General features: G+C 43.4%; 2 protein-coding genes across 3 annotated transcripts; both read left to right on the top strand.

Annotated features, from left to right (window-relative positions):
- The first annotated feature begins 6,681 nt into the window (after positions 1 to 6,681).
- Positions 6,682 to 15,230, top strand: RGS1 (regulator of G protein signaling 1). Its single transcript, XM_083445410.1, has 5 exons — positions 6,682 to 6,837; positions 7,514 to 7,600; positions 10,127 to 10,188; positions 12,319 to 12,482; positions 14,103 to 15,230. The coding sequence occupies exons 1-5, from the start codon at positions 6,737 to 6,739 to the stop codon at positions 14,286 to 14,288; spliced, it is 600 nt and encodes a 199-aa protein (XP_083301536.1). The 5' UTR covers positions 6,682 to 6,736; the 3' UTR covers positions 14,289 to 15,230.
- Positions 15,231 to 32,157: 16,927 nt separating this feature from the next.
- Positions 32,158 to 47,430, top strand: RGS13 (regulator of G protein signaling 13). Of its 2 annotated transcripts, none has more exons than XM_083445411.1 (5): positions 32,158 to 32,495; positions 38,497 to 38,565; positions 43,109 to 43,170; positions 43,826 to 43,992; positions 46,820 to 47,430. In XM_083445411.1, the coding sequence occupies exons 2-5, from the start codon at positions 38,501 to 38,503 to the stop codon at positions 47,027 to 47,029; spliced, it is 504 nt and encodes a 167-aa protein (XP_083301537.1). In that variant the 5' UTR covers positions 32,158 to 32,495; positions 38,497 to 38,500; the 3' UTR covers positions 47,030 to 47,430. The 2 variants fall into 2 exon arrangements, with proteins under 2 accessions (XP_083301537.1, XP_083301538.1); XM_083445412.1 differs by lacking the exon at positions 32,158 to 32,495 and adding an exon at positions 35,537 to 35,558.
- Positions 47,431 to 72,089: the final 24,659 nt, after the last annotated feature.

The following is a 72,089-nucleotide window of genomic DNA, read 5'->3' as shown; positions in this document are numbered from 1 at the left end:
AGAAAAGTCCTAGGTACAAATTACCGAATACTCTTTCATTCAGTTCACTGGGTAAGGGATTTCAGTGTCTGGTTGTGGTAACACATTTTCATTAACAAAAAAATCCAAGAATGGGGATACATAGTCCTCCATCAATAAGCATATATAATTCTTTCTCCTCCATACAAGCATTGGAATTGCTCTGTTGCATGAGACCACGATCTCTGCAGTCCAGCACCATTTCTTACAGGGTCTATGACACAAATGTGAGATTCATGTTCCATTTTAGACTATGAAGTCATTTCCCCTCTTCATCCAGTGAAATTACAATTGGGCACAAGGAACCGGTGCTATGAATACACCACCACATGATCTCAGACCTTCTAAGTGTCCCTATTTTCCAGGGACAGTCCCAGATTTGCAGAAGCTGTTCCAGTTTCTGATTTGATCCTTGAATGCCCCGCTTTTCCATAGGACATCCCTATTTTCATCAGAGAAACGTTGGAGGGTATGGAATAGGGCGCCCCCATTTTCATCAGAGAAATGTTGGAAGGTTTGTGATCTGTTCACACTTCATCATGTCCTGCTTTCCTGGATCCATCCAGACCACATTTCAGAGAATTCACAAGAACCCACATGGGATTCCTGCCTTTTGCTATGAACGGAAGCTCCACTTTAATTTGGAGTGTGCAGTTAATTTGCTCTATGATGAAAGAAGTGAGACGTCATAAGCTTGGATATTTCCGCAAAGAAAGATTGGGGAGGTGGGGGGAGGCTGGGCCTGAAAGCTTCAGCAGCACATTTAAAAAAAAAAAGGGTTATTTAAGATTAGTTGTTACCTGAATTGCTATTACGCTGGAGCAAAGTTAAATCACTTGGTTTAAATGCTAGAGAGCAACACATGGGGGGGGTGTGGATTCTTGTTGCATAAGTCTAGTGCCACAAACAGGATTGCATCTGTAAATATTATCCAAGTCTTCTTAGCTAAGGTTTTCTTTACACTGCCCTAATATCCTGCTGCTCTCCCTTAATCCCCAAAGTAAATAAGTGAGTGAACCCAACATGGTTAAGTAAGTGATTAGCATATCCCTGCATGGCTAAGTTACGTATTTCTTTCCATTCGGGGTGAAGTTTTTCCATTTCATTCTGGGCAGACTACCTGGCTATTTTAGCAAGTGACCGCAGACAACATAGTGGTTGTTATCTTCGAACCTGCCTCAACTGTTTTTCTTGTGTTAGGTTAAGCAAAAGAAATATTTACATAATTAAATTTCAATTTATTCCATTAGCTGATTTCAATCAAATGATACATCAGCCAAGTCTCACATTGTAAATGCCTTGACCTTCTCGTATCCATTGGCAGATGCAACTCCTTGCTGGTTTGCCTAAGCAGAAGCGAGAGGCCGCCGGGGAGCAAATCACATTTAGTATGTGAAGGTCTGATTCTGTGGGCAACATCTGTTGCGTGGCAAGTCCCCCTGCCCCCTTGTGAAATAAAGACACAGGACACTTTATTTAAGGTTAATGGGCGTAAAAGGCCACAACTTTATTGATTGCAGGAATTGAGAGGCATTGGCTGAGGCATTGGTTCCTATCGACTAACCGTCTTCAGCCCAACTGCATGAAGACCGGTAAGGGTTAACCACCAGTGGGGGGAGTCCTGCTGAAGTACGTCAACTAGGATCCCCCGGGTGTCACTGCTCAGGGGGGTGCCTTAGGCCCACACCTCCATAGGCTTCGGACAGGGCAACACCCCCCAGAATCCTTTACCGGACTACCCTTTGCTTTGGGGGAAGGTGATGGCACTTCCTTCCCCCCCTTCATTTGCATGACAATACCCCTGCCAATGCCTAACTGCCAATACTGCGAAAGTTGTGACGTTTGCTACGAGGTAAGTGGAAAACCAAATGGCTGGTGCCAATTTGCCAAGTGGAAAAAATTCCTACCAGGCCCCTTAACGGCGACCAACCGAGGTCCATAGCAAGGTCAGAGAGCTAAACCTAAGGGAGGGCAGGGTGGGAAACCGGAGCAGCTGAAACAGGAAAGAGAGGAGAGTCCTCGGGGGCGCCAGCCTTAAATGTCCCAGGCCATGCCTTCCCAACCAGCTGATTGGCTGGTCGGGGTGATGGTGCGCCCAAGGATTCCCTCACTCTCTCGTGTGCGTGGGGAAACGTGGGCCCGCAACCCCACCTCCTCACCAGCTTGGAAGTGGCTTTCCCTTCTGTTCCAATACTTTCTCTGTTGAAGGAAGGGAGCAAACTTGGGGGAGAATTGTGAGTACTGTGAACGCTCGGGTTGAGAACATGATCCATGCAGGATGCACATTCACAACCCGCAGCGTTCGCAACCCGCAGCGGCATGTCTGCACATGCATGGGTTGTGATTCGGCTCTCCTGCGCATGCTCAAATTTGGCGCTTCTGAGCATGGTCCAGTACTTCCGGGTTTCGCCGGGTCCGTAACCTGAAAAAACGCAACCTGAAGCGTCTGTAACCCGAGGTATGACTGTATTATCAATTCCAGCCATTATTTACAGAGGCTGGAAGGGGAATGTAACAGAACTCAAAACAAATTTCCTGTTGTCTTTCAGGAGAAAGGGTTGGAGAATCCTGGCAGACAGGAACTAGAAACTATCACAAAAACACGTGGCCTTTGTAAGTCCTTAAGATGTGGGCATCTCTTTGCAGTGAATCACCAACTGGACAGCACATCTGAGACCTCACTTTCTTGCCAAAATTATTCCCCACTGACCCACATGTAGTAATCTTTGAACTGTGCAGCCTTCTGCAGACATTTGTCAAAAAAGTGATTTGGAAATTATTGCCACATCATTCCACTGAAAACTGCGCTTTCCTAGGAACAACTTGGCTACTGAAAATAAGGCAGGATTTCCTCTCCATAACTATATTCTAATTTTAGGCTTTGTCATTAGGTCATGTCCTTTCAACTGGTAAAACTTGATTTTGCAAATCTCTGCAATTTTTTATGATTGGACAACATTTAGCTTGTTAAGTCCATGTTTGATGAAAAAGCACATAAACCAAGGAATAAACCTGTCATTGATTTAAAATTTGATGGTCCCACACTTCTTTGTGCTATTTTGTTGTTCATTATTAATATTATTAATATTGTTTTGTATGTTTTACTTTTATGTACCTTAAAATAGATGTAAAAACTTAATAATACAAAATAAAATTTATTTAAAAAGCAAAAGAAATACAAGCACACATAACACATGCATAACAATGCAACCTGATCAATAACGGAATAAAGAACTTCATTTATTTGATTTATTTAAAGGAAAACCAAATAGTTTTAATTTGGTGATGACTGTGCAATCCTGTACATGTCTACTCAGAAATAAGTGCCACTAATTTTGTGACGCTTACTCCCAGGTATACAGTCACACCTTGATTGCCAAACGCCTTGGAACTCACAAGTTTCGGATCTGGAACGATTGAAAACTGGAAGTGAGTGTTCTGGTTTTCGAATGATTTTTGGAAGCCGAACATCCGTCGCGGCTTCTGCGGCTTCCGAACAGTTCCGGAAGTCGAACGGACTCCCGGAATGCATTATGTTTGAGAACCAAGGTACGACTGTAATGCTCCAGCATAAGCATGCTAAACTGTTTTCTCTACATCAGGTGTGGGGAACTCTTGGTGCTGCAGATATTGCTGAACTACAACTCCCATCAGCCCCAGAAAGCATGGCCAATGGCCGCAGGTGATGGGAGTTGTAGTTCAACAACAACAACAACAACCTGGAGGGCCAAAGGTTCACTATACCTGCTGTGCAGAGATGAGTAATGGGTAGAGAGATCATGATGTAAACTAACAAGTACCATGCCTCTCTCTAGTGATGTGTAGCCAGGCTTGACCCAAAAAACCATCAGGGTGTTGAAAATGCTTTCTTGAGGCTTGCCCACATTTCAAAATGATGACAACCAAACATAAGTACAGTGGTACCTCGGGTTAAGTACTTAATTCATTCCGGAGGTCAGTTCTTAACCTGAAGCACCACTTTAGCTAATGGGGCCTCCTGCTGCCGCCGTGCCGAAAGAGCACGATTTCTGTTCTCATCCTGAAGCAAAGTTCTTAACCCGAGGTACTATTTCTGGGTTAACAGAGTCTGTAACCTGAAGCGTCTGTAACCTGAAGTGTATGTAACCCGAGGTACCACTGTACTGCAAATGTTGCAGCAACACAGTGACAAGAAATAGAGAGAGAGAGAACACAATTGCACAATTGTTTAAAAATAATACAGATATTTCAAAACTTCAGTTGAAAGTTTATTTGGAGGGTGTGTGTGTGTGTAATGGGTCATCCACAAGGCATCAGCAAAATTGCTCTCTCTCCACCTGTGGCCCTGCAGGAGGTTGTTGGAAGATGGATGGCGTCTAATGGATTGAGGTTGAAACCTGACAAGACAGAAGTACTGTTTTTGGGGGACAGGGGGTGGGCTGGTGTGGAGGACTCCCTGGTCCTGAATGGGGTAACTGTGCCCCTGAAGGACCAGACGTGCAGCCTGGGAGTCATTTTGGACTCACAGCTGTCCATGGAGGCACAGATCAATTCTGTATCCAGGGCAGCTGTCTACCAACTCCGCCTGGTACCCTACCTGCCCGCGGACTGTCTCGCCAGAGTGGTGCATGCTCTAGTTATCTCCCGCTTGGATTACTGCAATGCGCTCTACATGGGGCTACGTTTGAAGGTGACCCGGAAACTACAACTAATCCAGAATGCGGCAGCTAGACTGATGACTGGGGGCGGCCGCCGAGACCACGTAAAACCGGTCTTGAAAGACCTACATTGGCTCCCAGTACATTTCCGAACACAATTCAAGGTGTTGGTGTTGACCTTTAAAGCCCTAAACAGCCTCAGCCCAGTATACCTGAAGGGGCATCTCCACCCCCATCATTCTGCCCAGACGCTGAGGTCCAGTGCCGAGGGCCTTCTGGCGGTTCCCTCATTGCGAGAAGCAAAGCTACAGGGAACCAGGCAGAGGGCCTTCTCGGTAGTGGCGCTCGCCCTGTGGAATGCCCTCCCATCAGATGTCAAACAACTACCTGACATTTAGAAGACATCTTAAGGCAGCCCTCTTCAGGGAAGTTTTTAATGTGTGACATTTTAGTGTATTTTTGGTCTCTGTGGAAGCCGCCCAGAGTGGCTGGGGAAACCCAGCCAGATGGGCGTGGTACAAATAATAAATTATTATTATTATTATTATTATTATTATTAATCAAGATCTTGGCCTCTAGAATTTAGAATCGTTGCTCCTCCTTCTCTGCATGTGCTTCTCCCATCCAATCCTCTCCTCTGCCCACACCTGCTTTTCATCAATAGTGCATGCTAGATCCAAATGAGGAAAGCCAATTTATCAATTAATATAGATGGAGAATTCGTTGGTCCTCAGCTTCTTCCAGAGACGCCGTTGTGGCACTGGCTAGAAGGGAGGGAGTAGAGTTGCGAGATATTAGGAGACAGCGATTTCCATCCCATCCGCTATTCATCGTAATCACCTATGTTTCCGTTCCACTACTGTTTGGATTCCGCTAAAACCTCATCTCACTATCTGCTATAGGTAAGACAAATATAATTAATCTCAATGCATTTCAGTGGAAGGGAAAGGTCAAAAACAATGGTAATTATTTACATAACATTTGCAGACTAAATAAACCCCAACAATAGTGAACCTAGCTTATATTCAATAGTGTGGTTTCCATTCCTGACCTCGGAAGAACATGTGAATTGCGGCAATTTCTGCACCCATTTCCAATTCCAACAGAATTCTCTGAAATTCCTAATTGCAAATGATCAATTTTTAAGTAAGACCTTCCACCACCACCAGCACCCAAAAAATGCAGATCTGATATGAATAAAAGCTGTGTAACTGTGAATAAGTTCTTTGGGGTTGTATCTAGGTTTTCTGCTCTGCAGGCTCATAATTCAGCCAAAGTCAAGTACATTTAAATCCCATCTAACCACGGAGCCTAGGATTTGCCGATCAGAAGGTCAGTGGTTCGAATCCTCGCAACGGGGTGAGCTCCCATTGCTTGGTCCCTGCTCCTGCCAACCTAGCAGTTTGAAAGCAAGTCAAAGTGCAAGTAGATAAATAGGTACCACTCCAGCGGGAAGGTAAACGGCGTTTCTGTGTGCTGCTCTGGTTCGCCAGAAGCAGCCTAGTCATGCTGGCCACATGACCCGGAAGCTGTACGCCGGCTCCCTCGGCCAATAAAGCGAGATGAGCGCCACAACCCCAGAGTCATCCGTGACTGGACCTAATGGTCAGGGGTCCCTTTACCTTTACCTTTAAATCACTGGGAGAGAAGAAAACACATGTTTAGCTACACATTTAGTTCTCTGTCATTTGAATCAATGGATTTTACTTTGCTCCAACACAACACTCCATACAACAACTGATCTTAAATAATCTTTTTCTTTTTTCTTTTTTTACAAAATTCCTCATATGGTGATATGTTTCTTGCCACCTGCTCCATTCAGCTTAAAGAGACCTGCTACCATCCAGTTTAACCACAATCATAAACTTTTTGAAAGATCTTCTTAAACAAACCCAGACAAATAACTGTGCACGTCATCTCAGAGTGAAAAAAGGAAGTTCCTCAGCTTGTGGTAACAGCCTATGACATACAGATTATTATTTTTTTGCCCAAAGCGGCTTACGTGTCAATATATAAGTCTGTCTGCAGTTGGTGAGTTCAAATCTGCTAAGGACTACAACAGGAGACAGAAGCCAAGAAAGATGCCTTGGGTGTTCCTGTGGCAAACCAGTTCAAGCGAAATGAAAGAAAAAAGCCAGGGGGTTGGAGAAGGCAAGGATCACAAAAAAAAGAGCAAGGCTTTGTAAGTACAACCGCACCTCTGAAATGCATTTTTAAGACTGAACATTTAACTATGGAGAAGGTTCAATTGGAATTAGCATTAGTTACTTAAAAGTACTTCCAGTCAGATGTTTATTGAGGAATCAATGCTCCTTTGCAAGTTATAGGGTTTTTTTTACAGCATCCACATGATATAGTTGTCATCCAAAAACCAGCCTATATTGCTCCCCCCATTTAATCTAGATTTTATCCTTTATCTGATGAACTGAAAAACCTGCAGCCAATTGCTGGTTTGCAACATCTTAACATTCCATTTACAATATTCAGCACCTGTCTGGAGGCATGAACATGCATGGGATTGGGTTGCAAATTCAGTGGAAAGCTTCAGCATGTGCATATTTTAAGTCCTTTGCGCTGAAATCAAGGGAACCACTTGGAATCGTGCCTAAATTCAGGCAAACTGATATGTGAGAATTTTAGTAGGCTTTCATGTGCAGCTGTTTGTGTGCATGGATGCATGTAAAAGGAGCACCCTCTCTCAACATCTCATCATACTGAGAGGCATGATTGCTCAAGAAATAATCCAGGAGAGACAGAGAACATGCATTTCAATCTACTGACCTCCTGCAATTGATATGCATCATGTTTTTCCCCCCTATGCACAATAAATTACCGGATATTTTTATCATCACTTTCAGGGGTGTGGAACTGAAGAACTACTTTTTGTCTATTGTGCCACACATAGAATCACCTGACATCAAATATTCCACCTCCAAAGATGTAATGTAAGTATTAAGTAATATTTGCTATGCAGTCACTATATGATAATGTAGCACTTTTTCACAGATGATTGCTTCTCACCTTGATCCAGGTCTGCATGCAGAGCACATGAATCTGGATTCAAATGCACATGTGCTTTGGCTGTTCTTATGATTATTAACCCACCCTTCACCCTAAGGCCCCAGCACGGGTTTACAAAATCAAAACGCAATATTACAAGCAGTTTAAACCAGCTTGCACTCACAGAAATATTGCAACACACAACTAGGCAGTGGTGCAGTTAGAAAAAAATAGACTCTGCACCCAGAGTGGCTGGGGTACAATTATTATTATTATTATTATTATTATTATTATTATTATTATTTCTAATGTAGCATCATGTCAGGCTTTGGGGAATCAGTTCTCCCTCCCAAGGGGGCAACCCAGAGTCAGATAAACGATAAGAGTTCTTACCAAGCAATTTATTCAATAATTCATAGAGAACGACAAAGGAATGCAGCCTTCCCTAATAATGGCGTTGCTCCAAGTAAAGTCCCACCCTCTATGTCCCCCTTATTTGACATCACTCCTGCATCGGTTAATCTAAGCTTTCTGTCTCTGAGCTCTCTGTTTTAATATCGTCAATGCCCACCTGGTCTTGGGAGAGTGGCGGTCAGGAATGCTTTCCAAGGACACAGAGTCTGTCAGCTGTCTCTTCCCTGGTGCCTCTTCTTCCTGCTGTTCCTCTTCCAGTATTTCCCAGCTTCTACCCTCTGCAGCCTCTAAACTATTCCCTTCTGCAAACCACTGTTCTAAATCTATACTGTCCTCCTGTTCTCAGGAAGGCTCAAGAGAGAGGGGGGCAACTCCCATCATCCCTCCTCAGTCCAGCCCCTTGACACAGCAGCTCTTTAACTGCTAAGGTGCATCTATTTAGAAATGTGGTACAGCAGCCTTATTCTGTGTTGGGTGCCTTCCAGCTCATTTTGCTGAGCCCAGCCATTGACTCCTGCCCCACAGCCCTTCCCTGAGGGTACCTCTGTCACCTGGCCCCATTGAACTGGCCAGCTACATCTTTTGATGCAAAGGGAGGATGGGTAGGAACTGGAAATGCTCAGTGGGTGAGACCAGATGCTCAGAAAAGCTGCCCCCATAATGAGTCAGATACTCCATGGACAAAACTTTAGACTAATCTTCCAGTTAGTGCCATCACTTTTTCCCCTCTGAGCCAGGGAAGCATCTGCGTCTCTGCTTCAGAGCCCATCATGCAGCTATTAGAAGCACAGGAACCTCATCCCACACCCCTTCCAACTTATTTAATCTGGACCCATAGGGATGCTGTGGCCAGTCAGAACAGGGGATCTTCTTTCACTACCTAAAATCCCAGCAGAGCAACCAGTGGCCCAGGAGTAATCCTGAGAGTATCACGTGGTTCAAAATATATTCATTCTGAATCTTCTTCCAATTTCAGATTTGCAGTGGGTTCTTTCCTACAGTGTGAAATTTCTAAATGTGCTACTTAGCAGTTGAGGGTTATCCATTCATCTAAGGCAAGACAGAAAGTGGAAATCCACCTCTACAGATAAGACAGCAGAGCGTTTCAGAGCCCAGACCTAAAGGAAGTCAGACAAGACAGCTAACAGAATTATCATATTGACTCAATATCCTGTCAATGAATCAAAGGTTTCTCTTATCGGCTTTTTAGCATTATGAACTTCCAAACTCATAATTATGTAGCCTGATTCAGGATCTCATTGAGCCATCAGGGTGATGTAGAATATGGGACTAGAAAGGTATGAAGTGAAGGTCTTGAAGAAATAAAGTCTCAAATGTCAGTCCCTCCTCAATTATGAAACTCAAAGAATTAGGCAAATAAAGGAAGAAGCATAGCTCAGGTGGTAAAGCACAGATCACAGGCTCAATTCCAAGAAGAGGTGGCAATTTGAACAAAATCTTGAGGGGGCCCATCACCCTCCAACTGCCTCTGCACACACTCCCCCCACCACTTCTGTGGAGCTCACCTTTCTTCATCACACACAGCTGGGAACAGGCGTCCCCTTACTCCCCACCCACTTGCCTTTCAGCCCCCACTCACCCAAAAGAGGTTTTTGCCCACTTGCCTGCCCACATTTGCCACCTGCTCACCTCACCTGCCTGCCTGCCTGCCTACCTCTCCTCAGCTGCCCTGGCTCAGACACACTCAGAAATGGCACCGAAAGCGGGGGAAAGAGGGTGGCACTCAGCTGGGGTGCCTAAGGGAGGGAGGTACCAACTTTTAGGAAATGGGGAGGGAGCTGGCTCCCCCAAATATTTTTTTTTTGGGGGGGGCAAATGGACCAGGACCCCATAGAGCTGGCACATCTATAATCTTCAGGGAAACTTGGGGTTAAACTAGACAAGACATTGGGGAGTTGTGATCAATTCTTCCGTCTCTCCAAGCTGAAAAGTACAACACACACACGTCTCCAACAACAAACAACACTGGCCTACCTCAAGACCTCCGTCAGGTATGTGGTTTCTTGCACTTAAAACCATGTCTGTTTTCCTTTCAGGCTTCCTGCAGAAGAGGTTACAAAGTGGTCACAGTCCTTAGAGAAACTTCTGGCAACCCAGTGTAAGCCTTTTATCATTATAACAGTTTTATGTGTTGTGAGTATATAATATTGAAAGGAAGATCAGCAAAGCAGAATTGCCACTTTCAGAAAATATGACTCAGTTAAGTAATATCCTCTGGGGTGGCCATGTGCTGTTATTCGAGACTTTAAAGTCCTTACATCTCCTGGGCCCCACAGATAATAAAGAGTGCTTTCTTCCATATGTTCCATCCCAATCTATAAGATCTGCAGATCTAGACTTCACCTATGTCCCTTTGTATACTGTTTTTTCATACCCACCCATCCCGTCCATATTTAATGTGTGTACATACTCTGGAAATACACTCCAGTCTACTGGAGCTGAATATCAATTCTGACCTTTTTGAAAAGCCACGTTCCATACTGTTCCAGAAGATCAGATTTGGGGAGGGCAGGTGTTTTGTGAGAAGAGAGTGTGGGACCTGGTGAGTCCTTTGCCTGAGCCAGTCTGCAGTGGCGTGGTGACCATCCTTCATCTCTCCTCTCCTCTCCTCTCCCCAGCCCCCCTCTCTCTCTTTGCCATTTCCTCCCCGCCCCCTCCACTTCTCTACAATTTTCTTCCTGCCCAATGGGCTGCTGATCTGATCATTTGCAGTGGGATTTTGAAATGAGTCCAAGGCCACATAAAATTAAATAATTCCACTACCACCCAGTATGCAATGTGCAATAACAATTTGATCCCTGCAAGGGGGGGCATACGTGAACCCATGCATGAATGGGTCTTTCCATATGGGGTATCTCAAGCCTGTTAATAAGAGGAGTAAGTGGCTAAAGGTAAAGGTAAAGGTACCCCTGCCCGTACGGGCCAGTCTTGACAGACTCTAGGGTTGTGCGCCCATCTCACTCAAAGAGGCCGAGGGCCAGCGCTGTCCGAAGACACTTCCGGGTCACGTGGCCAGCGTGACATCGCTGCTCTGGCGAGCCAGAGCCGCACACGGAAACGCCGTTTACCTTCCCGCTAGTAAGCGGTCCCTATTTATCTACTTGCACCCGAGAGTGCTTTTGAACTGCTAGGTTGGCAGGCGCTGGGACCGAACAGCGGGAGCGCACCCCGCCGCGGGGATTCGAACCGCCGACCTTTCGATCGGCAAGCCCTAGGCGCTGAGGCTTTTACCCACAGCGCCACCCGCGTCCCATAGTAAGTGGCTACCCAGATATAATTTCATGCTTAAACATGTTTGAACCATTTGGGTTGCTGTAGCATTACAGTTGGAGTTTGTTCAACGTTCATTCAGACCTGTCCCATCATCTAGGATAGCAAACCAAACAGCATCTGCACATCATGTTTTGCAAGATATACACACACAAACAAACACAAAACCCCTTTTAACAGCCTTCCCTTGCCCCAAGATGCAACCCCTTCATCACCTTTACTCTTTACAAAGAGGTCACCCCTATATCACCTTTTCCAGGAAAGCACATACCTCACCTCCACTGCTGGCAAATAAAAACAAACTTCTTGGCTCTCCTTGGGAGATCAGCATATCCTATAGGAGAACAAAGGAACAGCAGAGCACAAGACTATATTATAATTCAGAGCTAAGAATTCCATTTCCCCTCCATTCCATTTTCCCCCATTCTTTGCCTTTCATGTTAAGTTCCCGCATGAGTAGATTTAAAGCAGAATGAGCCCAAGTGGCAATGGAGATACAAGCTTCAGGCCCAAAAGTGATGGGGAAGGAAATACAGTGGCACCTTGGGTTAAGAACTTAATTCGTTCTGGAGGTCCATTCTTAACCTGAAACTGTTCTTAACCTGAGGTACCACTTTAGCTAATGGGGCCTCCTGCTGCTGCTGCCACGTGATTTCTGCTCTCATCCTGAAGCAAAGTTCTTAACCCGAGGTACTATTTCTGGGTTAGCACAGTCTGTAACCTGAAGCGTCTGTAACCTGAAGCATCTGTAACCCGAGGTACCACTGTACTTATTGCTCCTGGCTTCTTTGTAACAACATGGTTTAAAGCTATGCCCCAATAGAAACAGTTTCCCCACCACCACAGCCTGGCTAGAAGGTTAATCAACCTACTATAAAGCATAGTTTCTTGGTTATTTTGTCTTCCCCTTGTGTTAAAATTATGACTAAAGCCACTTCTGTATTTCTGTTCATTGCAGGTGGTCAAGATGCTTTCAGAGAATTTCTAAAATCCGAGTTCAGTGATGAAAACATTGAGTTTTGGCTAGCTTGTGAAGACTACAAGAAAACCCAAGCTGATTGTTTACATGGCAAAGCAGAGAAGATTTACAAGGAGTTTGTTCAGAATGATGCTACAAAGCAAGTAAGTTTAAAGCTTGGATAAAGTTTAAAGGGGAAATGACTAAATGTTTATGGCAGTTTTATTTGAAAGCATCCTGGTGCATTTTATATGTTGGCTATTTCATAGTTTCATGGCTAACCCTTTGAAACTTAAGATAGTAGGAACTCTGCATGAGGCAATGCATTTTGGACTGGCCCATATGCAGTGTGAATGTCCACTAGTTTTATTTCGGTTGCTATATATCCCATGTACCGATGGGAAAGTAATTAAGCTTATATTAAAATGTGAACTGAACCTTTCTGAAACTACTTTTGCACTTCCTAAAACAATGTGCGAACAAAAATCCTTCCTAATTCACACTTCTCCAAATGTTGTGGCAGATGTCCAGGGAGCATGGTTGTTAAATTCCTAACATTTATTTTTTAAAAATAAAAATATTGATCTTTTAATGTACGGCGCTGTTCAATGCACAACCAGGCAGCACTGCTCCCCAAGGGAAAATCAAAGCAGCTAACAGCAGAACAACTCTACTAACACCAAATATCAAAATGAAAGTCAAGATAACAAAACATTGCAGGTTTCAAAAATACAAGACAAGTCAAAACTAAACTCATGTCAAAACAGTCAATAAAATAAATCTATCAAACCCATGAGAATTAATTCAAAGGTCCTCTATCTGTCTCCATCTTTCGTGAGAATTAATTCAAAGGTCCTCTATCTGTCTCCATCTTTCGTCCCTTTTTGTACAGCGATGGGAGCTGCTTCTCAGTGAGGTGACCCCATGGCTGAATATTGTCTGAATATTCTTTAAACCCCAGAGTGAAGGAGAGATGCAAATCACATGGGCCTTTCTTGCCCAGTCAGGGGTCTGCTCCACACTCTCCCAACTGCTGCACCTTCTTCAGACAACAGAGAATATTTTAATATTACCACAACTCCTCCTAGGGCAGCAAGAAAGAAACCAATGAACTTGGGCTGTACCAAGTTCCCATTTACTGTTTCTATGTGGCACATGTGCTTGCTGTATGAAGTGTGAAAAGAGGCTCTGAAATTTTATAAGAATGAAAACACAAAGTGGGAAGCCGACCTGAGGGCATTTGTTTAGTAATTAACTGGAAGGGTTGTGGTTTTACATTTATAAACCATGTTTTTCTGATAATAATTTGTATTAGGTTTTGATTACAATCTGATAATAGCCTCATTATAACAATATCAATTCATAATACAATTACTTATACCAATCGTTCGAATACCAAATTATATAATTTAGATAAGGTCCCCTCCACTGGCATGCTAGAATTGATGGCTTTCTTTATTTCAGCGTTCCAAAATCTGATTAATTTTAAATGCATTCCAGTCATAATAATAATCCCTTATACAATAACTGCAATATTAATAACTTCTGTTCATATTGACACATTAAACGATTTATAAAACTACAAGTGAAGCACTCAAAGTATATCCTTGTTCTTCCTGTTTGTGGCAATTGTTCTGTCGGTGGTTTTCTTCCTGTCCTTGTAAAATATTATATCTATCTTTTCCCGGTTGTTGCTGTTATCCAGATTTATAAACCATGTTTTGTACTTCATTTATGAAACCTGCATTCAGATGTTACTGAAGTCTAATTTTGCTGTCCTTTAGGTCAACATTGACTTTTACACAAGAAAAGACATTGCCAAGAAGGCTCAAGATCCAACGCCTTCAAGCTTCGATGAGGCCCAGAGGCATGTGTACATACTGATGGAGCGAGACTCCTACCCTCGATTCCTCAAGTCCACATTCTATCGCAACCTGCTAGATAAGGTTGACTGCAACAGTCTCAAGTGAGGATCCACCTGGCAAGAGTCAAGGATGGGCTCTGAATCTTGTCTGATGTTGACATCAGTTTTAAGAGTGGTTGGATGCCAGCGCACAAGATGGAACTGGGGACCAAAGGAGATGTTGGAACTGTCACAAACATGGACTGGTTTGCATGTGCGATGAAGGTGCCTGGATGGTTCTCTCTGAGATGAAGTGGTTGAAAAGAAGAGAAGCCATTTTGCCTTGGCACCACTGGACTAAAGACCGCTTCCTCTGTTAGAATTTTCTCCTTCGGGAATGGCACTGCAAGTGAGCCTTGGTGCAGATGTCATTCTCGTTAGAATTCTTGCTCCATGGTTGCAGTTATGGGATTTTTGTCTATCACATGATGGTATAAGGGAAGGACGTGTGTTTCCATTCCTGCTCTTACATAAATAGGCCAAGCTCATTACTTAACAGTGATCACTTGCAGCTAGATGACTGACTCCCCTGAAAGGCATTGCCAGTGCAGCATTGCGAGTTGATATGAAAAGCTTCTCTCTTTCTCCCTCATAGTCCATGCACACCCATGCAAATAACTCTTTGATGCTTTATTTGTGTGTGCACAAAGGAACCAACAGCCCCAGGCATAGACTTCAGCATGTGGCAGAATTGGGTTCTATCCTGGCCATCTGTGCTGAAAACAAGAATCTGAGAGCAGCCTAAGATTAGCCTGTCTAGTGTATCTGCACAAGTTTGTGATTTTGAACAATATCCCCTCCTCTTCCCCAGCGCTGTTCTGGGATTCCCCTGACACCCCCAGAGCCATTTTTTGGGGAGGTGAAGGAGGAGAAAGGGGAAAGCTCCACTGCTCAGGTAGAAGTCTTTTGGTGAATCCTATCAAAAATGTTTTGGGATTGCAAAACCTTAATTGCCAAAAAAAAACAAAAAAAACTTCACTGCCTCAAATGTAATCCATCAGATATATACCGTATTTTTTGCTCTATAAGACACACCAGACCACAAGACGCATCTAGTTTTTGGAGGAGGAAAACAAGAAAAAAAATGTTCTGAATCTCAGGAGCCAGAACAGCAAGAGGGATCGCTGCGCAGTGAAAGCAGCAATCCCTGTTGCTGTTCTGGCTTCTGGGATAGCTGCGCAGCCTGCATTCGCTCCATAAGACGCACACACATTTCCCCTTACTTTTTAGATGGGAAAAAGTGAGTCTTAAAGAGCAAAAAATATAGTATATAGCACGTTAAGATGTTTGTGGCTTTATGACATAGAGTTCACTGTATGTTGTTGCTTGAATCCCAATAGATTGGAATCCCATTTCCTGTTGATATAAGCTAGAGTGAGCATAAATTATATTTTAGTAGTTGCTAACATAAGATAGTCATATTTAATTTATTGTAAATGAATGGCAAGTGTCCACTAATTTAAAACTATATAACAAGCCTACCTCACAGGTTTGTTGTGAGGATAACATGGGAGAGAAGACGTGGAAAATAAATACTATTTGGTTTTATAAAAAAAAAAAAATGGGAAGAGAAACGTGTACTCTTTGGAGGAAAGGAGAGAAATAAATGTAGCAAATCAATAAATCAATATAAATTAGCTGTTAGAGACATTTTGAGCTTTTTAATTATCACTGTCAATGCCAGAAATTGGCAGCTGTTCTGCTGTCTTTTGTACTGTATTTTGGCTGTTTGCACAACATTTTCAACATCTACTCTGGGAAATGGAAAAACAATTAAAAATGTATTTTTAGTGTGCACATATGCGCAAGAGTCCCACTTTAAAACTTTTGCACAAATGTACACATGCTAAAAATACATTTCTAATTGTTTTCCTGTTTTTTTAACATGGCGCAAGCCTCAAAGGTTGATTTTAAAATAAACCAACACTGCTTTGCCATGTACTTGAGTACCTGGCAGAAAAGAACAGTGCACCGAAGTGGGGAGGGGAGGAGGTTGGTTGGTTGTTGAGCATAGTGCATCCCAAGTTATGAAGGGCCTCATCTGCTTGTGTTGAAACAGATCGCTGAAGTTGTTAAGACTGAACAGCATCACCAAAAAAGAAACCCTACATTTCACGGTGTTGACGTGTTAAGGACTCCAGACACAACGCAGGGCTTATTTATCAAAAGCAACAGTGACTAGTGAAGCTGAGCAGCAGGCCAGCTTCCCACAGCCTTGGTAAAATTCTCTGGGGATAAAGCAGAGTGTAATTTACCATGGCCCCATTTGCACAAAAAGGGTGTTTAGAGTGTGCTCTCAACCTTTTCAAGTTCAATGGCTGCCGGTGTCAAAAAAACAACAACAGCCAGAGTCATAAATGCACTTAGAGTCACTCACTAAGAAATCGTGAACACAATTTCCATAAGAGCTGTAACTCCAAAGTGTAGAAATTTATGATGGGCATAAAATAGCAGACAACTGTTGCTGATTGTTATCTTGCTGTGCCCCAGATAAGGTGTTTGTTTTCCTTCTCTGCTTTTTTCACGTCTAAGCTCAAGAGTTATTTCAGTTTTTCCATTTTCCAAATATGACTCATTTTGGCTTATGGCCGCCAGGTTCCAGTTTAAGCTCTGATGCATGGATCTGATTTCTTGTGTTAATCTTAAAGGCACTGCACACACAAACACACAGGGGTGGGGAGGCAGACACTATTTTGGGGGGTGAGATTCAACCACATGCTGGCAATTTCCATGCTGCAGTTATAGTTGAGTGCACAACAGTCTCACACTTCTCCAGATGATCAGACTTTTTGAGATAAAAAAAAAAGTGACTGGGGGAATGCAGTGGCAAGGGGTTGACCACAGGGGGCATTGTGTCCTGTTTTGCTACTTGGGGCAAAATGGGAAGTACTGCCCTGCTCTGCCACACCATGTGCCCTGCTGCATCCACCCCCAGGCATTGCTGCCATGCCGCCCACCTCTGCCAGCACTGCCACTGGGCTGTCTGTTTCTGCCGGCATCAGAGTGACTTCTCCACCAGGGGTAGAGGAGGGAGAGTGGGTGGGGCTCCCTTGGGGGCACCACTTTGGGGGTTTCCACTGCCTAAGGTGGCTGCTTCACCCCACCTAATAGGTGAGCTGGCCATGCTTTGATGCAACTGTCATATAGCCTCTCTGCAAACAGATTGGGACAAATAGCCTTTTTTCTCTCCCAAAGATGTGCTACAAGGCAGAGGGTATGGATTTTCCCTCAGGGTTTGAAATTCACTCGGAGTCAAGTGTGAATTTCATGCTCTTTATTCAGCTCGTAGTTGCAATGAATGAAACTTTTCCCAAAACATCTAGCTATATATACATTATTTACACAATGGGCCCCGCGTGATTGGCTAATTCTGGGCTGCGCCTGTAGGCCAATCAGGTTGCGGATTCACTTCCTCCAGAAATATGATTGGCTTCTCCTGCAGCCCAATCAGGCATAGCTGTCAACTTTCAGATTTGAAAATAACGGATCAGCAGTCTCACCTGTCCCGGGTAGCCTCGAAAATAAGGGATCAGCAGCCTCACCTGTCCCAGGGATGGTCTACGGGATATCTAACAATCCGGCATAGCAGCGGGAAGCAGCGGGAAACGGCGCTGGAATAAGGGAAGTACCCACAAAAAAAGGGAAGGTTGACAGACATGCAATCAGGTCACTGATTCACTTCCACCTGGAGCTGGATTGGGTGGCTCCTGCGGACCAATCAGACTGCTGCATTCTGGATCCTATTGTTCTAGGATTCAGCTCAGTACATAACAGGGTTTTAGCCCTGAATCCTTTTTCGTGAATGTGTATAGCCGCAAAGTAGCAGATGTTTAGGGTCAGAGTTTTCCTTCCCCTAGATGGGCTACTTTCCGAGGCTGACGAGCCCTATCTGCTTCTCACTTCCCTCTACTGCATGTGTAGAAACTGCCTTCTTGACCATTGAACCCACTTTTGCTCTTTTCTGCATAATTTGTCTGTCTTTCTTGGGGAAACTGGCTTCCACATATCTGCTAGTATATATCGACTCTTGAAGTGATGGGTAGTCATGACATAGTTGGAGTCAGGGAAAACCAAAGTTATTTTTTCATTTGGAGCAACAACAACAACAAAAAAAGGTCACACACACACCCCTACGCAAACAAATGGATCACAATCTACTTTTAGAGCTGCGAATGGAACTTGGCGTTCTTAGCTAATGTGTGTTCCCTAAAAATATTTAGCTGAGATAACAAGAAAGGTTAGGTGGAAAGTGTGCTTAAATCTTCCCAAAACCACTATTTCCCCTGCAAATGCCCCCCCCCAGCAGTCTGCCCCCTGCCCCAAATGGGCTTTCTTCCAGGTTCAGAACACAGCTGGTGAGGGGGGGTTATTCAGGGTGACTTACTCAGGGCTCCCTTCTCACTGAACCTCTCCCTTTTCCATTCCTTAGCTGCCTCATATGAAAGAGATAAAGGATGTGGAATCCTCAAATATTCCATAGTACCTCCAAACAACTCCTGGTGGCATGTGCTTCCTTCAACACAGAGCTCCAGATTTAACGTAAGAATTTACAGTTGAAACTCGAAAAATTAGAATATCGTGGAAAAGTTTGTTTATTTCAGTAATTCAACTTAAAAGGTGAAACTAATATATGAGTGTCAGGGGTTCAGGAGCAGAGGCACAAGAAAGGGAGGAAATAGAGAGCGAGGGGGAGGAGTCCGAAGGAAATGTTAGCGATGACAGCGGTCCGAGGTCTCTGAGTCTTTCCAGCGAATCGGAAGATTCACAGAAAGGGGCGCCCATGGTCAGAGCAAGGGGGGTGCCTAGGGGGGCACCCCAGGAAGAAGGGGCCAGAGGGGACTCAGAGAGCAGCAGTCGGAAATCAGGACCAGCGTCCACACCAGAGTGCAGTAGGGGGGAGGAGTCCCAGGCATCGGGATCAGGCGGCGCACTGCCAGCGGGAGGACATGAGTCAGGATTGGCCACGCCTCCATCGGGGAGCGAGGAAACGGTCGAGAGGAAGGTTGAAGGCTGGGCGCGCGCGCCAAGTTCAAATGTACAGGAGGGCGGCGCAGTTGGCAGCCCGGATAGGGAGCCAGGTCCCAAAGCCCGCCGAAAAGAGCAGGAGGAGTCAGGGGGGTCAACGTCAGCGTCAGAAGAATCCAGGAAGGAAGGGACCCCGGGGGGTAGCAGAACCCAGAGGAGAAAGGAGAGACGGAAGAGGTGGAGTAAGGCTAGAATCTTAAACTGGTGTACAGGGGGCGGAGATTCAGATGGAGCTTCGCCGATCTAAACCCTAGACGTAGAGCTGGGGCGCTCCGGCTTGAAAATGGAAACTGTACTTCAATAAAGACCTTTGTACATTACTACCGGCTAGCGTTGGTCCTCTGTGAGCTGGGACCTGGAGCCAGCTCTGACAATGAGATAGACTCATGACATGCAAAGCGAGATATGTCAAGCCTTTATTTGTTATAATTGTGATGATTATGGCGTACAGCTGATGAAATAATAAATAGCTCACCTTTTAAGTTGAATAACTGAAATAAACGAACTTTCCCACAATATTCTAATTTTTTGAGTTTCACCTGTAGAACACAAAGTTAATGACGCAAACGCTCATCTATGCACAGCATCCATCAGGTGAATTTAACCTTCTCTAACAGAACAAGCTAATGGACAGCCTTGCTCTTAAGTAATCTTAAAGATACAGTAGCATTGTAGTGTATGTGTGCAGAAGGGGTTGCACAACAGGGGGGAGGAGGAAGCATATGACTCTGTGCAAGAGGAAGTTGAGAAAAAGAAGGAGAGGGAGGTAGGGAAAAGACAGGGAATGTGATAACTGTGGGTGTGTGAGCGCACACAGACGCAAAGAAGGGATGCAGAACAAGAGGGGGAAAGCATGGAAATTGGGTGAAGACGGAAGTGGGGAATACAAAAGGGGCTGCATAATAGGAGGGCTGGCTTCATAATTGAGAGAGCTGAGCAGTTGCAATGTGTGGGAGGAAGAAGATGCTGGAGGTTACCAGGGTTGTGGAAGAGGGGTTGCCCCAAAAAGGGGGGAGGCAGAAGGATCGGCATGGACGTGGAAGTGAAAAGAGGAGTGCAAATCAGGACTGAAACACAGAAGGGAGAAACAGCATTGAAAATAGGTTGGGGGATGAAAAGGGGCTAAGCATACAAAGGGAAGAGAAGTTCTAGGACCATGGTTCCCAATGTGGGGCATACGCCCCTTAGGGGGGCAATTTGATTTTTAAGGGGGGCAATTCGAGAATGAGTTATTAACAGTGAGTGGCCTTTTAATCATCCTCCACATGGACAGGAGTTCACTTTTTGAATAATAAGAATTATATGTCATGGGGGGCATCAGGATTTTAGAGATGCTTAGTTGCAGCATGGTCAAAAAACAGCTGGGAACCGCTGCTCTACGGTGCTGATGTTAGGGGAGTGGTGGGGGGGGTTGGTGAGCAACTGGATAATCGCTACTAAAACTGTGTGAAATAAATGTCCACCAAAAAAATGCAAAAGGAAATGTAGAACAGGAGGACTCCCTGGTCCTGAATGGGGTAACTGTGCCCCTGAAGGAACAGGTGTGCAGCTTGGAAGTCATTCTGGACTCACAGCTGTCCATGGAGGCACAGGTCAATTCCGTGTCCAGGGCAGCTGTCTACCAGCTCCATCTGGTAGGCAGATTGAGACCCACCCTGCCCGCAGACTGTCTCGCCAGAGTGGTGCATGCTCTAGTTATCTCTCGCTTGGACTACTGCAATGCACTCTGTGTGGGGCTACCTTTGAAAGTGACCCGGAAACTACAACTAATCCAGAATGTGGCAGCTAGACTGGTGACTGGGAGCAGCCGCTGAGACCATATAACACCGGGCTTGAAAGACCCCAGTACGTTTCCGAGCACAATTCAAAGTGTTGGTACTGACCTTTAAAGCCCTAAATGGCCTCAGTCCAGTATACCTGAAGGAGCATCTCCACCCCCATCGTTCTGCCCAGACATTGAGGTCCAGTGCCGAGGGCCTTCTGGCGGTTTCCTCACTGCAAGAAGCAAAGTTACAGGGGACCAGGCAGAGGGTCTTCTCGGTAGTGGCACCCGCCCTGTGGAACGCCCTCCCACCAGATAGATGTCAAAGAGAAAAACAACTACCAGACTTTTAGAAGACATCTGAAGGCAGCCCTGTTTAGGGAAGCTTTTAATGTTTAATAGGTTACTGTATTTTAATATTTTGTTGGAAGCCGCCCAGAGTGGCTGGGTGGGGTATAAATAATAAATTGTTGTTGAAGCCATGAGGGCTCTACTACAAACTCAGTTATGAAAAGGATGGCTGTAAATGCCGCTCCTGTTTGGGGAGTTTGTAAAAAAAAGATTAAAAGATTTGTATAGTGTCAAAGTACGACACATACAAAAATGACTTAATTGGATCGGCTGTGCTGATAGCAAGGGGAAAACATACAGAAGCAGAGACAACGCGTTCAAAAATGTCTCCAAATTTATTTGTCACAGACATCCCTTCAACCTTCAACTGAGATGTTTTACAATGATAGCAAGGGCAGGGGAAGAGTCATCCCTGAAAGCCCAGCTCACTCCGTAGCTATTCCAGCCTCCTTAGCAACATTGTTGTGCTCTGCTCAAAAATAAACAGCAGAGGCAAAACTTAACAGCACTCTCCATCAGGCTGCCATGGGTCAGGGTCCTAGGTCTGTTGCAAGCCATATATAGCAAGCCTATACAACACTACAAAGCCCAGAAACACCATTATTTCGAGTTATATGCCCATAAACACATTTAATGACATTCAGTGACAGAAAGCATAGCCTGACAAGTGGAGGAGAGAGAAGGAGTGTGGAAGTAGTCTTGGTTTATTCAGCAAAAGTTTCAAGACATCATGTGATGTATTGCTAATCTGCCTCCCACATACCCAGACAGGCATGGCCAAAGTTGTTCCTCAGTACTGGGGAGGTGTGTGACTCGCACCCACACTCATGACATGGCCTCGTAATCTTAACCAAAAAAAAAAAAAAAAAAATTCAACCAACAGCACGGAAAACATGGGCCACAAGTGAAAGGAGAAGCTGTGAGCCAGCTGCCCAAAGCAGAAGTAGTGAGGCGATTTTCACTGCAATGGGATGGAGATACTCATCAATATGTTTGGATACAAACCCACCACACTGGAGCAACTCCAGAGTGGTTTTGAAGGCACTTTAGTTCAGTGCCTTAATTGCAGCCAACTCTAGTCAATTCAGAGGCATACGAGGGGGGGGGGCAGTTCAAATCTCCGTGAAGGTCGGCAGTTGAAATCTCCGTGACGAGGTGAGTGCCCATTGTTTGGTCCCTGCTCCTGCCAATCTAGCAGTTCGAAAGCACCTCAAAGTGCAAGTAGATAAATAGGTACTGCTCCAGCGGGAAGGTAAATGGCATTTCCGTGTGCTGCTCTGGTTCGCCAGAAGTGGCTTAGTCGTGCTGGCCACATGACCCGGAAGCTGTTCGCCGGCTCCCTCAGCCAGTAAAGCGGGATGAGCACAGCAACCCCAGAGTCATCTGCAACTGGACCTAACAGTCAGGGGTCCCTTTACCTTTACCTATTCCCAATGACAGCAGAGGAGCAAAGCTGGAGATTTCGCCTTATTATGTATTTCCTGCAATTTTGCACTATTTTCACTCGCGAACATGGCTCATGTTCACATGCCTTCATTTCAAGAGCAACAAAGGAACGCATAAAAGTGAGGATAGAGGCAATGACATTCCATAATAACCAGATTGCTTTGGGCTGCATTATCTGAAAAGTTGTACTAAATTGTTACAAGGCCCTCTATAATGCTTTCAGTAATAATGTCACGTGTTTGTTTTATCCACCAGGGTGCTGTTTTGATAGAGGTTCAGATTCTATGTTAGTTTCACGATGGTCCAAACATGCTGTATCAGGAAAGAATGGAAATTACGCAGTGCCATTTTGAGAGTCTAAGAATAGATAGCAAACCAGGCGTTTCATGTTTTCTACTTAAAAGAGAATTTGCCAGTATTTCAAAAGTGAAAGAAAACATCTGCATTGCACCTAGCATCTGTGAAACATCATGAACTAAGGACATTTCCAGTGCGACGGATTTAATTGTTGTGGCTAAATGAGGATTATCTCCTTCGGGGCATCTTCAGTACCTCTAAATTCTGCTCTTTCCAGACTTCCCCCCCCTTCCCCAAAAGACACCATTAGCTCTCACTAGTCCTATTCAGAAGTTATTCAAATTGGGAAATTAAATACAGGGGCAGGGTGGAAAAATGTTCCAGAAAGCCTGTAAACCCAGGACTAACTGTCATTTGCTGCAAGAGTGAGTTCACATATGTTTATCTGCTTTGAAGCTTTGAAGCCATAGTTTTGGTTCAGCAAGTTGGGAGAGGAGATGATTCTCATGCTGGCCGCCTGTCAGGTACTGAGAGATGGATCAGACTTGGAAAGAGCAGCTCTAAGCCAGGGGTGAGTCAACTGGTGCCAGTTTACATAGCTTGCTTTGTGTATAAGTAATATTACCACTTTACGGACAAATCATGATGACTTCCTGCTGTTTTGGCGTGCAACCCAAGTTCATAAAGGCAGCAGGGCTTACACCTAAATACTAGAACCGGCCATTTCGGTGTTTTTGACATCCTTCTTTGATATCCCTGCATCAAACCACTCACACAGACCCTTGTTGGGCCTGTGGTTCAGGACACACGGGCAGCAGGAGATGAGTGCTCTAGCTCCACCACCCAACCTACATCACCATGGGACATGTGTGGAAGGCAAAAGATAGATAAATAATTAGCATTATAGAATTGGTAGAGACCACAAGAGTCATCTGGTCCAATCACCTGCAATGCAGGAATCCTTTGTCCAATGTGGGGCTGGAATCCACAACCCTGAGATTCAGAGCCTTGTGCTCTACCAACTGAGCTAACAGGGCTGCTATGTTAAGAAATACTAATACAGTGGTACCTCGGGTTACATGTGCTTCAGGTTACAGACTCCGCTAACCCAGAAATAGTGCTTCAGGTTAAGAACTTTGCTTCAGGGTGAGAACAGAAATCATGCTCCAGCAGGGTGGCAGCAGCAAGAGGCCCCATTAGCTAAAGTGGTGCTTCAGGTTAAGAACAGTTTCAGGTTAAGTACGGACCTCTGGAACAAATTAAGTACTTAACCCGAGGTACCACTGTAACAACCTACTCAAATTCTGCAAGCCGTAGGGTGACTGTCTGAAGCAGGGAGCTTGCTTCTATTTAGGTTGGGTCCCCATGTGATGCAGAACCCCAATTTTCTATGGTTCTCTGTATCACGCAAGAAGCCTCCACAATTTCCACTCACCAATTTTCAGAGGGCAGATGAGGATGAAGGAGGGGGTGGTGGAGCTGACATGTTTGCTCTCCTCGCCCACATGTTTTATTTCACAATTTGTGTAACGCCTCATCAGATTTCTTATGGGTGCATCCGGACTGTCAGTCTCTCATGGGAGAGATTCAAGTGCCCATGTGGAAAGCAAAGCCCATCTGAAGTGGATTAAAAGGCCCTGTTGTCCCAGGGCACCCTCCCATCCACTTGCACTTAAGAAAGTGAAGAGGAAATGCATTGAAAAAATGTGAGGGGAAAGCAGGACGAAGGCTCATCACTGAACAAATCAGAATGGGTGCTCAGGAAAGTCCAGGTGCAAGGTTACATCCATTTTGCACAAGCAAATCAGGATGAATGCTGCATAAGAAGGTCGTCTGGAAGAGCCTCATGACAAATAAAAACCAGTTTCCTCAATTTAGGGCTCATCCCTCCTCCCCCTGTCTTGTTTCTAGAAAGTTTTCTGCTTGTCCCATGCTTAATAATAATAAAAAATATATGTATACCCTGCCCATCTGTCTGGGTTTCCCCAGCCACTCTAAGCAGATGTCCAAGTGGTTTTGCCTTTGTCTACAGAAAACTCAATTGCTGTTTATTCTAATTCAGTGCTAAACCGAAAGGGAAAGGAGATGGGGCAAACAGAAGTCTGGATGAGCCCCCATTTAATTTTTGTGCCCCATCAAAGGCAGATAATATCAACTGGTAAGTTTGGAAGTGCTTCAACTGAACAGAAGCTGGAGAGAGATTAAAGGTTTTATCATCATTGTGGACAGAAGAGATAGAAAGAACGAAGTAACACATGCTCTGCATTAGTTTCCAGCTTGATTAGAAATTTCCATTTTACAGTTTTAGAAACATAGAAGCAATTGAGAGGCCTATATGAAAGTGAATGGAGCATGATCATTTTTATTGGAGAAATGTTGGAGGGTGTGGAGTTACGAGTCCCACAAGCCAATGAGAATAAGTACGGTAGCTATACAACCTTTAGCAGACACTTGAAGTTTCCCTGTATAGGGAAGTTTTTTTAATGTTTACTGTTTTACAGTGGTGCCTCAGGTTACATACGCTTCAGGTTACATACGCTTCAGGTTACAGACTCCGCTAACCCAGAAATAGTGCTTCAGGTTAAGAACTTTGCTTCAGGTTGAGAACAGAAATCGTGCTCCGGCGGCGCAGCAGCAACAGGAGGCCCCATTAGCTAAAGTGGTGCTTCAGGTTAAGAACAGTTTCAGGTTAAGAACAGACCTCCGGAATGAATTAAGTTCTTAACCCGAGGTACCACTGTACTTATACTGTATTATGTTTTTATGTATGTTGGAAGCCGCTCAGAGTGGTTGTGGAAACCCATTCAGATGGGAGGGGAATAAATATTTTCATCAGATAAACGTTGGAGGGTATGGATTATATAATGTTATGTTACATGGAGTACACATAACCACAAGCAAATCCACACCAAGGCACTGACAGTTTAATATGTATTGTAACATGCTTAGGTCTTAACATGTGTCCGAAAGTTGGCCAACACAGGTCTAGAAACATGTGCACCATATAAGCCCTCTTCAACCATTCTACTAACTTGTGATAAAAGCAACATGTGGGCAAGACTAAGTGTGCCACATTTTATGCCTGCCCCATCTCCCATCCCCATCATGAGTCATAGGGCAAACTCATGAAACAGGAAGTCTCACATGGAGGTTCTCCACACAGTATTCTGGCACCGAACAAGGACAGGGGGCTCCCACCTTCATGGAAGGCAATGGGAGAGCTCAGCATCCTTTCCCCCACTCATGTATAGTTTTTACACTTGAGTAGAATGCCTGAAGAGGACTATAAACATCTTCCTTTTACTTACCCTTCTTGTAAGGGAAAAAACACACACAGAGCACTTAACTAAACCAAATAGAATAAACTTTACAAGGTTTGCAGACCCCTTTCCAGTTCGTAAATTTAATCACACCCTTGAAAAGGAAAGGAGCACATTTAGTGCTTTTTTGGATGAAGGTCTGGCTTAGTCCAAACGGTTATAAAAATAGTAATGTACCCCATCCAGCCTTACAGCTTTTCATCCTAGCATCCAAGGATCTGTCTGAAGAATACCGATGAAAGCATCTGCTTTCTGTCCAAAACCGTAAAAAAGCCATACTTCAAGACATTAGCCTCCATGTTACATAGCAACCAAGTCTTGGCATTTACCATTGTTCCAGAGACTGTAATGGCTTCCTCTGTCTAGGTATCATTCACTAAGCCAGTTTCCAGTTAACACAAATTTGCAACACACACATAGCTTGGATTAGCCTTCTTCAGCCTGGTGCCTTCCCAACACATTGTTGGACTACACCTCCCATCAGGTCAGGGATGAAGGGTGTTGTTGCCAACAACATCTGGGGAGCACCTTGAGCATGTTTGTGACAGTCAGTATTTACACTGTCTTGGTATACGTATCAGGAGTTTTGTGTTTACACACAACTGATGGGGGGAGAGCCCAAGTCTGAGGGAAGGGGGATGCAGGCTGATATGTTCTTTGGCTTCTAAGTGCAGTGTGAGGGCAGAAACCAGCAGATGGAGATTCCATTGCACAATTGGAAAACTACTTGGGCAGTGCTGGATACAGTTCCATATGATCTGTGACAGCAATGCACTCAAAAGCAACTTTGTAGTACAATATAGCAGCTTTTCAGGTCTTACACTCAGTTGGACCTCCATTTTAGGTGTGTGCTCAGCCTTTGCTCCCAGGATTGGAGCAGGATTAGTTTCTTTCCCAGCACAAATTACTTGGCACCTGGAGGTAAAATCTGTTTTCAATCTACAGGACCTGGCTATTTTTCACTCAGCGTGCAGCACTCTCATACTAAAGAACATAACACAAGGACAAAGATATCACTCCCCCCCCCCTTTTAAAGGTATACATTTGATCAGGATATATTTTGCTCATGCATGAAGTTGATTCAGTTAACTACTAAGCTGGAATAAAAATCTGTGCACATCTACAAAGGCCCATTTTACAGAAATAAAATGAAAAATAAAAGCATGCTCCCTGGACTGAGTGTCTCAAAAATATGCAAGTGTGCACTGCACAGTAAAGCAAGTTGCTTTCACAGCTCTGTCATGAAAGGGGGGACCCGCATGTGACACGATTATCCACCAGCATTTTCATTTGCAGTACTATTTAGTACATTAGGTGATGCCCTAATGCACAGGTTTATGCACTGTGGTGGCACACTCATGCACATTGACCTTAAATATTTCTCAGCTGGAATGCTTTTCAGGCTGCTCATCCTCAAATCATGACAACTGACCAAAGGTTGAAATTATGGTTGGGCCTAGGCCAGGGTTTCCCAAACTTAGGTCTCCACCTGTTTTTGGACTACAATTCCCATCACCCCTAGCTAGCAGGACCAGTGGTCAGTGGTGATGGGAATTGTAGTCCAAAAATAACTGGAGACCCACGCTTGGGAAACCCTGATCTAGACAATACTAGCAAAATAACAACCTGAAAACCATACCATCCTAATACTTGTGTATGACAGTTTGCGTTTGCCACAGTGCATAGAAAACAGTTGTAGACTGGAAGTGTTGTAGACAGTCAAGGATGTGGTTTAATCTGAATCTAGACATTGCAGCTTGTGGCCTCAGGGGTTAGTGGCTTGAGCTGGGCCAGATTAAAAGTGCAGCAAGTAGACAGTCCTACTTGGATGACTACTCAAAAGCAAATTTTAACATAATTGCTGTAACAATACAGAATATCTCACTCTAGTGGTGAAGATTATGACCAGCTAACCTGTTCAGTATGTTGTCCAGGTTCTAACTGCTGTTGATTGACAAATTTAGGCCCTTTTTGTTCTCCCTTCTTAAGATCCCTAATGCTAGAACTTTGGAGCATCCTTTGAAGCTGAGTATTGGAAAACTGAGGACAGACAAAAGAAAGTTTTTCACACAGTACATAATAGAAACTATGGGATTTTCTCCCACAAAAATAGTAATGGCCACCAGACCAGATGCCTTTAAAAGCATTCACTAGATGCTTTTCACAACTGAGTGAAGTCTCCTGCAGAGTTAATTTCCTAAAAGTATTGGAACTGCCTTTGATGCATTTTGGGATTTATTTTCTGCCTGAGCATTTAAGGGGAAATTTTAAGTGCTTTTGGCTGGGGTGGAAGAACAACGTGTTCTACTGTACTACACTATCAGATCACATCGCTAGATAATATTAACTTATTGTAGTTTTCTTGTTTTCTCTTGGGGTGGGAGATGTTTCCACTGTGCCTAGGCTATAGTGTCCCATCCCAGGCTACAGTTTGCTTAATTCATGGTTCTGAATGTGCATCCTATGTAAATATACACTATTTCGGATCAGGATTACGAAGAAGGAGGAGGAGGAGGAGGACAAACACATTGTTGTGATTTATTGACAACTAAGGAATTCAGGTTGCTTTTTTTCAAATATTTGCCCACAAGTTGTGTGTATGTGGACATTGGCTGATCTTTGGAAGAACATATATAGTAAGGGCAGGAACATTTCTGATCTGCAGCTATGAATGTAAGGAGGCATTCATATTTCGTTCACTACAAGCAGTGGTTTTTCCATTCTGGTGTAGCTTGGCTTTTGACAAAAACTGCATTATTGGACTAGCTGTCCACTGTGGTGGAATTTTAAGTAAGTAATTATATCATCATTATGTTATTTCACACTGTTCCTTTCAATGCAAAAGTTATTCCTTTTGATACAGAGGAAATATAATACAAATGTGGGGTGAGGAGCAATAAATTACCTATCATTTGCAGACTAAAAGCAACAACAGTGAATACTGATAACATGTGTTGTACTGATTTCTGTTCTGGACATTGGTCAAATATGAGAATATCAGCAAATTCCAGTCCGATTTTCATCTGAATTCTCCAACACCCCTAGCTGTGGCCATCTACACTGTCTGTCTTAAAATTGTCCAGAAAGGCGCACAGAGACCCTAAATGTACATGGGACAGTGCTCTACACGCACACAATACTTTTTTCTAGACATAGGTAATTTTAAACACAACAACCCTGTGAGATAGGTTAGGCTGAGAGACAGTGACTGGCCCAAGGTCATCCAATAAACTTTGTGAATGCATGGGGATTTGAACCCGGGTCTCCCAGGTCCCTAGTCCAGCACTCTAACCACTGCACCACACCAGAACAGACAGTTCTCTGGACACCCTCTTTCTGTCATCCAACTCGGTCTGAATCAAAGCGCATTTGTGCCTAGAGTTCCTTGCAAGGTTGTTACAGCAGAGCAAAGCTCTCTTGGCCAAATGACAAAAGCCCATTCAACATCCAGAAAAGCTCTGCTGGATAGCTACTTGGTAGGCATGGTAGGCATGGTGGTGCAACCTCATCTGTGTTTGGTCAGGTTTAGACCAAGACTTGCACCAGCATTTCTGTTTCATTACACCCAGGTTGATGGAGTGACAGCAAAGGCACTCAGAAGAGATTGTATCAATGGCTCTGCACATCTCACTATAGCACAGTGAGACAATAACCTCAACAGGAGTGTCAGACATGTCCCATAGCATCCCCCAGGAGCCCTGCGGGCCAGAGCACCCACAAAATTCCCCGTGAAGGGAATGCATGGCTCCCATGGTCCTGAGCATTCAGGAATCCATCAAATGCCACCAGTCTCTGGATGCAGCTCATCTCATTGTAGAGTGGAGTGGCTACATACATTCAGCCCAAATCTCACCAGGGAATGGTCCATCCATGACAACAGACAAAGCAAGCCCACCAATCAACAGAGCATAGCCAATGCGCTCTGTGGCAAAGACCAGGTTGAGGGTATGTTTGGCCACATGTGCTACATCCTTGATAGAGTCCTTGTCTTCTCTGCCTCAAGCAGAGAAATATATTGCGTCAGCTCTGCTGGATGAGAAGAATTAGGTAGGAGACTTTCTCTTTATTTTTTTGCAGGCCTTTTGTATCTATTGCAGAGAAACTCAATTCAGTTCCCATTTTTAAATGAATTGACCTAATTCATACTTCCCAAAATGAGAAGCAAACTGAAACATAGCCAGCCTTCAAAATTCACACTTCTGATTTCTCAGTGCTGTTCTCCAGCCAAGCAATGGGTCCACAAATGCACATACAAGTGTAAACTCTGCATATAAATGGATATATTGGTGAAAATGACATGCAAAATGGAATACCAGTTCCTGAGAATCACAGGTAGGGAGAGTGTGTTGTACACATGTCCTCCTTGTGGGCTTCTGACAGGCATCTGGTTGACCACTTTGAGATCAGTATGTTGGATGTTGGAAATGTAAAGAAAAAAAGGGAACATTTTGTCACATGTGGTGGGAATGTAAGAAGGTGAGATGCTTCTGGGAGATGATATATAATGAGATGAAAAAAAAATGTTGAAATATACATTTATAAAGAAACCAGAAGCATTTTTACTGGGCATTGTTGGGAGTGATATAAATAGAAAGGAATATAAGCTCTTTTTATATGCAATAACAGCAGCAAGAATATTACTGGCCCAAAAATGGAAGCAAGAAGAATTACCGAAAATTGAAGAATGGAGGATGAAGTTAATAGACTATGCAGAACTAGATAAACTAACAGGAAGGATTCTAAACCGGTGGGACCAGAAATTCAAGGAAGACTGGAGTAAATTTACGGACTATTTGAAAAGTATTTGTGAAGATCAGACGACGTTTGTAGGTTTGCAAGAAGTATTATTGGAAGTATTGCAAAAATGGAGAAGGGGAAGGATGAGATGTAAAGGCAATATAAAGTTAAGAAATGCATAAGAAGTGGTTAAAACGGTGGATCATAGGAGGTCCTGATGGAAGTATAAAAAGATTGTATAAGTGATAAGTTTTGTGGTACATTTTATAATTTATACGTTAAAATCAATAAAAAATATTTTTAAAAAAGAGAGATCAGGATGTTGGAGCAGATGAGTCATGAATTACCGTATATTCTCATGATAGCAATGTAGGCACTAGGCAAGACTTTCTAGGGATAGCATTCCATAGGAAGGGCAACATCCCAGTTACCCCCGCTAACTGCAGAGATGACTAATAGGCAGGATTCATGTTAGCGCATGCAATCTTTCAAGTGCCCAGGTACCCAGGCTACCTACCGCAGTTGTGTAAAAATGGAGAGTTGTCTTCAACTACCTTATACTCAGAGTTGACACACTGAAGTTAATAACCATGGCTAGCTTAGGCCAATTAATGTCAACAGCTCTACCCTGAGCAAAAGTTAGTCAAAGACAACCCAAAGAATCCTTTTCAGATTTGAAAACTCAGAACCTCATGGAAAGCACATGATCTATGACCTGTTCACCAGCTATAGTTGTCTCACGGCAAAAATGGGTTAAGGCTTATCTCTGACCACCATTCACTTTTCATACAAGAGTCTAGGAATGACAAAAGGAAGTGTCATTTGATTAAAAGGGGCTGGAAAATATTAGTCACAAAATCCTGGCCTTGTCTAACAATGGATGCAAACGTTCATGCAAAAGTTAAATCATCTTCAGTCACTTTGGTTGATCAGTAAAGATCTCCTGAGAGAGACAGGACAAGCATTCTCTTATCAAAGGTTCATTGAAGGCCAACGGAACATTCTTTTTTTAAAACACACACACAAACTGCACACTTAACCACAAGCAAAGTTTGCATGTAAGCTCACGAGAACTTCTGCCATATACAGCATTATCTGCTGTGACATTCCAGCTGTAGAAGAAAAGAACTGGGTGCTTTAAGAAAAAGCAAGAGGAACACTTTAACAGAAGGGTCTTCAGAAACATCCCTCCATTCTGAGTCCTGCTGTTGCCACCACCAGAAGAAACCTCATTAAAAACAGCAAGAAGTTTGCGCCCGTCAAATTTCAAACAGAAGCAAATCATTTCCTCCACAACCACAACCAATAAAACCCCCAAATCCTGGAGGATATTGTGGTGAGTACACAATCTCTCAGCACTGGCACCCCAGTTGTTGAGCACCTTCCATCTGGCAGTTTAGCTGGTGCCTATCTTGGCTATTTTCTGACACCAGCTGAGGACTGATCTCATTTGCTCTGAATAGGGTTTTGAGAATTTTGGAAGGAATTGGAGGATGTGTTAATGATATGCTTCAATTGTGTTTTATTGTTATGCTGTCTTTTATGTTGTTGTTATATGCCCTGGGTTCACTCATGGTGAGGGGTGGAAAATAAATCCTATAAATAAATAATGTTAAATAAAAACTTGCCTCTCTTTCTTAGGCAGAGGGAGGTTTTGTTTTATGGTTTTTAATTTTGGTTTTTTTTTCTTTAAAAAAGGAGCAAGTAGTCAAGATTTCTACTTCCTTCACAAACCAGTTAATTGATACCTTCAAACATCCTTTCCATAAAATTATCTATACAAATATCTATCTCCAGGTAGTAATCATCATTAAATGGGGGTCAGCCTAAAACTTTAAGTGCCAATTCTGTATAATGGGAATGAAACATTCGTACCCTTTAAAAAAGTTGTGGAGTTCTTTCTCCTTGTCCTCAGCTAACAAATATATTATAGGCTCATCTGCGTCTAATAAAGATATACTGTAGAAAAGGTTAGTTCTTTTTCTCTTCTTTCTTTTATAGTTGTGGGAAGGCACACAAAATAGATTTGTTCTCAGGTGTGTGGGTCAATGGAGAAGATAAGGTTTGAAATCTCAAAGATGTGAATATCACAAGTTTCATTCAGCTGAATTAGTGGAAATTACATACCCAAAAAATCCATTATATTAAGGGAAATTGTTTGAAAAAAATGGGCATGTGGAATATCATTGTGAAGAAAAAAATGTGTATATTAAGAAAAATGACATACGTAAAATGCTGGCAAACGGTGAAGATTATTAAAAAAAAGGGGTCTGATGTGGAAATATGGTCAAGTGAACTCAATAGTGGAAAAATGAGCAACTAAGAGAACCTGAAATTGACCAATAGATCCATCCCTAGTCTAAGGCCAACCTGCTATGCTTTATATACCATCCTACTTCTCACTAATGGAAATGGCCAAAGGACAGAAGACAAAATGTCAAGAAAAATCAGGTGAAGGTAGCAAAATTTCTTGGGATCATGGAATTTCACTCCTAAATTGCCACTAAATTCCACCATCAATATGGCTGCCTTGGTTTTGCTTCATGCTGGATTATGTGTCTGAAGCCCATGGTATGACAGCTTGTGAAACCTGAGGTAGTAATTATCAAAGTATGCTCTAGAGGACACTAGGGTGTGACGAGACTAACTCCTAGCACGGTGCAAGAAATTTATTTAATAGTTATAGAGCATACGACTATAGAACAGCCCCAAAACCTATCTAGTCCAGCATCCTGATTGGTACAAAGGTGAACTAGATGCTTTTGGGAAGTTCACAAGCAGGACATGAATAGCTCACTGCTGTGCAATACCTCTTGGTACGAAGACAAAACACTATTTCTGAATCCCATTCAAACTCAAAGTACTTTTTCATAGAGGAGGCTGCCTGCTACTGCTTCAGATAATGCATTGCCTTTTTCTGGGCAGAGATGCTACACCAGCTTCCTGACAGGTGGGTCGTTGTCACTTAGCAGAAGGGGTGAAGTGGTGGCAAGGTCAGTGCGGTGCAAACACACCAGCAGGAGACCAGATTATTGACACTTCAGTCCCTCTTCTTCCCCATCCACCCACACAACTGAGAACGAATCTGTCTTCAGTCTTGCAGACAGTTGCCTCCCCACAACTGCAAAACAAGGTAGAGAAAATGAATATCTTCTACAGGATTTTGGCAGCAAACCACCTGCTGGCAAGATAGCATAGCACCCAGCTAGCTTCCAATCAGACTCTACAGAAAGTATGTCATGTCTCTAGATCATGTGTGGCTGGAACCCAAAGCAGAGATGCAACAGAATTACTTGCCCTCAAAGGAGTCTGCCTGTTGTATCTCTGCATAAATCATGAACTCTGGGCTTACCATATTCTCGTCAGGAAGCACACCCAGTACTGTAGCTGACGCAACAGATAGAGGGTAATTCAGGTGGGTAATTTTGGAATCCCTGAGATCCTACATTCTTAAGGTAAACCTTTGTAGGACTTGTAAGAGTGACATAGGTCTTGGTGTGTGTCAGTTCTCAGAAGCCTGGGAAACCCTGGGCAAAAGAGACTTTTGCATGCCTAACTCAAATTGGGGCAGGGGTGCCAACCTGAGTAAAATAGGGGGGCAGGTAAGCCCCACATATTTGATCACATGATGCAGCGCCCGCACACTCCATTTGAATGGGAATGCCCATCAACTTTGTGGGGGCCTGGCCTTCTCAAAGCCCCCATGACCCCTAGGAGTTCCTATAAACTGGGGTTAAATTCTCCTGGACGACCCAATCTAACCCTTGTGGGAACACTAAACAGTGATGCAAAACCAAACAGATGGCCTCCAGGCCTTTATTATCAAAAGGGCTTGCCTGAAAAAAGGAAAGGGGCACACCTTTCACAGTGCACAAATAGGCCCTTTGTTCTCCCAGCACCTCCTAGAGCCATAGATATTTGCTTAACACTTTTTTGTTTGTTCCAGGAGCTTTATGTTCCAGGAGGCTACTGGTCTGTCTTTAAGGTGGAGCGTTCTTCACACACTGTGCGAGAAAGAAATATGTTCCACTCACTTCAGCATGAAGTCTGATTTCACCTGAATCCTCCAGAGTGTCAAGTGAAAACAAAAACTACCAAGCACAGTTGAGAGCGTAGGGTTGGGCATCTAAGTGCTCCCCTCCTTCTGTGAAGGATTATTCTCAGGCACCTTGGACGTTACAGCTCTCGTTTTATCTCTGCTATTGGTGCCTTCATTCTTGCTCTCTTGAATAAGGAGCAAAGTTGTTTCACTTTACACCACTGGATAGCCCCTCACAGTGAAGCAAAGAATGCACAGTGGCAATGGGCTGCTTCTCTGGAGTCTGGCAGGCCTGCCTGGGAGAGTTTAGAGTACCCAAATTTTAAAGGAGGGCCAGCCCAAGACATTTTGTGGCCTGAGGTGAAGTTGGCACGAGGGATGTGGTGGTGGTGGGGATTCAATTCAGTTCACATTTAAAGCTGGACCTACCCAATCTGCATATTATTATTATTATTATTATTATTATTATTATTATTATTATTATCACCATCATCATCACCATCAGTATCTAAAACCATGTTTGCATGTTTGCATCTCAAGGAGCATTTTATCCAAGGATAGCTGACTGACTCATTAACCCATCATTCTCCCACTTTTAGCCTGATCCTCTGATAAAATTATCTGCAGCATGGACAGGGTGAGAGCATTGTAGGTATAGTCCACGAGGGGGCAGTGGAAGTGTTGGTTCCTCCTATTGCTTCTGCAGAAGGAAGGCTGCCTCCCCACATTCGCAGGTCTAATATAAGCAAAACAAAGAGGGGAGCAACGTTTTTAGGCATGCCTTTAGATATTGTGGGTCATAATCAAGCTAATAAGTTCTTCTGAAAACTTTAAGACATAAATACTTTGCAGGTGACTCATTCCACTGGGTTCAGTGGGACTCAGGTATAATTAATAATAATAATAATAATAATAATAATAATAATAATAATAATAATTTATTTATACCCTGTCTATCTGGCTGGATTTCCCCAGCTATTCTGGGCAGCTTCCAACAAAATATTAAAATACAATAGTCCTTCAGATATTAAAAGCTTCCCTAAACAGGGCTGCCTTCAGATGTCTTCTAAAAGTCAGATAGTTGTTAATTTCCTTGACATCTGATGGGACGGGAGGGCATTCCACAGAGCAGGCGCCACTACTGAGAAGCCCTCTGCCTGGTTCCCTGTAACTTTAATTTTCGCAGTGAGGGAGCTGGACCTCAGTGTCCAGGCTGAACAATGGGAGTGGAGACGCTCCTTCAGGTATACCAGACTGAGGCCGTTTAGGGCTTTATAGGTCAGCACCAATGCTTTGAATTGTGCTCGGAAATGTACTGGGAGCCAACTAACTTTAGCTGTACTAGAGATGGTAGCCTGTATACTAACAACAAACTTGTTCTCTGAGAGTTGATCTTTATGTAGTCAAAACAGCAGTACCTGAGGAGCAAGGAAGGGAAAACTGGGAGGAAGCAGGATGGAATGGAGTATCCTGGACAAAGACCTGGCTGGCTGGCTAGATCACTGACTGCATCAATAATATGAGACGGTCTCGATAGCATTTTCTTCTAAAATATGATTATAATACGGCAACAGATGTGCACCAACTAAGCAGCTTTCGTTTGAGAGGGAGATGCAACTCTCTGCTTTTAGTTAGTGCTATCAGGAAGGAAGGGATGCCATATTTGTATCCTTTGCTTTCTGAAGATAGAGGATTTATCTCATTATCTGTCTATAATATGACTTGCCTGGGCAATGATTTTTGGCATCGGTTGTAGAAGAGGAGCCTCTGTGAAAACATGTTATCGTTTTGATTGGGAAATTGCCTTTACAAAGTAGTTCTGTTGACACTTGCAGTGCCAAAGATTAGAAATAAATTTGCAACACAAAATATACATAACTATGTGTTGTGGGCAGAATGTCATCTAGCAGTTTATACACCAATGACATGTCATCCTAAGATTTTATTGTGAGTTTGTCCACTTTATATGTTGGGTGTTTCAGCTATGGCTTATATGAAAAAATGAACAAGTATCATCGGTGACAGCAGTCACGAAATTAAAAGACGCCTGCTTCTTGGGAGAAAGGCGATGGCAAACCTAGACAGCATCTTAAAAAGCAGAGACATCACCTTGCCAACAAAGGTCCGCATAGTTAAAGCCATGGTTTTCCCAGTAGTGATGTATGGAAGTGAGAGCTGGACCATAAAGAAGGCTGATCGCCAAAGAATTGATGCTTTTGAATTCTGGTGCTGGAGGAGACTCTTGAGAGTCCCATGGACTGCAAGAAGATCAAACGCATCCATTTTTAAGGAAATCAGCCCTGAGTGGTCACTGGAAGGACAGATCATGAAGCTGAGGCTCCAATACTTTGGCCATCTCATGAGAAGAGAAGACTCCCTGGAAAAGACCCTGATGTCGGGAAAGATGGAGGGCACAAGGAGAAGGGGACGACAGAGGATGAGATGGTTGGACAGTGTTCTCGAAGCCACAAACATGAGTCTGACCAAACTGCGGGAGGCAGTGGAAGACAGGAGTGCCTGGTGTGCTCTGGTCCATGGGGTCACGAAGAGTCGGACACAACTAAACGACTAAACAACAACAATCATCAGGACTAGGGAAGGAAGTCTGATTTACTGAGAAATGCTCCATTTTAACAAGGTGCAAGAAAATCCATAACCAAACAGATTCTTAATATGGGCATTTTATGAAGAACTTATAGATACAATATGACAAATAACTGTGCAAAAAAAAAAAAAATTACACTCAAAGAGAAAAAGGGTTACTTGGAACCTTTAATGTTGCTAAGAGAAATAAAGATTTATTGGAAACTTTATGTTGCAAGATCCACTAATATACTGTTGGATAAAAATGAAGATGCATTAAGATGTCTCCATCTGAAAGTAATATTTAATTGATTTTGTATATTTTTATATTCTTAAGCATTGAATAAAGACTTTCACCATGAAGAATATGCCATACTCATGCCCTTAAAATATACCTGGCTGAGTATTGTGCATTAGTACTACAGTTACTACTACTATGCTGCCAATGTGCATGGTGCTTTTCAGAGTATTGTACCTCAGAGTATTGGTCATGTCTACAGAATGGAAGATGGCAGTATCCCCAGGGATACAGGGAGCTGGCTTCAGGCACCAAGCCAAACTCTGCCAACAAAGATGTCTGCAAACATGACATGAAGACTGGCAATGTCAACCCCATTGTGCAGGATTCCCTTCCCTAAAACTGGAATGAAGCAATGGTAACTATAATAATACAGAATGCATCAAGTGCTTATGTATACCTATTTTCTTCAACTAGGATAATGAGTCCCCAAATCTGTTGGCTCTGCAACATCTTCAGAGATGGCACAAATGGAATCACTTCCAAGTAAGTGCAATATGGGGGAAAAAACACATTGACAGAATACAGAGAACTATAGTTGTTCTGATTTTTGTTAACCCCTTCTACTTTTAAATTCGATTGATTTCAAAGAGAGTTGTAAGCATCCCATTGAAATAATCAAGACTTTGGGAAGTAGCATTTTGTGATCCTATGCTAAAATACTACTTTGGGGGAGTGTGTGTGTGTGTGTGTGTGATTTTTTAAGTAAAAGACTTTGCTCATTATTATTTCATTTATTTATTAAATGTAAAAAGGCCAACAATGTAATCCTAGACAGGTCTGCTTGCACGTAAGCGGCTGAACAATTGCTGCCCTATAAATCTTCCTAAAATTAGCTGTAACTTTGAAACCAATGGGGGGGAAACAGCCATGCCTAATATAAGTCACATTGTTACATTCACAACTGACTTGTCACAGCTATTACAAAGTAGCTTACCAAAAGAAATAATTGAAGTGCCTAGATTGGAGCGATGATTTCAGTAACACATGCTATCAAGACAAGATACAGTTTCCAAGAGCCAACAGGGCTGGAAACAGCTTGCAGAGGCCGTGAAAGTCTCAGACCAGACCTGCCAGGATGTCTCTGCAAGGCTCATGAGACCTGCTGATTTGCCTGCACAGCTTTAACCTTGCTGCCACCCTGCCCACAGAGGAAAGCCACACCACATGGGCTGCTACCGCATGGCTGCCACCTAGTGTTGCAACACTTGAAACTTCTATATTGATTTTAACCTGCAAGAATAAGTAATGCAACAATCTCTGATTGTACAGTGGTACCTCGGGCTAAGAACTTCATTCGTTCTGGAGATCCGTTCTTACCCTGAAACTGTTCTTAACCTGAGGTACCACTTTGGGTAAAGGGGCCTCCCATTGCCGCCGCACCGTTGCTGCACGATTTCTGTTCTCATCCTTAAGCAAAGTTCTTCACCCAAGAGACTATTTCTGGGTTAGCGGAGTCTGTAACCTGAAGCGTCTGTAACCTGAAGTGTCTGTAACCCGCGGTACCACTGTACTGGAGTGATTATTCTGTGATATTATGGTAGTGGAGAAAGCTGTATGGTAACTTTTGAATAAATGGGTTTTTTGGCGGGGTTTTAAGTTTCCATATCAGACGCATCAAAATCTCAATTGCTGCACCTTTTCCTTTGCAAATTTTGTCACCAATTCCTTTAGGTCGAGCATCAGCAAATTCACATAATGATCACTCCAATCCTCTATTGAAACTTTTATGAGATTTAATAAGTGTTAACATCACAATTCGCAAGGTTATTCAAAGTGATGTGCGTGCCAAAACTGTTCCTTTTATATTTGAGACAGGCAATCAGAGATTGCTGCATTACTTATTCTTGCAAGTCAAAATTAATTTAGAAGTTTCAAGGGTTTTGCAACATTGTTGAGCTTGTGTGGGCTTTCATAAGTTTGAGCTTGGAGAAACTGCATTCAAAATAATAAAATAAAAATAAAATATTGTCAGAAATTTATGGCATAAACTAATCTATATAAGGGACGCGGATGGCGCTGTGGGTTAAACCACAGAGCCTAAGACTTGCTGATCGAAAGGTCAGCAGTTCGAATCCCCACGGTGGGGTGAGCTCCCGTCGTTTGGCCCCAGCTCCTGCCCACCTAGCAGTTCAAAAGCACCCCTAAGTGCAAGTAGATAAATAGGGACCGCTTTCTAGCGGGAAGGTAAATGGCTTTTCCGTGTGTGGCGCTGGTGCTGGCTCGCCAGATGCAGCTTCGTCATGCTGGCCACGTGACCCGGAAGTGTCTTTGGACAGCGCCAGCTCCCGGGCTCATGAGCGAGATGAGCGTGCAACCCTAGAGTCGGTCACGACTGGCCCTGACGGGCAGGGGTACCTTTACCTTTACCTTAATCTATATAAAACTGGGCTCCTCAGCAGCTGCAAACACACATGGGCAAGCAAACATGGGCATAGTCAGGATTTTTGTTAGTGGGACACAACCTTAGTTTGCTATGTCTTTTTATTGATTGTTATTGATTTTTGTTGATTTAGGGGGGCAGCTGCCCCTCCCTGCCCCCCTGGCTATGCCCATGCAAGCACATCTCCTATTCCAAACTCTCAAGGGAGATTTTCATTTAATTTCATAACTTTTAGGTCAGAGGTGGATTTAGGGCAGCGTGATTCATTTCAACTGCACTGGACACCAAGCTGAGGAGGTGCCATCAAGTTGTCACAGCCATGACATATGAGCCAAATGGAAGGCAAGAGGTGGGGAGGGATGCCATATCAAGCACCACTGAAATTTGAAACACCCAAGAGCACCGCTGCTTTTACCAGCCTTTCTACCCAATTTACCCACATTCTGCCTGACAAAGGAAGTTCCCCAGCCACTACAAGTCCACTAGCAAATATAATACTATGCCTAGGTAAAGGTAAAGGGACCCCTGACCATTAGGTCCAGTCGTGACCGACTCTGGGGTTGCGGCGCTCATCTCACTTTACTGGCTGAGGGAGCCGACGTACAGTTTCAGGGTCATGTGGCCAGCATGACTAAGCCGCTTCTGGTGAACCAGAGGAGCACACGGAAACGCCGTTTACCTTCCTGCTGGAGCGGTACCTATTTATCTACTTGCACTTTTGACATGGTTTCAAACTGCTAGGTTGGCAGGAACAGGGACAGAGCAACGGGAGCTCACCACGTTGCGGGGATTTGAACTGCTGACCTTTTGATCAGCAAGTCCTAGGCTCTGTGGTTTAACCCACAGCGCCACCCGCGTCCCTAATACTATGCCTAGGATGGTGCAAAATAGCAGGTGAAGGGCTGGAGCAAAGTCACATGACATGGAGCTTTGCTGGTGTTTTATATATAATAGAATTGTAGAATTGGAAAGGACCATGAAATGCAGGAATCTTTTGTTCAACGTGGGGCTCAAACCCACAACCGTGTGATTAAAAGTCTCACGCTCTACCGACTGAGCTATCCCAGGTTGCAAAAACAGTAGGAGGAGTGTGGTGGTTCAAGGCACCAACCAAACAAAGAATAGAATGTATTTTTTATCAACGGAGGAATCTTCTTATTGCTAACACACACAGAAATGACCCAGACACTTTGCTAGGGTAAGCTAAAAATGCCCAAAGGCAAATAACAGTGATGGTTATAAATCACCAATGCTGTAAAATCCTGCAAACAGCTGTTGTGCAAGGCAAGTTTATGAATCTTTTGTTTGGGTTCAGTGTACAAAGGCCAATTTTGCTTTTAATCAAGAATGGATTAGGAATGAACTTTGTAATAATTAAGTGGCTTTGGTAAGCATGTGGAACTGATGTCAGGCCAAGTGGGGATGAAGAAAATTGCCCTCTAACTTTTAGGTGGTCCAGGATGGCTACTCCATTTTGTTTCTTTAATGCAAGATCTTCAAAATTGGGGGTGCAGGAGAAATTCATTTCAGTTCACATTTAAGGGTGAACCTACCCAATTCATACTTTCTGAAACAAAATGCAAGCCTCAACATAGTCCGTCTTCAAAATTCACGCTTCTCAGAATTTTGCAGTGCTCCAGCCCAGTAACATGCAGAAAAATGCATACATTAATTTGAAAAAATAACATGCAAACATGCATCAAATGGGGAGAAATTGCTTGCAAAAAATGCATATTCACTTAAAAGTAACATAAACATACAAAAATGCACTGTCTAAGGGGAAATTGCTTTGGAAACTTATAGTAGGGAAATTTCATACAAAAAAATGTGTAGGAGAAAAAAGTGTATTAGAAAAACTTCACTCTAAAATGCTAATGAATTTTCATGAGGACTTAAAAAAATGTAAAAGGAGGTGAAAATACAAAGAATTGGGTTTAAGATTCAAAAAATTAGAAACCAAAATTGACAGATTTGTCCATCCATAGCTGCAATCCTACACACATTTACCTGGGATTAAGCACCAGACCTCTGGGAACTCAGGCCAAGGAATAATGGGGGAAAGAATTGCATGGTTGAAGTCCAGTTTCCTTTTAGAAGGCACAACACTTCACATTTTTAACTAACCAGCTCAGAACAGAATAGATCCTTAAGACCTTCATTTTTCAGGTAGGGGTTCCTCACCTTGCATGGCAAGAGAATTACCTCTTCTACAGAACGATTAAAGGTGCACAAGGTCCTTTTGTTCTAGCTGGCCGCTGTAAAGGTAAAGGTACCCCTGACTGGTAGGTCCAGTCATGTCCGACTCTGGGGTTGCGGTGCTCATCTTGCTTTATTGGCCGAGGGAGCCAGTGTTTTTCTGGGTCATGTGGCCAGCATGACTAAGCCGCTTCTGGCGAACCAGAGCAGTGCACGGAAACACTGTTTACCTTCCCGCTGGAGCGGTACCTATTTATCTGCTTGCACTTCGTGCTTTCAAACTGCTAGGTGGGCAGGAGCTGGGACTGAACAATAGGAGCTCACCCCGTCGCGGGGATTTGAACTGCCAACCTTCTGATCGGCAAGCCCTAGGCTCAGTGGTTTAGACCACAGCGCTGTAGTTATTTGCTATTCTAAACACATGGTTTTCATTTCCCTTATTTCTCACAGAGTAAGTCTGGAGGAGGTGCTGCAGTGGTCTCAGTCTTTTGAAAAACTAATGGCTACTAAATGTGAGTTATCATGTGATTTTTAACCAGAACACTAAGTAAGTGTGGGGATCTGTTCGTGTGTGTAGATTTTGCAATGCAATTTTGGTTCAAAAACTGTGCACAACACCCCACTTCCCATGTTTTACATAAAAACGCATGCAAAATGCCCATTTTAAAGGAAAACAAATGAGATAATGTATGTCTGCATTAAAAATGAGTATTTTATTAATCATTTCTGAGGAAGCATTGAGAAGCCATTTCAGAATATATATATATTTTAAAAACCTGCATTTTTAAAATTGCACATGTAAAAACAATGTTAAAAGCATGAATGCCTTTCCTGCAAAGTGAAGTGATCATTTGGCTATATAAGGGATGACATGATCATGGAGATATTTGGGTCCCAAGCTATACTGTGTAGGACTTTGTACATCAGTACCACACCTTGAACTTAGCCTGACCACCAGTGCAGTCCTTTCAGCAGCAGTATAACATGGTACCGATAGTCTACAACAGCATGGCCCCAAGAAAGAGAATTTTTGTGCTCCGTGATCTTGCACAGGTCAAATGACTCACATGAGAGCACAGCTTGGAAGATGTGTATCCCAGTTTTGGCACTCAACACATTGGAGGGTATGCATTGTTACCACACCGAGTGACCCCACCTAATTTTCAGATGGGCCTATTGTCTACAAAACCTACCTGAAGACTGAATACAGCGATGAGAACATTGAATTCTGGTTTGCTTGTGAAAAGTATAAGAAGATTGTATCGCAGAGGAAAAGAATGTCGATGGCACAGAAACTTTTCAAGGAATATATACAGCCTCAGGCTCCGAGGGAGGTAAGTTAATGATCTGGAGAGGAATACAGAAAGTCTGTTTTGGGTTTGGTGCTGGTTATCTATGCAAATTAAATAGTGAAGTATCCAAAAATTATTATATAATAATCTCAGATATCTCTTCAGGCAATTGAAAGCTAAAGATGGGGACCTTATTTTGTTTTATTTTTCTTATAGTTATATCCTACCTTTCTTCTATCAGAGAACCCAAAGTGATTCCCAGATAGCAGTGGCGTAGCGTGGGTTGTCAGCACCCGGGGCAAGGCAAGTAATTTGCGCCCCCTAACCCGTGGATTTGCGCCCCCTAACCTGTGGATTTGCGCCCCCTAACCCCCAGATGTTGCGCCCAGTGCGGCCGGGGCCCCCCTGCACCCCCCACGCTACGCCACTGCCAGATAGTCAATACATCCAGACCTCCTTAGCATCCACAAGGGGATGGTGATCTCTTGAGCCTTCACACCATAACCTGGAATTGTAGTAGCACAGGCAATAAATTTATGCTTCTTTTGCATCCTCAGTAGTCTTGTTATAATGGAGAAACATTAACTTCTCAGAGACTCCTTCTGCTCTTAAATCTTCCATGCCACTCTCTAAATTTCAGACACAGAAACCCAAGTAAAACCCAAGTAACAGAACTTCACACTAAAGGTGTGCTCATACCAGCCTGTTTCCCAGGCTGAGAGTGTCAGTCTTTCCATGAAATCCAAGGCAGGGTCATTGTTCTTTTTTTGAGCTTGGGGCAGGAGAAGAGGAGAGGAGGAGCTTACAAGGTATAAACCAGGCTTCCTCAACCTCAGCCCTCCAGATGTTTTTGGCCTACAACTCCCATGATCCCTAACTAGTAGGACCAGTGGTCAGGGATGATGGGAATTGTAGTCTCAAAACATCTGGAGGGCCGAGGCCAAGGAAGTCTGGTATAAACAATGGAATAGTGAAACAGCCACGTCAACTAGTTCCAGGTTTTCATTTGAAATGAGACCTGCCTAACTGGCAGATTGGCAATATCACATCTGCCTGCTGAAGAGGACTCGAGGTGCTCATGAACCAAGCAGAACACACTGAGATCCTTCTTCAGAAGTGTTCCACTGCTGCCCTTTAGATGAGCATCCACATGTGAACAGAACTTAGAAACAGAGCCAGCCAAAGACATTTTGCTGCCTGCAGTGACAATGGTGCCCCTCCCAGTTCCATGTATAAAACCCAACTGGACTAATGGATGGTTGGTTGGCATCTGTCTGCCTCAGGAGACAATAGAGGAGTGTGCCTTTGGGGGCACTCTGTTGGCAGGTTGCAGCGCCAACAGAGCAATGTGAGAGACTCTTACTACATCACTGGTGATAGAATAGTGTATCCCCCCACTAAACCTGTTCTTTTGTTTGCGTGTTTAGCTTTTTTGGTATTTTTATTGTAGATCATCTGGAGATGTTTTTGTAGAAGGCTATTAATTAATTCATCATGTACTGTTTTAAAGAGCTTAAACATGGGCTTGAAATATAGGTCACTGCAGTGGCAAAAGTAACAGTAGGGGAACATCTTGATGAAATCCTTCAGTGGTGAATATGACATCTGTGGCTTCGTGTTCATGTGAAAGGTCCTGTTTTCCATTAGGATTTGCTTCTTGGAAGGAAAGCCTCATGACATTGTTACACACACAAAAAGTTGGGGAAGGACAGACTGCTTTCATAATAAGCATATTATGCAAAGGTGACCCAAACATGAAAAATCCAATTCAATTCCAAATGGGTGTCAATACTATATTTTCTATCTATCTATCTATATCCCTGCGACGGGGTGAGCTCCCGTTGCTCGGTCCCTGCTCCTGCCAACCTAGCAGTTTGAAAGCACATCAAAGTGCAAGTAGATAAATAGGTACCGCTCTGGCAGGAAGGTAAACGGTGTTTCCATGTGCTGCTCTGGTTCGCCAGATGCGGCTTAGTCATGCTGGCCACATGACCCGGAGGCTGTACGCCGGCTCCCTCTGCCAATTAAGCAAGATGATCGCCGCAACCCCAGAGTCGGTCATGACTGGACCTAATGGTCAGGGGTCCCTTTACCTTTTTATCTATCTATCTATCTATCATTTGTTTGTTTTTGCATTAATATCACACACCTTTCCTCCAAAAAGCTGAAGGCGTTATACATAGTTCTCCTCCTCACCATTTCATCCTGACAAAAACCCTCAGAGGCAGTGACTGGCCCAAGGTCACCCAGTGAACTTAGCGCCTAAGTCAAGATTTGAATTCTGGTCTCCCAGGCCCTAGTCCAACACTCTAACCACTACTCCACATGGTCTCTGTGCGTATATAAGTACTTTCACGGTACAGCACTTTGGGCGCTTCCATCTTCACTTCACAGGCTTCTGTTCCTCCTCTGAGCATCTCACTTTGACCTACCTCTTGCATTATCAAAACTCTTTTAGAAAACCTATTAATTTTGCTGAAAACTACTCTCCTTTTCAGGGATGCAGGTGGCGCTGTGGCCTAAACTACAGAGCCTAGGGCTTGTCGATCAGAAGGTCAGCAGTTTGAATCCCCGCAACGGGGTGAGCTCCCGTTGCTCAGACCCAGCTCCTGCCAACCTAGAAGTTCAAAAGCATGTCAAAGTGCAAGTAGATAAATAGGTATCGCTCTGGCGGGAAGGTAAACGGCGTTTCCGTGCGCTGCTCTGGTTCGCCAGAAATGGCTTAGTCATGCTGGCCACATGACCCAGAAGCTGTACGCCGGCTCCTCGGCCAATAAAGCGAGATGAGTGTCTCAACCCCAGAGTCATCCGTGACTGGACCTAATGGTCAGGGGTCCCTTTACCTTTACCTTTTTACTCTCTTTTTCAGATTAACATGGATAGTCAAGCAAGAGAAGCTGTTATCAAAAACATTCAAGAAGCAACACAGTCCTGTTTCAGTGAAGCCCAGAAAATTGTTTACTTGCACATGGAAAGGGATTCCTACCCAAGGTTTCTTCATTCAGAAATCTATCGGAACCTTTTCCTTACACTTTCAACCAGACGGAAACCACCAGTGTCTATGAAAGAGGGAGAATAAGAACTCGGAAACGGCCATTTTCACCATCTGTTTTTGAGCCTTATCATAAACAAGAGAAAATCAAGACACTAACGGAACATACATACAACACAGATAAATCTTGTCATGTTTTAACTTAGCACAGGTAATATTGAACTGAACCATACAAATCAAATGTAAAAAATAATGTCAGTAGCAGCGTGATTTGTTTATATTTCGGAGGGGGGGGGCAGCAACTTTGGAATAATCATAGTCTCTCTGAGCAAACCAACCCAATTTCACATTGACACTTAGTAACAGAGGCCCCAGCATGCAAGGTCTGGGGGTGGGGGACGTTGCATGCCTGATGTCAGTATTTTGGGAAGAGCCAAAGCCAGAGTCGAACACAGTGGCAGTGTGGCTTCAGTGACTGGCAGCTCCTTATCTTCCTCTTCCTCTTCCTCTGCCACCAGCAGGGGGCTGCTTTGACCCCCCCTTCCCCTAAGCGGCAGGAGGAGGAGAAGGAACTGGTCACTGAAGCCACACTGTACTTGGCTCCATGCTTGGCCCTCCCCCCCCCCCCCGATTTTTTGGGACATTGGGGGCAACCCCCTCCCCAAAATATGGGGGTGGGCAAAAGGGCTCAGCCCCTGTGAGTTGCTGTCCCTGATTAATATACAGTAGCTGCTGCCCCAGTGCTTCAATTTTTGGCCTGGAATTTGTATGCCACAGTTTGCTTATATATTTGCAATGGCCACTCACCTAGCTAGAGTTTGGGGGGCTAAAATTTGGGAGAGTCAGGAGATGGATGTGGATTTCATGGGGCTAGAGGGCCAGCAGCATGTGACGCCTCTGTTAAAACATCTACACCAGGCTTCCTCAAACTCAGCTCTCCAGATGTTTTGAGACTACAATTCCCATCATCCCTGACCACTGGTCCTGCTAGCTAGGGATCATGGGAGTTGTAGGCCAAAAACATCTGGAGGGCTGAGTTTGAGGAAGCCTGATCTACACTGACTGCCCATATGCTACTAGTCCTGGTTCAAGGCTCTTGCATTGAGGTACATAGCCCTGAACAACTTGCGCCCAGGATACCTTAGGGACCTCCTGAGCCCTTATATTCTAGCCTGAGCACTAAGATCATCTGGAGGGCTGTTATTTCTCCCCCATGTGACAGAGCTCCAGGTGACTCAACCAGAAGTGATGATTGGTCCCATTCTGTGGAAAGCTCTTCCAGCAGAATATTGACTTTCATCTCTATGACAACAGGCTCTGCATCTGCTTAGTTTTTTCATTGTGTACCCAGTCATTTTTATTATTGCTCTGTACTGCTTTGAAGGGTCTTTTATGTTTTTATATTGCTGTACACCGCCCTGATATTTTATGAGAGTATATAAATGCTTTTATAAATACAACATAATCAAATAAGGTTTCCCCCTTCCTTTCTGCCATATTTCAAGCACTGATTCACTCACTGCCATATGTTTATACTGAGACAAGCAGAGATGCCTGACAATTGCCAGAGAAGAAATACTTGGAAGTGCCACAAAGGCCGTGTGTACTTCTTCCTTATTTAATGGCACTGCCTTCTCAGAGGTATCACAGGCGAAAGGTGTATTGAGGCAAAGTGCCATGAAAGAGTTTCTGAATGTGCCTGGGGTAAATAGTGATTAATACTGAAACAAGGGAAAATTTCAGGGAGAATGGAACGGAACAGCAACACCACAAATATGTACGGGTATATAAAGGAGTGAACATCAAAAACTCATGCTGATAACAAAGAAACAATGGTGGTTAAAATGAACTTAGCTGAGATGGCAAAACTGACATGTTTGATCAGAGAAAAGTCATTGTTGACATTTATTAACGATTGGAAACCTATCATAGGATTGTTGAATGAAAAAGAAAAAGAAATAATGATATTTGGATTTGAGAATTGAAGATAATGTTTGCTTGTAGAAAGTGGCTTTGTTGGGTGGACAAAGTGAACATTGTTTTTATATAGCAGACAGAAGAAGAATGGGAAGTTATTTACTTTCTGAATCTTATTTTTCTATCTTTCTCTTTTAACATCTTTTCTCTTGTAAACTCTTTTTTTGTTACTTCTTTTTTTCTTTCTCTATCCCTTCCCCCCTCCTTTTTATTTGTTTATTGTATCTAGATCAAAGTCTTAGTTGGATAAAAAAGGGGGGGGGGAAATATTAAGTTTTGTATTTTTCTCTATAAACCTTATGGTTGGACAATCCTATACTTTAAGTCAAGATTCTTAGGGTTACCAGAGATCATTATCTGGCAAAATAATGTCACAATTGCTGCCACAGGCATGGCCAATCCATATCCTCTTTTCCCTTTTACTTTGAAGAAAACCTCAAGAATTTCTATCTATTGAAACATCAGTCTGAAGCATGAATTGAAGACCTGTGATCCTCTGGATGTCCTTACATCACCTCCCTTCATCCCTATCCTATTGGCCATGCTGGCTGGGACTGATTTGAGTTGAATTCCAACAATACCTAGAGCAGGTGTAGACAAACTCGGCCCTCTAGATGTTTTGGGACTACAGCTCCCATCATCCCTAGCTAACAGGACCAGTGGTCAGGGATGGTGCCTTTGCCTGATCTAGAGGGCCAAAAGTTCTCCATCCTTGACCTACAGAATAAAGAAGAGTCTCCAACTAGGGAAAGATGTCCAAATAATGTCCTACTGTTGTGTCTCCTGCTGCCTCCACAGCCCTATATTATCCATATATTAGTGGGAGGCGGTCTGAAGAGGGAAGGGTGCTCTACAGCTGTAGGTTCCACATTTGATTTAGAACCTTGCAGGGTTCTAGAACACAAAAAGGGTTCTAAATCACACAAGGAGCTTACACAGATTGAACAAGCTCCCCTCTTCATGGAACGCATGGGTGGAGGCTGCCAGGGAGCATGGCTGCAAGGATTGGGACCAGTAACATTGGTCCCCCTCATACACATCTAATCTTGTAAGATATAATACCTGAATACAAGCCTAATGAGTCTATGTTTTGGTTATGCTAGGCAGTTAGTCTCTCATCGCCAGCTTCCCCATGCCTGGTTCTAATGGAATCATGCTACCAACATGCAGAATTCAGGTAGGATAAATGGACATAAATCTGACATCAGAAATCACAAGACAGAGAAGCCAGTAGGAGAACATTTCCATCTTCCAGGACATTCAATACAGGATCTCAAAGCCTTATTACAAAAGAATATCAGAAACAGACTTGAAAGAGAAGTTGCTGAATTACAACTTATCACTAAACTGAAAACTATGGAGAGACCTGGTCTTAATATATTGGATATTGGATTCCTGTCTCATTACATATGCTAATCATCTGCATACTATCCCTTGCTTTTTCCTGTTACAAGTAGGTAGCCGTGTTGGTCTGCAGAAGTCAAAACAAAACAAAATAAAATAAATAAAATAAAAAATAAAAAAATCCTTTCAGTAGCACCTTAGAAACCAACTAAGTTAGTTATTGGTATGAGCTTTTGTGTGCATGCACACGTCTTCAGATACACTGCTTTTCCCTGTAGGACTAATTGCAGTCGTTGACAGTCATCAACAGGTTTACCATACCCATTGAGTCAATCACCCATCTCCTACTACCCTCCTGAGAAAAACCCACCCCACCCCACTATATATAAGGGTCTGGTAACTTCTGTTTCAGTGTATCTGAAGAAGTGTGCATGCACATGAAAGCTTAGTTGGTCTCTAAGGTGCTACTGGACAATTTATTTTTATTTTATTTCAACATGCAGAATTGACACTTCAAAGCTCACCCCAAGAATCGAAAATATGCACTTGAACTAAGGGCAGGTGGTGTGTGTGTGTGTGTGTGTGTGCCGTTCTGCTCTAAATGTAGCGAGTACAGCTTCACCTTCACACAATCTGCATTTTTTACTGAAAGTGGTCAAAGAAATGGCCCAATTGAAAACAAGCAGGGAATCCATCCGAAAGTTCTCGGTCAGATGGGCTTTATTACTCTTAATTTGAGCCACCACATCATTTGTATCCAATTTCACTTTTGACTTAATAAGGCAGATGAAAAACGAAAGCAGTTCATTAAACCTTAGCCAGAGGAGGGGAGCAGGTTTGTGCAATGACTCATAGTAGCAGTCACTTCACATAGCTGATTAGCCAGACACCAGGAGGAGGAACATGTATCTAAATTAATTTGGAATAAGAGATCTGTTTGCACTCTGCTGTTGCTGGTTAGTATTGTGGATATCCTGGCATCCCACCCCCACTTAACATCCAGGGTTGCTCACCCACATTGCTAATTGCTGTACTAGAACAAGGATTTTCCTCTTGCCAATTAAATTTTATTTTGTTGGATCCTCCTTCTGTTTATGAGAAACATGTTTTATAGCTTTGAAACTGTGACTTGTGTGTACGGGGGTACCTCCTGTCTCTATATCTGGTGGCAATGACATTATGTAACTGATTTCCATTTGTGGAAAGAGAAAGACTATGAGGAAGGAAATGAACTCCTGAGCAGAAGGGATGGAACACTGCTCATTTGAGTAAAAACTGTCTAAAATATTACTCACTGGCTACTTGTGCAAACCTGAATGTAGAAAGGGCCACTAAGACTTTTAAAAGTGAGTTATTTTAATGGTCTTATGTTAGGAACCACTACACAGGCAGAGCAATCTGTATTACAGGGATGGCAAACCTGTGGCAATTCAGGTGTTGTTGGACTCCAACTCTTGTCACAGCTGCTGCACATTGGATCAACATTTTCTGCACCATGACCCGAATATCTCCTTCCTCATCAGTCACCACCAGCATTTGTGAGGTTAAGAGCTTTTACCCCAACTTCTAGAGCAGGCATAGGCAAACTGGGCCTCCAGATGTTTTGGGACTACAACTCCCATCATCCCTGACCACTGGTCCTGTTAGCTAGGGATGATAGGCATTGTAGTCCCAAAACATCTGGAGGGCCGAGTTTGCCTATGCCTATTCTAGTACCACAGGTACTCTAGAGTTGGAAGGGACCCCAGGGGTCATCTAATTGAGCTCCCTGCAATGCAGAAATCTCAACCAAAGCATCCATGACAAATGGCCATTCAACCTCTGCTTGAAAACTTCCATTGAAGGAGAGTCCACAACCTCCCAATGGAGCCCATTCCACTGTTGAACAGCTCTTACTGTCAAAAAGTTCTTCCTGGTGTTTGGTTGGAATCTCCTTTCTTGTAACTTGAACCCATTGGTTTGGGTTCTAGCTGGAGAAGACAAGCTTCCTCCATCCTCCATGTGACAGCCCTTCAGATATTTGAGGATGGCTCTCATACCTCCTCTCAGTCTCCTCTTTACTTCCATACCCTTTTCTCAACTTACTCTGCAAACACGTCAGTGCCAGTTACGTCCATTTACAGTTTGCTCAGACTATAGGGAGTGGGTGTAAGGGAAGGAGTTAAGAATTTCTAAAATATACAGGAAACAGCTGGCATTAAGTATGGACATGAATCATAATGCCTCCCTTATGTTTACCTGTCTTTAAACAGCCCAATCCTAAACATAGCTACTTGGAAGTAAACCTCACTGAGTTCAATGGGATTTACTTCCTTGCAAGTGTGTTTTGAAATGCAGGATGTGACACCTATTTAGCAATCCATTCACCACAAGCTGAGTTATTAGAGTATCATAGGTATCTCTGAATCTTACAGGATTCTGCTTTCTGGAAATGGCCAAGGAGTTCAGACAGTTGCTGTTTATTCAACATTTATACAGTTGTGTCATTTGCAATGGAAATATGATGTTTTGCCTCTTACTGGAAATCCTTTGCTTATTAGTGAGTGCCCATGAATACCTTTTATCAGGTCATACAGTTCATATTAACTGACGCTAATAGCAAATGCAAATGCAGGAACCAAGCATGTTGCCCTCTTTTATCCAAACATTGTCAGGAAGAGTACTTGAACACCAGATTCAATTGCATTTTCCATTTGCAGCCTTCTTCCTCTCAAGTAAGTTCTCTTATTAAGTGAATCGTTTAAGAGCTACTGAAATCCAACAGCTCTTGAGGTTAACACAGACCATTGCTCTTTGTTATTCTTATGGCTATCACTGAATGGTCTCAGCAATGTACACCCATAAAAGCATAACTATGGCAGCCTGCTTGCTTAACCCTGTGCTTAGCAGCTGGAGACATATTTTCCTCCAGTTAAAAGAGGTCGTGAATTTCACCCTTGCACTTTCAGCATATGGAAAAGTAAAGATTGCCCTCAGAGAAGCTCAGGTCCTGTTTTTCTGTATGAGTCACTGTCCACAGCAGTGTTGCATGCAGAGGGGCAATGGTCAACCTCCTCTGAGATGAGGTACCGTATTTTTCACTCTATTGGACGCACCGGACCATAGGATGCACTGGACCATAGGAGGGGGAGAACAAGATTTCTTTTTCTTTTTCTTGTTCTCCCCCTCTAAGTCAATGTGCATTCTGTGTGTTCAAAGTGCTTTCACCCGAAGTCTCCGGAGCCCAGCGGGAGTTCCCGCTGGGCTCTGGAGGCTTTGGGTTCCTTTCGACCTGCTCTTTGGGGCTGGGAGGGGGAGCACTGCTTTCCCCCACCACCAGCCCCAAAGACCAGGTCGGGGAACAGCGGGAAGGCGGCGCTCCGCCTCCCCGCTGTCCCCTCAGCTTGTGGGGCTGGTGGTGGGGAGAAGCATTGCTTTCCCCACCGCCAGCCTCCAAACCAGGTTGGGTTTGGAGGCTGCTATCCGCAAGCCTTGGGAGCCCAGCGGAAACTCCCGCCGAGCTCCCAAGGCTTGCAGATAGCTTCCTGAAGCCTGGAGAGCGAGAGGGGTCGGTGCACACCGACCCCTCTCGCTCTCCAGACTTCAGCGAAAGCCTGCATTCGCTCCATAGGACGCACACACATTTCCCCTTCATTTTTGGAGGTGGGAAGTGCGTCCTATAGAGCGAAAAATACGGTAATTCCATTGTATCCCTGTACTGGGAGTGATCGAATAAGCATATCACAGTTGTTGTTGAGATGTGTTGGAATTATCTGAACCAATCAGCTATCAGGAGCATACGTTTGTAAATCTGTCCTGCATATGTAAGAAAACTTCATGAAAACCTGAATTGAAATAGTATTTTTGGAACCATTTCCTCTCAAAATACCGTATGCTTTTCTCTCCATACACCTGTATAAATGCATTATATCCATATAAAAAAACCAAGCACCATACCTCAAAACATTTTTAAATGTTTCTGAGCCAACTGCATTTTTAAATTAATTTTTAATTTTATTTTTAATAAAAGATAAAAGAACTACATGCAGTCAGAGAATCATCTCCAAATATTCCACAGAGCTTTGTCAGAGTTTATATGCTAAAATCATCACAACCCTAACGAACACAAAATGATACATAAGAACCTCCATCGCTTGGACTACTGTCCACAACTAAAAAGACATAGTGTATCGGCAGCAGCGTTGATCTGCAGAGCATTGAAATTTTTGGGAAAGTGCAAACTTTTAAATAAATTGGTACCTCAGGTTAAGTACTTAATTCATTCCGGAGGTCCGTCCTTAACCTGAAACTGTTCTTAACCTGAAGCACCACTTTAGCTAATGAGGCCTCCTGCTGCTGCCGCGCCGCTGGAGCCCGATTTCTGTTCTTATCCTGAAGCAAAGTTCTTAACCTGAAGCACTATTTATGGGTTAGTGGAGTGTGTAACCTGAAGCGTATGTAACCTGAAGCGTATATAACCCGAGGTACCACTGTATAACTATGTTCCAATCCACATATTAGTTCAGGAGGCGTGGATCAGGTCAGTTTCTATTAGGATTTGCAAACAATGACTTCCTCAAACATCCTTAGCCAATACACTGAGAATCCTGCATCACCCCAGGAAATTGGCCTCAGTTTCTTTGGTGACACATTATACTACATAAGTATGCATATTAAATACATTTCTATCCAATGTTGGATAGAAGAAGAGCTTGCAGTTTTGGACAAGCAAAGTTGCACAGACCACCACTTTCCAAGTTAAGATGGAATAGTTGGGTTTAAGCAGGTTTAGCCCATTGTTTCCCCATTTAGCTCTAGAGCTCTAAATATAACTTGTCGGGTAACTCCCAATTAACAGCTTGCTGAAAGTGTTTTCTGTTCCCAAGCTTAACTCCAATGATTTCGCTTCATTTCACCTGCGGATTAAGCAGCAAATAACTTAATATTACAATGTGCTATTCACACTGAGCCTTATTGTTGGCTAAGTGTGTGAGTCATCCAATATCACATACATTATGCAACCAAACCAAGACAAGTGTCAATATTTGCCACAAATAAGTTTGTTCCAGGACACAGGGGACAATTTCACAGCTACAGTTGGCTAATATGTCATTCAAGGATCTTGTGTTCTATTTGTAATCATACAGATATAGATGTTGAAAGAGAGAAAGAGAATTATGATCTTTCACTTTATGCAAGACCTACGTGTGTATTTGTCTGTACAGGCGTGCATACACACACACGTATCATAAAAGCCATTTCATGATCTCAGCATAGAGTTTGGGTTTGTCCACACTTCTGCTTGTCTCATGCCTAGAAAGCATAGGTCCCAAGGAAAACCCGCTCTTTAGTGCTAAATCGGAGCAAAATTTCTGTTTGCTCCAATTGAGCACTAAAGAGTGGTTTTCCCTGGGGGAAAGCAGCAAAACAAGAGGAAGTGTGGAGAAGCCCTATGGTAGGCCCAGTTTTTAACTAAGAAGGACATTTCATCTCACCTTACAGCTCAAAATGTGAGCAACATAATTGAATGTTCCTCCATAGCAACAACCCTTTACTTCAGAAGTGGGGAACCTGTGGCCTTCCAGATGTTGTTGGTTTCCAACTCTCATCAGCCCCAACCAGCCCGACCATTGACAGTCCAACAACATCTGGCAAGGCATAGGTCCTCCATCCAGGCCAACCCTTCCCTCAATATATCTCTAGGTGCAGGGAACTTTTGTATCTGGAGGAACATTCAATCAACATGGACCACAACCTGCTGTTTTGAAGTCAGGAAGCTTGACCACGGTTTTATTTTTATTTTTATCATTATCTAAATCAGTATACTGCCCTTCATCTGTAGATCTCTGAGCAGTTCACAACATAAAAATACAATATAAAAAAACACAAAATACACAATAAAAATAAGAGCAAAACCAAACCAATAATCCCCGTTCCCACAACACGTTTAAATGGGTATTGGATGTTAATCAACCAAAGTTTAAATGTGTGTAATGAAGACAACAGGCAAACCTCCTCAGGGAGAGCATTCCACAAATAGTGAGCCACTGCAGAGAAGGTCTGTTCTCATGTTACCATCCTCCAGACCTCTTTTGAAGGAGGCACATGAAGAAGGACCTCAGAGGGTGATATTTTGATGCCTTGCTGAGTACTAGATCTAAAGTGTGGGCTAAGAAGCCCCCTTCTTGATTCCGTATTAATCTCTGCCATGAAGTCAGGACTCAATAGAGTTGAACTAGATCTTACTAGTGTTTGCCAAGGGAGGATATTTGCTGGAGATATTTGCAGGGAGGATGGAAGTTGTCGCCCAACAATAGCTGAAGGGTAAAGATTTCTCATCCCTGCTTGAAATGCTATGATGCAACAAACATCATGGCTGTCATTATGATGGCCAACTGCAGCCAGCAAATTCTCCCTGAAGCATTTTTCTAAGAGCAAGTGAGGGAGCAATAACAGTCATGGAGGCAAACGGTGGACACCTGGCTACAAATGAATTAAGCACTCCAACATACTGATTCTCCCTTGCATGTGGCCCCCCTCTCCATGTCAATAGTATGAGGAAAACATGGCTCTTTGTTCCCCTTGTATCTAACATCCTGTAGTGCCAAACCTTTAGCAAACCAATATTCCCTTGGCTTCAGCCCTCACCCCAAAACTTTAGTGCAGGGATAAGAATACCAGCCAATCTTACAGGTTGATTACCAAGACAATAAGACATGTGAAGTGCTTTGAAACATAATTGTTCAAATGGCTCCTTGGGACACTTTTTGAAAGTGTAACATTTAGATCAGGTGTGTTTAACTTTAGTTTGAAGCACACAAGGTTAGTTGGCTTTGGAGGATGGTAGAAACTTGCCTAAAAGAACAGTGAAGATTGGGAAGAGGGGAACCCAAGCAAATTAACTGCACCAACTGCAGGAACAGACAAAAATCAGATTAGTACAACACAGTAATATCGCCCTACTGGCCTGTCTGCTTGCTTTGACTGATTGCGAGCTAGTAGTACATCAGGTGGCTATAAGGAAATGGTACTTTACTTGAGTTAGCTATTTTTTCCCCTAAGGTAGGATAAATGTGCACATTAGTGATGCTGTTGGTTCTTGTTTGTTCTGGTTTCCATAAGGCAACTTGGTTACTAATAGCACTTCCATTGTGCTCTTAAGATCAGGTGACTCAGTATCATGAAGGCAGATCTTCTCAGCTCAAGGACCTGTTTGCATTAGATGTTTATCATGCTGGAATGCTATTCAAAGTATCTGCAATGCACATCTGTCTAGTGGTACCATCTTTACAGACCCTAAGCAGTGGGGGGTTTTTCTAGGTGCTCTACAGCTAAGCAGCACCAGCCTGCAAGCCATCACAAATTAAGAACATGATAGATTTTCCCACTTTCTGCTTATCAGGCTGCTAAAAAATGTTGAGACTCACACAAATCTGACCTCAGAAATGCATGAGCCTTCTCTGCCTCTCCCATTAGACAAAGAAAAGTTTTTGTAGGGGGTTCTCCAAATGTTTTCCATGTTGCAAAGTAGATTGAGTGAGATATGCTTGGCCAGAAAATGTTCAAAACGTAGAATTCATACAGAGTTGCAGCAACTTCCATGGATAATGAACACAGAAGCAGGGGGATTGAGAGAAGGCCTGTGGCTAAATGCTTGATGAGTCTCTTAATTTATTGCGTAATATTTGCATACTATCCTTCTAAGCAGATTAAGGTGGTGTACCATTTATCCTCACAACAATCCTGGGAGGTCTGTAAAACTGAGATATTGTGACTGGCTCAAAATCACACTCAATGAGCTTCATAGCTAAGTGGAGAACTGAATCCTTGTCTTTGTTGTCAAGGCCCGTTGCTTTGTCCATTACACTATAGGGTCTACCATGGGTGGGGGCTGGGAAAGTTGTAATGCATGGGTAGGCAAACTAAGGCCCGGGGCCTGGATTCGGCCCAATCGCCTTCTAAATCTGGCCCACGGACAGTCCGGGATTCAGCATGTTTTTACATGAATAGAATGTATCCTTTTATTTAAAATGCATCTCTGGGTTATTTGGGGGGCCTGCCTGGTGTTTTTACATGAGTAGGATGTATGCTTTTATTTAAAATGCATCTCTGGGTTATTTGTGGGGCACAGGAATTTGTTCATATTTTTTTCCCCAACATATAGTCCGGCCCCCCACAAGGTCTGAGGGACAGTGGACCGGCCCCCTGCTGAAAAAGTTTGCTGACCCCTGTTGTAAAGGGTGCATTTCACATGTAGAAAGCTGGGTGCTTAAAAGCATCATAACCCTCCTAGGTGGATTACTAGCCTGATGAGTCACCTCCTCGATGGAAACACCCATGTTTTCAATAACTCATCTTCTCATTGACATGAATAAACATCAGAATGAGTTTCTGATGTTCCGTTGTAGTAATTGGATACAATGGGCTGTATCCAATGTTTGTGATTCTAAAAGTGGACTGATTGAAATTAATGGACATGACTAACTTAAGTACATTAATTTCATTGGTTCTACTCTGAGTAGAACTTAGTTGGCTAGAACCCTCTGTACCATCCAGCTATTCCCAAGGCAAAGATGAAAGAAGTGAAAAATATATATGCTGTGTTTAAAATACAACACTTTGGTCATTTCCTGATGACCTGTTTATTAAGCATTCATCCTTTTGTATGCACAAAAATTGTAGGAAGGTTAGGCAACATCAGTGGCGTAGCGTGGGTTGTCAGCACCCGGGGCAAGGCAAGTAATTTGCACCCCCTAATCCGTGGATTTGCGCCCCCTAATCTGTGGATTTGCGCCCCCTAACCCTAGCCCCCAGATGTTGCGCCCGGTGCGGCTGGCCCCCCCTGCACCCCCCACGCTACGCCACTGGGCAACATTGGCTATTTATAGAACATCCATACCTTCCAATGCAAGATCCCCATTACTTTTCCTTATCACAAAAAGTCCAGTTTGGAGGGGTAGCAGGTTTGTTGTGCAAGGGCACTGAATCCGCTTTAATGTGCAACCTGGATTTGCCAGTATTTGACTACTCCAAAATTGTGGAAGGCTGGAAGGACCTCTAAAAACAGACATACACATACTCACAGAGAGAGTTAAAACTTTGAGAAACACAGAGAGAGTTAAAACTTTGAGAAACACAGAGAGAGTTAAAACTTTGAGAAACAAAACGTGCGATTTTAAAGCTACCATTTCTTCTTTTCAGAGTTAATAAATGTGTCAAAAAAATCTTATATGTGTATGAATTGTTTTGTGTGTATATATAGAGAGAGAAGAAGAAAGTGTGTCTACTAAAGCACGTCCACAGAACATGATAGCATGTTTCAACCTCCACAGTGCTAAAAAATAATCGTGCAACTCACCCACCCACCAGCTAGACAGCTCACCTCCTGCCTGTCGTGAAGAGGCAATATAATGAGTCACTGGTATTCCCTTCTGGAAAATCTTTTAAAAGCTGTTGCTAATGCTGTTGAATGAACTAATCATTCCTGCCTTGCAAAAAATTACAGATCTGGCATACTTTTAGGGACGTTCTGAGGAACCAAAAAGAAAATGGTAATGTATTATTATTCACAACATGGAAATAGTTGTGGCTTCAGCACCATAAATAACCCATGTGTGCTACTGTTTCCAAAAGGTTATCCCTGCAGCTTTCAAATAAGGCGAGGACTGAAATAAAATTCAATTAATTACGTTGAAACGCTCGAGTTTCAACAAAACCTCCAGATAAAAACCTGACATGCCAAAGGCTTACACCATCTAAAAGACTTCTACAAAAACAACAAACCCATACCAACCCAAGAAATACAAGACAAAGTAGGGGACATCTAAATACCCTGGCTAGCACACCACCAATTACACACCTTAAACAATCCAGCAGTAAAATCAGCAGCCACTAGGCCCTTGACCACCTTTGAAAACCTTCGCCTGACAGCAGGGGGACATGGCAAAGGGATGGTATTCACAATATACAAAATACTGCTCCAAAATCTCACAAACCCCCTTGATGCAATCCCCCCAAAAAAATAAAAAATGGGAGCATGACATAGGCTATGAAATTAACCCTACCCAATGTGATCTAAACCTCCCTTTAAATCCATCTCAGCACAGAGAAGGGAACTCACTCTGAAACTCAACTCCAGGTGGTACTTAACACCATGGAAACTGGCACTAATGCACCCAGGAACCTCACCAAAATACTGGAGAGGCAGCACTTCCACAGGCACATACCTCCACATGGGGTGGGAATGTCCCAAAATCCAACCCTTCTGGACAGCAGTCCTACAAGAAATATGCAAAATAACTAAACAGATATTAGAACTCACCTCAGAATTGGCCCTACTGAACATCTTCCAAGATGATAATTACCACTCACATTATACAGAGCTTATAACCCACCTACTCTCAGCAGCCAAAAGCCTCATAGCCAGACACTGGAGAGACCTGTCAGGGGTGAACATGGACCAGTGGCACCATATCGTTTGGGAAACAGCCTTACTAGGAAAGCTAACCAATAAGCTGAAACTGACACCGGGACAAATAGAAAAGGATGCCTTCACCCCAGTATGGCTCCCCTTTATCACATACACAGCCCAACAAGACAACAACAAGAACATCTGGCTTACTTAACCCAACATGTCCTCCCCACCTCACAAAGGCAAACAAACATCACTGCACACAACCACAGACAACCAACCATACCCTGGGCCCCTGACCTCTCTCACTACCAAGGAAATATAACAAGCAAATAGAAAAAGAACCTATCTAGTTGAAGCCAACACAAAATCCCACATGTATACTGCAAAAAATATATATTTCTTCTTCCTGACCTTATACTGTACTCAACACTAATGTCTCATAACAAATGTAGCTGATCTGTAGAAAAGACTCTACAACTTGAAAAAAGAGACAAGGCATGTATTTTGTAAACCAATAAAATCCTTAATAAAATAAAATAAAAAAACAGAATGCAAACAACTTGGTTCTTAATATTTCCTATGCTACAAAATATGCCAACCTCTAAACTGGGGGAGATATTGTTATGATTAGCAGGAAGATGTGTAAACACCTTGCAACAAACGAAGAAGATCAGATATTGTCTAACCCCTGTGTAAGCAAATCTGGATGCATGTTCAGAAAACAGGACATCTGGACAAGTCCATCATCTGCAAAGTCCAAAGAAAGTTTTCTTATTTCTTAAGATTGGAAATATTTCTCTCCTTTTGTTTCTTTCTTTGAGCGAAACTGTGGGGGGGAAAACATTTCTAGCAAATACTGATAGCCTCCAGGAGCCTAGATAATACAGCTTTGCCATCAAGCTTGGGGTGTGTGTTTTGTCCTCCTGTCAGACAGCCTTGGCTTAAATCTGTAAGAGAGGGCTCCCCCCCCCCCCAGTTACACCCTCACCCCATGCATTGTAAGATCTTACAGCTGCAAAAAAAAAAAAAAAAAAAGACACTGGATGGGAAGCAAGTTGGGGGAAAGCTGCCTATTGCCTTCTAAGAGTTCAGCTTCACAGGCCCCACGGAACTTAATCACTTTTAAAATAATTACCGAGCAACCGGGACATTCTGTCCTAATAACATCTCATACTTGTTCTCCTCTCCCTGGTGAAATGGAAGAATGGAAAAGATTGCAACCATCACATCCAAATGAATAATGTGAAAAGAAAGAGAGAGAAAACACTGGCAAGGAAAAATGTGGATCTCAGGAATTGGCTATCCTGTTTGGGGGTCAATGGGACTGAAGTAAGGCATTCAAACTAATGCTGGACATTTTAGCATGTTTCATTTCCTGAGCTAAGATCTGCAAAGGTGTGAGGCAAGGGGTTGCTTGAGTTTTGGCAGACCCTAGGAAACCTGATACCCCAGAAGAGATATCTGCCCCCATTGCATATATATATTTGATCACATGAAATGACTTTTTTTAAAAAAAATCAAAATAAAAAAATCAGGAAGGCCTTTAAACCTACAGCATGTTTAGTGTCCGAAGCTACATCTACAGCATACACTGAAAGCACTATTATACCAGACCCTCCAAGTGTCCCTATTTTCAAGGGACAGTCCCAGTTTTATGGAAGCCGTCCCAGTTTCTGATTTGATCCCAGAATGTCCCAATCTTCCTTAGGATGTCCTGATTTTCATCAGAGAAATGTTAGAAGGTACGATAGGACATCCGTATTTTCATCAGAGGGTATGCAGTTAGGTGACCCACGAGCCAAGGAGATAAGTAACTACACAACCTTTAGAAGACATCTGAAGGCAGCCCTGTATGCAGAAGGTTTTTTTAATGTTTAACATTTTATTATGTTTTTATATATGTTGGAAGCTGCCCAGAGTGGCTGGGGCAAATTATGATTATGATTATTATGGAATAGGACATCCCTATTTTCATCAGAGAAATGTCGAAGGGTATGTTATATCACTTTAAACAAGAATGTTTTCCTCCCAAAGAATCCTGGGAAGTATCACTTCTAAGGGTGCTGAGAGTTGCTAGGAGACCCCGGTGGTTAAGCAACTACTGCTCCCAGAATTCTTTTCAGGGGGCAGTGTGACTGTTAAAGGGGCATAACAGTGCTTTATTTTTTTATTTCATAAAATGTGTACACTGCTGCCTGATTGTAGAAAAACACCACAGGTCTGTTTCTAGCTACTTGGCCATGCCCCTTCATTTGCATAGCCCCATCTCGGATTCTTTTTCTTGGTCACACTACAGTGTGACAGTGTTTAGGGGCAGCTTCATGGAATGTTATTAACCAGAAGCTGGTATTTCCATTAGTATGTGCTTCCATCCCTTCCTTTTTGAACTGAACTGAACGTTTCTTTACTGCAATTTGGGTAATTATTTAATGCATGTATCATATCCTTTATTTGTGTGAAAATACCATATGTTTCATGCGGTGAAACCTTTTTTTAAAGAACATATGCTGCCTCGCTGGATCAACCAAAGGTCCATCTGGTCCCACATTCTGTTTCCAGTAACAGCAGCCAGCCAGATGCCTCTGGGAAGCTCACAGGCAGAGTATAGAGGCTTGATTTCATTATTACTTTGAGTGCCATTAAATTACCATTTATGCACTTATGTACTTTGGCCCTAAAGGCTCACTGCATTCCAGCTTTCCCATCTTAACCACATGGATTGCTAAGAAACATGCTACTGGTTAGGGCATTAAGAAGAAGAAGCTTTATCATCCATTGCAGCCACTCCTCTCCAGGCAGGCAAAGTAGAGAGCCAGAATGGTGCATTGGAGCCAACTCCTAAAGGCCAAGGTCCCTTCAGGCCCCCCAATAAAATATTTGAGGGGGCCGTCCCCCCCAAAAAGTTGATGGGCATTGTCATTCTAATGGGGGGGGGGGGTTGCCACGTCTTGTAATCAATTATGCAGGGCAGGGTGAACTTAGGAAGTCATTCATTATTTTCCAGCCTAATGATTGAGCCCACTTTGGGGTTTAGCCTCACTCACCACCACAATGAATCCCTTGCCACTTTCCCCAAGGACATGCAGCCCTTGGGAGAGGACAAAGGTTTCCTGTTCCTGTCCAAGCCAAGCTCACAGTGTTGTTTTGAGGAGAAGATCAGGGTGGGGAAAGAACCATGCACACTGCCTTGCGTTCACTGGAAGAACAAATGTGATCACTAAAAGTGAAGAACCCAAGTATAAGTACAGTGGTACCTCAGGTTAAGAACTTAATTCTTTCTGGAAGTCCGTTCTTAACCTGAAACTGTTCTTAACCTGAAGCACCACTTTAGCTAATGGCGCCTCTTGCTGCCACTGTGCCGCCGCTGCATGATTTCTGTTCTCATCCTGAAGCAAAGTTCTTAACCTGAGGTGATATTTCTGGGTTAGCGGAGTCTGTAACCTGAAGCGTCTGTAACCCGAGGTACCACTGCAAAGGACTGTAGAAGCTGCTTTATACTAAGTCCGATCACTTGTTCATTTAGCTCAGTGCTGTCTACACTGACTTGCACGGGATTTCCAAGGTTTCAGATGGGGAGGGTTGAAGTGTAGGTGGGTTCCCACGAGGCAAGACACAGTGATAACAGCAAGAACCTTTATTGAACTAACAGAACTGAACAATAGGGGCAAAGCAACTGCTTATATACATTTCTGAAAGCCTGAGCCATTCCCGCTCCCAACGTGATTGGCTGTCTAAACCTCCAAGCCGCGAATCATGACTCAGAGTTTAGGGCCAATGGCAGAGGCCCAAATCCTGAAATTTTCTGTGATTGGATATCATGTATCAAATCAGAACACAGGAGCTTAGAATCCTTAGTCCAGACTCAAGCTCAGGCAAACACAGACCACTGAATACATAACAGGGGTGTCTCTCCCAGACCTACTTGAAGATTCCAGGGATTGAACCTGGGACCTTCTGAATACAAAGAAGATGCTCTACTCTTCACCAACAACCACCTTTCCCCATAGTGTGACTATGATTGCCTGGGCTAGTGGTTATCAGAAAAGCTGCAACCATCTGAAAATGGACACTGCAGTGTTTTGTGGCTGTACGAACACTCGGAGCCAAAGATCATGTCCAAAACTGGCTGTCCAGTTTCTTTTTGTGACAGCTTCTCAGCTCTTCCTCTGTCCTTCCAATTTACGCTCACCACAGTCACCTTGGAGAACCCATGGCTTATGCAGGAGTAAACAGCCACCCTGACATCTTCTCAACAAGCTGTGAGAAAGGAAGGAAGCTAATACCAAGGGAAAATTGAAGCAATCAAATTCTGAGGTCAAGATCAGCCTGGGACAAAGATAACAGTATACAGGTATTTGGTCAAAGCATCCAGAAAATGCAAGGTTATCCAGCAGCCCTTGCTGATTGCATATCTCTAGAAAGGTCATGTTCAGGCCAGAACTGCTTCATAGCATGTGGATGTTACTATGAGGAAGGCAGATAACCAAGGCCCCTGTATCACTTGAAAATCAATATAAGAACTAGCAGGAGTTTTTCCTGTGTTCTCCTTGACCGGATACAGACTCAGAGTAGTTTTTAACAAATTGTTAGGCCAGGGAAAGGTCTGAATGGATAGCTCAGTCAGTAGAGCATGAGACTCTTAATTTCAGGGTTGTGGTTTCAAGAAAAACACACAGCAGCTTTCACAGTGTTCGGATACACACAAATGCTTATAGCCTTGAGGTCCACAGGTCTGAGCCCTATGGAGCAGTTGCAGCAACAGGGGACATGTCCCCTCTTCCTAAACACAGACTGCAGCCAAGGTTTGTTCTTGTTTAATGGGGACTCCCAGTTTGGATGCCATGCTAAGCCAAACTGCACAAGCAGTTCCTTTTGGACCCCACATGGCAGGTTAGTCGCTTCCGGTACCTTCCCCACTGGAAGGTACCTTAATTTGTCCCTAGCGAGTCACCATACATGGTTGGTGGCCTGCAATGGGCACAATGAGTAACAGGCCTGCATAACAATATTAAGAACACAGTATATATGCCAGATGCTAAAGAGCCTTTTTTGTTCCACGGTGTTGACAGAAACCAAGCCTCTCCTTCTTATTTGCATGTGGTTTCTCTTTGTCCTTTGTCCTTTGCATAGCTGGTCCTGGTTCAGCTGAATGTTTATTTCAAACAGAGCTAGATAACCATGCAAATCGCGAACACCAAGAGCTTTGCTGGGACTTTGTTAAACAAAATAGTCATTTGCAGCCAATGCTATAGCTCCCCAACAAGCAGAGCAATTTTTGTCAGGTTTTTCTTAAAGGGCGACCACGTGACCCAAAGGCTGATCCATGTTCTGCTCGTTAAGAAAACAAGGGTGTGCTGCCAGTGGATATAGCCGGATACTAAATCAGAAACAGACTGGAACCAAACATTGACGTGAGCAAAACATTGACATTTGAAAGTGCAGAGCCAAACTCCACTGTCCTATTTATTTTGTTTTCGAGGATCAGTTTTTGCATGGGAAATTAAAGTCCTGGTCACTCATGGTTGGGCATTCCTTGCCTGCCAATAGTTGGATGTGTGAACTGATTCCACTGGGAAATGCCCTCTTCCAGGTTGTATGGAAGCTCTTTATGTAGGGCTTGATCTGGAATGGCTCATTGAACCATGCAGGTCAGGGCTTGGTACTAGTTACTTAGAGCTGATCAAGGCATTCGCAAGCATTCAGTGTTAGATCTTGCACAACATATAGATGTTTCAAAGCAGTAGTCCATGGGAGTGTGAAGCCTGAAGCAATTGAAATATGCATACAGCAGCATGTTCCACACTTCCCTGAATCGTGACAAGTCCTGAGAGAAGTGGGATTGGGTTTAGCTTCCTCTCCATTAGACAGCACTGGAGATTTGCAACATTTTTGCTTCTTTTTACAAATGCACAGGCAAAAGATAAGAGGAGGTGAACAGCAGACCCTTACAAGACTTAGGAACCTCCAAATGACCTGTCTATTGATCATTCATCCTGCAGAAAATTGAAGGAAAGGTTAGACTATGTGCATTGGTTCTGATCTGTTTGCAGGGAAGTTATGCAACCATTAGCATTAATTCTGATTTGCCTGGAGGGTGATTATACATTTCCCTGCTAATGCACTGCACACTTTTCAGTGCATCTCCCCATCACCAAAAGAAGGATGTTGTTATTGATTTGTTGCACCAGGGTGTCAGAGCAATTCATTTTAACTGTACAAACTTGCATTATTATTTCTTCTTCTTCTTCTATTCCTCCTCCTCCTTCTTCTTCTATTCCTTCTTCTTCTTTTCCTTCTTCTTCCCACCTGACTGGGTTGCCCCAGTATAAAGAGGCAAAACAAAACATCAATCATCAAGAACTTCCCCAAACACGACTGCCTTCAGGTGTCTATGAAAAGTCATATAATTGTTTAACTCTTGAACATCTGACAGGAAGGAGTGCTCAATTACTGAGTAATGACACTGGAAACTCTGCACAAGAACTTCTATTTGCTCAATGAGGCTTTCCAAGGGAGGAGATGGGGGATAGTTCCGTCTGAAAAGCCAAAATGGAATGATTGCCTCAGCACGATGTTGAATTCCAACTTGACAGACTTGAGGCAACCTTAGTGGCAGATGTCCCACCACATGTTGGATTCCTAGTGAGATGCCCTCCATCACTAAGACACCTTCAGCTGACTCACAGCTTTCCCTTTTATTTTCTGCCTTTGTATCTATTCCAAACTTCACACATTTTCCTTATCTCTATGTTGGAGGAGATACCCACAGCACTGATGGGTATCTCTTGCAACTCCCAGCTATTTCCTGGCCTTCAGCTTTCGTGAACCATGTTGAGTTAATATCCAGCACTCTGCTTAAAAACGGAATAGCTGGCCAGCAGCCAACAGCATCGTGATGAACTGACTCGTACATCTTGCAAGTGAAAAGATGCCAAAAGCAACAGTCCCGAATGGTGGCTTCTTGCGGTCACATTGGTATTTTAAGAATGTTGGTTGAATCTGGGCAGAATTTGACACCACCAAGTTGCCACATCCCACTGACCCAACTTGTTTCCAACTAATAAAGCAAGCAGGATTCATATTTTAACACCCCTACACCACAGAAGTAGGAAGAACATTGGAATATTTGGAACCCAGGAAGCTGCCTTAAGTCAGACTATTCATCCATCTAGCTCTCTAGGTTTTCAGGCAGAAGACCTATCAGGAGACACCAGGGAATGAACCTGGGACATTTGCATGCTATGCTCCACCACTGAGCTGTGACCCTTTCCTTTAAATACAAGAAATGTGGGAAACTGCCTCATACTCAATCAAACCATTGGCCTATCTAGCTCAGCTGACTGGCATGGAGGCTACTAGACATGTTGCCTATCTTCTACCTCTCTCTGTCAGAGGCAGTGTGCCTCTAAATACCTGTTGCTGGAAATCACATGTGGGAAGAGCGCTGTTGAGCTCAGGTTCTTCTTGTTGGCTTTCCATGGGCCACTGTGAGAACAAGACGCTGGATTAGATGGGCCACTGGACTGATCCAGGAGAGCTCTTAAACTGGGTTATCCCCTGGAAACACTGCTATAAACATATACTTTATGATCTCATCTGTTTCTGAAACCAGCCCAAGAATCCTCTTGTTTTGTTTTAACATGCTGGCTGCTTTTCCATAGATGAGACGTGCTTGACAGCACAAGCAACCAGGACAATATTTCTAGGGGTGTCTCTGAAGTAGGGAGCAATCAGCCACACATATCCCAGAATCGGTTGCTATATTCCGGTGAGTAGCAGGGAATAAATCTTGGATTGTGCATGGATGTTGAATTCAAGCATTCTCCTATGTGTTTCAAGGGATCCTGAAGTGCACCTGTTGTGTTGCACAGTGACAGCACAACCACTTAAAGTGGCAAACTTTTCTTAAAAGGGCACATCCTTGCAAGTGGTAAAATATGATAATATGCTGCAGGGAATCTGTTTTTAAATTGAGATTCCTTCAAGCCTAGGCCAGCAACTTCATACCATCAGTTCCTGAAGAAACCACCAAAGGCCTTCAGAGAGGCAGATCTCATCATCTCATCCCAATTCATAACAACATGGGGAGCCCTGCTGGATCAAGCAAAGGTAGTCCACAGTTGTCACTGTGGACAACTAGATGCCTATGGAAGCCCACTAGCAGGAGATGAGCACAACCATTCATCTTCCAGGGGCTACATGACCTCAGAGGAATTGCAGGCTTGTGCTGTTATTTTAAATATGGTTTTATTTTCTGCAAACAGTAAATAAAGTTTGACTGAATGAATGTGAACCTCCAGATTTTGCTGGATAGTTTTCCGTATATATTTTGTTTTCATTCCAGTAGCATTTGATGCAAGTAAACTTATATTCAGAATACTGCCTCTTATGTCTTTGCAGCACATCATTCCTTTGAAATAGTCTTTTACTGAGATTCTCCATATTATTCCTATTATTCCTTTGTTAACATCTATCAGTATCCAGACTTGAAACCTTCCAAAATTGCATCTCTTCTTTTCCGTACTTTTAAAGGACACACTACAAACCAGTTCTGCCTTTCAGAATCCTTCATGTGAGCATATAATGACAGAAGTGTCAAGTTCAATTCCTCTTGTTGTTGCTTAGTTGTTTAGTCGTGTCCGACTCTTCGTGACCCCATGGATCATCAATTCCTCTTATTTTCTCATTAATCCAGTCTTAAGGACCATCTGCCACATTGCCACATCAGTTTCCAATTTTTAAAAAAGCCCTTGCATAACTCTGTCAGCATTTTAGTGTGCAAGTCTCCAAGTATGCCCTATTTTGAAAACACACTTCCCTAACAGAATGCAATAGTGTATGCTATTTCCATTGATACACCTTGCAGGATATCTTCAGGAGAAGAAATGGCTAAGGAGTAAACCCTACGCAAAACCAGAGTGGAGTCCCTCAGGTGGTTGGGTGGCCCCTTATACCCTTCCCTCCAAAAACTCCTGCAGCCAACCTAGTGCCAAACATCCTTTGGACCACATCAGTGAGGCCAAGAGGGGGTCTTTTTGTCTGGACACTCCAAAACCTTCATATACACTGCCCAGACTTGCACCCCAGGGTGATCACTTTGGTGCTGCTAATACAGTGATTTGGCTTCACCCCCTGAGGTGCACTCCATTGTCCCTTGAGACGAGTGGATGCCAACAGTGATGTATGCATTCCCCTAACAGAGTGGTACCTCGGGTTACATACGCTTCAGGTTACAGACTCTGCTAACCCAGAAATAGTGCTTCAGGTTAAGAACTTTGCTTCAGGATAAGAACAGAAATCGTGCTCTGGCAGCGCAGCGGCAGCAGGAGGCTCCATTAGCTAAAGTGGTGCTTCAGGTTAAGAACAGTTTCAGGTTAAGAACAGACCTCCAGAACGAATTAAGTACTTAACCCGAGGTACCACTGTATATGCATTTCTGCACACATAATTTGGCTGGGGAACTGCAGACCCTCCAAGTGTCCCTGTTTTCCAGGGACAGTCCAGGATTTACAGAAGCTGTCCCAGTTTCTGATTTGATCCCAGGTTGTCCTGCTTTTCCTTAGGACGTCCCTATTTTCATTGGAGAAATGCTAGAGGGTATGGAATTAAGCGACCCCCGAGTCAAGGAGATAAGTAAATATACAACCTTTAGAAGACATTTGAAGGCAGCCCTGTATAGGGAAGTTTTTAATTGTTCAATGTTTTATTATGTTTTTATATATGTCAGAAGCTGCCTAGAATGGCAACCCAGCCAGATGGGCAGTGTGTGTGTGTGTGTGTGTGTGTGTGTGTGTATGTGTGTGTATGATTACTACTACCATTGAATAAGACACCCCTATTTTCATCAGATAAATGTTGGAAGGTATGGAATTGCACTGCAGAAAAATTGGAGACCTGCAAATGTCAAAGGATAGCTGTGCTTTGCTTCACACAGAGTTTCAAGAAGTGCTAATTAGGCAGCTTCACATTAAAAACCAAACCAAACAGAGCCTTATGCAGAATTACAATATTATTTCCCTGATCCAGGGCTTGCTGTCACCAAAATCTGCCAGCTCCCTCTGAGGGCAGCCTAGAACCCCACCCACACACCCTTTGTCACATAGTCGTGCATGCATAACTGATCATAATGCTGAACTTTGCCAAGGGAAATAAGGCTAAGTGCTATCTTCTTTTTAACACTAACAAATTATCCTTGTTGTTGTTTAGTCGTTCAGTCGTGTCCGACTCTTCGTGACCCCATGGACCAGTGCACGCCAGGCACTCCTGTCTTCCACTGCCACCCGCAGTTTGGTCAGATTCATGTTTGTAGCTTCGAGAACACTGTCTAACCATCTCGTCCTCTGTCGTCCCCTTCTCCTTGTGCCCTCCATCTTTCCCAACATCAGGGTCTTTTCCAGGGAGTCTTCTCTTCTCATGAGGTGGCCAAAGTATTGGAGCCTCAGCTTCACGATCTGTCCTTCCAGTGAGCACTCAGGGCTAATTTCCTTAAGAATGGATGCATTTGATCTTCTTGCAGTCCATGGGACTCTCAAGAGTTTCCTAGACAGAGTCCATTTTCTTCTGCCCCCTCTGAAAGTGAGCTGATTAACTAGGAAGCACTGCCATGCCATGGACATTGAGACAACCACGTGCAAGCGTGTCACACAATGTTTTCTTCCCATATTTCAGACATGTACGTGCCAAAGAAGGTTTGCCTGGAGAAAAATAGATGGCATAAATGACTGTATTGGCTGCAAGAGAAGGGATACATTATGGTCTGTTGTGGCAGATGTTATCCAAATTGTTCAGGAAGCTTCATTCTTCTGGCAATGCACATGTTTATCATTACATGTAATCAAATGACTTCACAGTCGTTGCTGGTTTATATATTTGGGCCTGATTTCTCTCCAATTCTCTCCTGTGGTCCTGCCTCGGGCTGGCTAAAGTAGGATCTCCTCGCTGTTACATAAACCTTCCAAAAACAAATTGAGGCTTTAATTTGGAGAATCCTGTAGAGAACATTCAGAGCCATTCCACAGGGCAGATAAAGGCGGAATTCTGTAATGTTCTGATCCCAGCCTTGCCTAATCTTGGACCCCACCCGGAGCTCGTGCAGTGTTTGGGATCCTTGAATGCCACACGAAATCTCTCAATACTAGGAAAAGCCAATGACATGTTTCACGCTTTTGTTCCAGCTCTTATTTTTCTGCAAATTGAGGACATCCCTGCATTTTGACACTGAGGAACACTCATGTTGGCCAGGGGGGAAGGTGGGCAACATTTTAGGCCAGGGGTCAGCAAACATTTTCAACAGGGGGTCTGTCCACTGTCCCCCAGACTTTGGGTGGGGGCGGACTATATTCTGGGGGGGGGGGGAATAAATGAATGAATTCCTATGGCCCACAAATAACCCAGAGATGCATTTTAAATAAAAGGACACATTCTATTCATGTA

This window comes from Podarcis tiliguerta (genome assembly GCF_965153285.1).
Source record: "Podarcis tiliguerta genome assembly, chromosome: 6".
Lineage (NCBI taxonomy): Eukaryota > Metazoa > Chordata > Lepidosauria > Squamata > Lacertidae > Podarcis > Podarcis tiliguerta.
Note: the sequence above shows the minus strand (reverse complement) of the source record. Positions and strands in the feature narration are given on the sequence as shown.

Excerpts from the sequence above, each read along its gene's own strand:
- RGS13 (XM_083445411.1), top strand. The coding sequence starts at position 38,501 with ATGAGTCCCCAAATCTGTTGGCTCTGCAACATCTTCAGAGATGGCACA. Across the intron at positions 38,566-43,108 it reads ACAAATGGAATCACTTCCAA|AGTAAGTCTGGAGGAGGTGC; the intron begins GTAAGTGCAATA and ends TATTTCTCACAG. Across the intron at positions 43,993-46,819 it reads AGCCTCAGGCTCCGAGGGAG|ATTAACATGGATAGTCAAGC; the intron begins GTAAGTTAATGA and ends TCTCTTTTTCAG.
- RGS1 (XM_083445410.1), top strand. The coding sequence starts at position 6,737 with ATGCCTTGGGTGTTCCTGTGGCAAACCAGTTCAAGCGAAATGAAAGAA. Across the intron at positions 6,838-7,513 it reads AAAAAAAAGAGCAAGGCTTT|GGGTGTGGAACTGAAGAACT; the intron begins GTAAGTACAACC and ends CATCACTTTCAG. Across the intron at positions 12,483-14,102 it reads AGAATGATGCTACAAAGCAA|GTCAACATTGACTTTTACAC; the intron begins GTAAGTTTAAAG and ends GCTGTCCTTTAG.